This window comes from Phoenix dactylifera, chromosome 15 (genome assembly GCF_051530095.1).
Source record: "Phoenix dactylifera cultivar Ajwa chromosome 15, Ajwa_hap1_PhDact_Kaust_v1.1, whole genome shotgun sequence".
Taxonomy (NCBI): domain Eukaryota; kingdom Viridiplantae; phylum Streptophyta; class Magnoliopsida; order Arecales; family Arecaceae; genus Phoenix; species Phoenix dactylifera.
This window is the reverse complement of record NC_143204.1, coordinates 13,058,563-13,130,651: the sequence shown is the minus strand read 5'-3', so window position 1 is coordinate 13,130,651 and position 72,089 is coordinate 13,058,563. Positions and strand designations below refer to the sequence as shown.

The window sequence follows — 72,089 nt, the reverse complement described above, 5'->3', positions numbered from 1 at the left end:
CCTCTTCATTAAGCAAACTACTAGTCACTTGGCTCATAGTGACTTTGCCATTGGGCGTTGAGTTACTAATTGTCACAACCAAGGTCTTCCAACTTTCGGGCAACGAACTAAGGAGCAACAAAGCTTGAAGCTCATCATCAAATGAGATACTCATGGTGGCAAGTTGATTCACAATATCTTTCATCTGATTCAAGTACTCCGCAATAAATCCACTTTCCTTATACTTCAATTTCACCAATTTCCGAAACAAGAAAGCTTTGTTAGTTGCCGTTGTTCTTTCATACAAGCCTTGAAGCTTCGTCCAAAGACTATGAGCCGAAGTCTTGGTAGAGACATGGTGGAAGATACTATCATCAATCCATTGGCGAATGACACCAACAGCTTTGCGGTTAAGCTTGGCCCACTCCTCATCTTTCATCTCTTCAGGCTTCTTCTCATCACCTTCAACGGGTCTATACAAGTCTTTGCAAAAGAGAAGATCCTCCATCTTGATTTTCCAAGTTGACCAATTGCTTCCATTAAAGCTAACCATGCGGCCCACGTTGTTCTCCATGATTTACACGATCTCTACAAAGCTAGCTCTAATACCAGTTGTTGGGAAAAATGGCTCCTCACAAGTGTAGATCAATAAAGAGAACAAAAAACAAAACAAGAACACAAGAGATTTTTACGTGGTTCCCTCAATTGAGGTACGTCCACGGGACCGAGATCCAATTTCACTAACTTTGCAGGATTACAAAGTGTTTATAAGAGACACAAATATCTCACAAAATGACAAGGGATTTGTAGGCCAAAATGAAGCTTTTGACAAAGGAGGAAGTAGCTACACAAAAGCTCCAAAACAAAAGAGCGAAAGGTTGCTGGAAAACTGAAGAGAATAGGCACCAAGCTCTTCAAGTCATCGAAGAGACACAAAAATGCAGTCCAATTAACAGCTTTAAATTTCAGCACACTAATCTGAATTTTTCCACTCCTATTAGCCCTTTGGAATCCCCAAAACTAGCTTCCAAAGAAGCACCAATGTTCCCCAAGTTTGCCTTGAAACAAGTAGTCAAAGAAGCTTTAATTACTCAAGCAAACATTGAATAACCAAGCGTCTTCCCGACAAATTTGAAGACAACATATCTTACAACTTCCAAGCATTATTAAATGCATAAGGAATGAAACTTTTAAATTTTCTCCATTCACTTTGAGTTTGAGATTGGCATATGACATTACCATTTGCAAACGTGCAGACTGAAATAAGGGCCAGTATTGAGACTACAGAGTCTACTGGGTGTAAGTAGAGACATTTCCAAGATGCAAGAAGTGGTGCAATTTGGGCCATGAAAACCAAGTTCAGCTAGGAATTAGAGGAGATAGAATCATGTAATTTGATGTCTTTAGATAAGGTTTTCCCATTTGAGGGTTGGCGATGGGTGGGGAAGGTGTAACAATCCATGATCTCACCTAAAAAGGTTAGCCAGAAGATATTTTTTTGGGTTCCTTAGTCCAGTATAAGTACCCAAGATCTTCTCGGCGAATAAACAATATGGGACTAAATACATGTCCGCACGGGTCCTCACATACTCCTTCCGTTCAAGCCCTGACATCCTCATCAGGCTCAAAATTCAAATCCGTTCAAATCTAATCACAACCACCACGATCGGCTCGTTGTCAACCTCCATGAACCCATGATGTAGGGTCTCCTAATTCACATAGGTTATGAGCCGAGTTCGTTCTGTATCATTTGTAACAACCCAAGACCTTACTCAAAAAAGCTAGTCCGAAGGTAATTTTTTGAGGTTCTTTAGTTCTATATAAGTACACAAAATCTCATTGACGAATAACCGATGTGAGCCTAGACACACGTCTGCACGGGTTCTCACAAATGGCAAGAGTGGCCATTATTCCTCTGTGATAGTTGGAAAGCCTAGAGCCTGGAGATCAATTGAAGGAGTTTTCAGATGGCCATAGTTCATCATATAACCCAGAGGATTGTGAGCATCATAAGGAGGCTCGGCCTTTTGAGGAGAAGGATGCGAGGACTTGGGCAGGTTACAGGGGAAAAGGCACTACAAATAAGAGTGACGGAAAGTCTCTGAGGATGAACAACAAAACTTTACAGAAGCTATAGTGTCTTCAGATGAAGAGTTTGATGATGCATGCACGAGAAGGTCTATTCTCTGACAGAAAAGTTCCATGGGCAAGGATTCTCCATGGAATTTGTTACCAAGGAGTGAAGGTTGAGATGGGAGCTTGCCAATGATTTCAAGATATCTCTCTTTATTTATTCTATTTTCAAGAATTTAGAGGATGGGAATTGGGTTTTATCTCATGGGCCGTGGGTGATAGCTGCCCACGCTTTGGCTATTGAACCGGTGGAAACCAAATTTCAGAGCAAGGATTACTCCCATCAATAAGGTGCTGTCTGGTTTCGTTTTCCTAGATTGCCATTAGAACAATGAGAGGAGGAGTATGTTATGGAGAATTGCTGCTTCAGATGGGATGCCGCTTTTGATTAGAGGTGGTTTTGCTAAAGCTTGTATGCAACTTGATCTTTCTCAACCATTAAGGCCAGGTGTGGATATCGTTACCAAAGAAAAATGGAGGTAGCAACAATTCCAATATAAAAATCTGCTTGTTCTTTATTATTGTTGCCATTAAGGATCGGCCTGTCCCAAGTGCTGGATAGAAGAGATACTGAAGTGCTCAGCGGCCAGCTGCTCATGCAGGGCTGCAAATCATAGTGGAAGGTTGCAACCAAGGTCCTGATCTATGATCGAGTTTTGACCTAAAACACAACAAAGACGAAAAAGTTTTTTTGTTAGTATGTGTCTGGCATGGGATTCTCCGATGTCTAAGTCAGGACGATACTTAAGAAACAGAAAAAGTTCTTATTGGTTTGTCATGGCATGCGAGCACTTACCTAAAAGGTCTTCCGAAAAGTGGATTGCATAGGCAAAGGTGAGCGCCTATTGCCTAAAAATTCGAGCACGTAGGTCAACTGGGACTGGCAGGCCTCCACATGTTCAAAAATCAAGCACGGGTGTTTTGCACGCATATTGTGTTCTGCCCATTTAACTAATGTGATTTCAGAAGCTACTCGAAATTATGGCCGAGGTGTCGCTGACTATAAGGATTTTTTAAAATTCGAAGTCAACCACATGATTTAGATTTGTCACATCATGAACTTTGGTTGTCGATTTATGGCGGGCTATGGTTGGCCAGCCTTTCATGTGAGTTGTGGTCAGTCTTGAAACACATTGGTTATTTGTGGGGTAGCATTGGTCATTGAGTGCTCTTTTGTGCCAAGGAGGAAGCAAAAGTTGCTGTTCATGAGGGTAAGAAGTTATTAGGCCCTCGGATAGTTGCTTCTCGGGTTATTACGGAGGGTGGCTTGGTGAGGAAAATGACGGTTCAACCAACCACAAGTCCATTCGACCGGGGTCTCGGTGCCGGTTCATGTCTACATGCCGACTCTGGTTTGGAAACAAAGGAGCATGAATGACAGACTGAGAGTTCAGGTGGAATTTTGCAGGCCATGGGTTCTTGGTTTCGTGCGTTGATGGGAGACCAAGTTGAAATGGAAGCGGAATTTTTGCAACCGATAGACACCGCGGGTTGCCACACGTGGAGCCATCTGTAAATATTGGCAGAGTTAAAAAAAAGAGTTTTTTTTATAAAAATACTCTCATAAATATCGAATTTTGCATCAATATCCTCTCAAAATTGATATTTATATATATTCTCTCAAAATTAATATTTATATATATATCCTTGTTATACTAAGAGCATTTGTCCAAAAAAATATTTTATGAGGGTTTAGTAATAAATATAAATTTTAAGAGGGTTTTTATGCAAATTTAAATTTTTAGAAGTATATTCATGAAAAAAAATCTTAAAAAAAAAAAAGAAAAAAAAATAGAGAAAGCACTCCTCATATAGGTCATCGAGTGCGGGGTACGCCAGTTCCCCTCCCGTGCTCGAATCTAAGGTGCTCGACTTAGTCGAGCCCTCATTCCATGAGGCCTCAAAAATTGGACGTCTAAATTCGGCTTGTTAGGGAACATGGTCAAGCCCGATGAGTGGAGGTTGAGCCAGTTAATTCCTATTGATTCCGAGAATATGGAACAAGTTGAGGTCGGTTTCATTCGGCCGATTATTAGCCTTGTGATGGAAAAGGAGTGAGGGTTATTAGCCAATCTGGCTCGCTTGAAGCAGGCTAGAGCCAAAGAGTGGACCCGCGAGGAACTGATCTTGGATCAGAACCCAGTGGCTCTGGAGCATGCTATGGAGGCAAGTCTATGTGGGAAGCAGTGCTCTCATATAGTCCACTCGGTATTGGAAATGGCGGAGGTTCAGGTCCATTCTAACCCCCTTTCTTCCGAACCGGAGTCCATGTTAGTGCTCGTGGGAACTGCAGCAACAATGTTGTTACTGTTTCTCTAGCAATGTTAGTTCTGTTAATTGGGGATTTTAATGTGATTGCAGCGGCATAGAGGAGAAAGGGGCCAAAGCTTTCCATTTAACCACGGAGGTAAGAGAAATTCAAAACTTTATTATAGATGATGGTTTCATTGATCTCGAATTTATAGGGGACCCTCTTATATGGTGCAACAACCAGCAAGGATTGCAAGGGTGTGGGAATGCTTGGACAGAGCACTATATCTTGCAAGAATAGGTTCAGATCACTGCCTGAATCTTACTGTAGATTCAAGATGTTGTTCGACGTCGACCAGCCCCTTTACGTTACGAGAGGTTTTGGCTCACTTGAGATGGGATAGGTCAGGATAGTCTTAGAGCATGGAAGGATTTGCTAAGTTGTCGCCAGCAGCTTGAGTGCAGAAGCTTCTTGTTGCAGCGAGAAGATCATTGCGAAATTGGAATAGAAGGGAGGTTGGAAACTAGTTCAAAAAAAACTGGAACATTGGAGATGGAGATTGCGGCCAGCCTTGCAGGCAGAGGACATTTGGGGAGGTGGCTTCTGTTGTCGCCAAAACTGGGCTGAGTCAGAGCACAGCTTGGATGACCTTGGGGTCGGCTGGAGACGAGTTGAGCAAGCTGAACGAGGCACGGAGAATGGATCTCCTCCGTGTAAATCCACTTGCTAGAGAGTTTTCAGTGGAGAACTTTCGATGCCTAAGTTAGAATCGAGAGGCAATAGTATGGAAGAGAGAAAATTTCAGTAGAGTGAGGGCTCTGTAAGAAAGCTTGTGTGCATATTGCATGCCTCAGGTCTTCCGAGCTTTTTTTCTTTTATAGGGGAGCCAATTTTGTCGTTATCTAGGCCAACATAGCATGCAATGATGGCCAAGCAATGACCATTCAAACGACTGAGGCATGAGTGCCAGTCTGCATGGATGGTGCACGGTGCAGGCTTGGTGTTGCCATGACTGTAGGTTGCTAGGACTGTCGGTTGTTAGGATTGTCGGTCCTTCTTGACTTGTGCTGATTAGCTCCTTAGTCGGGGCTGAGATAACTCACTTTGGTTGGTCCGCTGCTCAACTGGGGCTAAGATTGTTCTCTTCGGCTTACACCCGAGATCAAAAAAAAAGATCTGGCTGAGGTCGAGGCATCCAATATTTTCTTCATCACTTACCTTCGACTTTTGAGACCAAACTGCATTCTAGTTCGGGTGATAAAAGTCGAGCAGTCACCTCAATTGAGCATGAGACCTTTGTCAAGGGCGTTAAATGCGTCAGATGCTCTTCCAGAAGCATCATCGGATCTGTGCTATCCAAGATGTCATTAGTGCAGGGCGATTCTAAGGCACTATCAATAGTGATCCATTAGATCGCCCATGTCGTACTCCCAGCTGATGCATGGCTCAATCTGCTCGGGTGATTGAGGCCGTTCATGCCCCTATATAAGGGTGTCCCGAACCATCAGCTTTATCTTTTGCTGCATGTGCCCCTCCGCCCGAGTGCCCAAGCGTCGATGACTCCGGGTGGTGTTCCAACGAAGTCTTTTGCTTCCGACATCGGCGTTCTCCATCTCTAGCTCCAGCGTCCTTTGTTTTCTCCATTTTCGGTAGGCTTTCGCTCCTTGGCTGCTCGTCTCTTTTCTCATCTTCTCCTTTGCTATCTTGTCTTTTTTTCCTTCATCTTCATCTTCTTCATTATGAGCGACCGTGAGGTTAGCACCCCAGAGGGGAGTCGATCATCGGACTATTCTTCCCAGGCTCGGCAGCAATCACCTTTGGCTGAGTCTGAAGCCCAACCGGGCCTAGACCACGAGGTGTCCATCCTCACATAGGAAGAGATGGACCTCGTTCGAGCCTAGCATTTTATCCCTCTCGAGTTCGTCTTCGAGCTCGCCGATCCTAGTAACCGGGTTACTTGACCCCATCCTTCTTTGCTCGGCTTGTATGAGGAAAAGCTAAGGATCAAGCTGAGGCTGCCTCTCCATCCTTTCTTCGTTCAGCTAATGAGGACCTATATCTTTGTCCTACCAAACTGGTGTTGAACTCTTGGCGAGTCCTTGTCGGTTTCCTGTCTCTGTCTTCTCTAGGGCATCCTGGCCTTGACTTCTCTTTTTCGGGGGTGCTTCTCTCTATAGAAGCATCCTCGGGACCATGGCTGGTGGTACTTTTCTCCTAAAAAAGGTCGCCAGCTGATTCAAGGTGTCCCCCTTTCTTTCATGAGTGAAAAGGTAGGATTTTCTTTGCCCGCTCCGAACAATCGTGGGAGCTCGAGATTACATGGAGGGCATCCCAAACCGACCTGAGTTGGCCCCCAAGGTTGTTTAGCGACTATCGAAGTGCCTTGGAAAAGCTTCTAGAATCTCGATCCAAGACTCCTGCCTTGCAGAAGCTACTATCCGAAGAGACTATTATTAACAGCGGTTTGAGTCTGGCCGACCCCTTGGGTAAGCTCCTCCTGAGCTTTTCCTCTGTCACCTTGTCGTATCCCATTTGACTTCATCCTCAATTTTATAGTTATCGTAGCTATGAAGTTCGATCCCTCACAGATTCGTGAGAGAAGGAAGGCAAAGAAGAGGTCGACCGTGGCCGAGGAGGACAAAGCTCCCCAGAGAGGAAGCCAAAGGGGGGAATCTTCTTCGGCTGTCGCCGCCAAAGTTGTCGCGGAGGTTGGGGCCCCTCAGAAGAAAAGACCAAGGGGCGAGTCCACTTCAGCTGTTGCCGCTAAAGTCATCGTCAAGGTTCCCCCCCCCCCCCAGCTCTAGCTCCCGTGGTCCACAGTCTGACTTGGTATGGTCTGAGCTCGTCCATTCGCCAGGAGCGCTCTCCTGCTTTGGGCTGCATTTTCAGATTTTACTCTCCACAGTGGTCTATCTGAGAGTCAAACTCGCTCTGGTGAGCCCTAAGGTAGCAATGGAGTTGGTCGAGGCTATGTATCTTCCGGCTGACATGAAGACCATACGCTTCACTGGCTTTGACAGGCTCATCAATGGCGCCCACACCTCGATCATTCGGGTAGGTCTCCAACCCACCAACTTTTGTGTGGTCCTTCACTTTGATTACTAATTCTCGTTCTCCTTTCCAGCATGCTCATATGATCAGCAAGATGCATCGGCTAGCCAAGAAGTTCTCAAAGCATATTTTGATGCTCGAGGGGCATTGGAAAGCAGTTGTAGAGCGGGCCGAGCTGCTTGAGGCAAAGACCATGGCGGCCAAGGCGAAGGCCAAGTCGGTCGAGGCAAAGGCCAAGTCGGTTGAGGACGAGTCCAGATCGGCGGAAGCCCCCACCTCGATTGTGCGGACCCAAACGAAGGTGAAGGAGACCCAATTGTCCGTAATCAGGAAGGCCCTCAAAGTCACCGATCAGAGAGCAGCGGATCTTTCTGCAAAGCTGGCCCAGCTTGTGTAGAGGGCCCCAGGGGCTGAACAACAGGTCAATGAGGTAAACCGACGAGTTGCCGAGGCCGGTGAGCGGACCCTTCACGTCGAGGTAAGGGGCACGAAAGCGATCAAAGAGTATCGCGCTTTGGAGGAGTTCCGAGAGGAGGCCTTGGAGACCACGACTAATGCCTTTGGGAAGGGCTTCAGGCATGCTGAGCTCAAGCCTAGCGGCTTTTTCAAGGATGGACTTCTCCATCCTTGATAGCGACGATGGCGGCATGGGTGAAGGTGGCAACCTTGTCGATGGTGAAGGCGCCGATGCCGGCCATGATAAAGGCGCCGATGGGGGGGCAAAGGATGAAGTCTTTTGTCCCCTTCCTTTTCTTCTCTCTCTTTTTCTTTTTGAGTAAGATGAGCTTGATGTACCTTCTTTTTGTTTGGCCTTTGTTGGGTTAGTGTAAAAGGTTACAACTTCAATAAAAGAGAAAGGGTTTTCCAAGTACTTGGCTTCGGTTTTTGTTCCCTTTTTATTTGAGTCCAGGTCATCATGCTAGGTTTCAACTTTTTATTGTAGTCTTTTTTGGCTTAGTTTCTACCGAGAATAATATATGTACTGAAAGACAATAGATTGTAAAAAAAAAAAAAATCAAAGTACCTGATTTCAGCCTTTGCTTGTCATCATTTATTTCTTTATTTGGGTTCAGGTTGCCTTACTGGACCCTTCTCTCTGTGGAGCTCTTCTTGGGCTCCTCGATCGATCTCTCCAGAGTTCAACTTCTGAAGGATTTTGAGTGAGCTTGGTGGAGGGAGATTGGCGCCTTTGGGGGTTGATCATCTCTGGAGTCTTGCTCCATAGGCATCCTCATACTCGGGTTCCAGAGGAAGTTTGAGTAGGCTTGGTCTCTCGCTCGTTGAGCCTTCAGCATAGTGGCCAATTTTCACATCTCTATAGTATTCTCCCAAAGAAATCTCTAAGGTTGTCTACGAGAGAAAATCCGAGTGGGCTCGGTCTTCAGAAGGTCAACGCCTTCGTTCATCTTCATACTAGAGTCTTGGAGGGATCCTGAATAAGCTCGGTTTAGGGAGGCCTCAGGCATCCTCGGGGTGTCTGCTGGGAAGCGCTTCTCTAGGGAGAAAAGGAGTGCGATGCTATCAGGCCATTCTTCATTGCCAACATCAAGACCGACTGGTTTAGGTCGCAGACTTCCATTGAAGTGGCTGATATAGTCCCTAAGGGACTCTTTCTCTTGCTGCTTGATGTCGAGCAGCGTGTCTCCGTCTCCAGCTGGAGATGAAGTGTGCCACAAAGAGACAGGCAAGCTGCTCGAAGGAATGGATGGATTCGGGCCGAAGCTTGGAGAATTAGAATCGAGCCACCTTATGAAGAGTCGTAGGAAATGCCTTGCACAGCAGGGCGTCGGTGGCTCTGTGCAGCATCATGAGAGCCTGGAAGCTCTCTAGGTGATCCAGGGGATCAGTGGTGCCGTCATATGACTCCACTTGGGGCATCTTGAACCGAGGTGGGATCGATTCCTTCATAATCTGTCGGAAGAAGTGGGCTCCAAGAAGAAGTTGAGGTCATTGTTCACCCTCGGAGCCTGTCCTTTGAGAGCCTAGATCTAGTGGCCTATTTTCTCAATTCTCCTATTGAGGTAGGCATTCTGCTAGGGTGAGGGCTCTACTAGGCAAACAAGCGAGAGGCTCTGGATGGAGCCCCTACTGGAATGGAAGCTTGGAGTACATCATTTTCCATCCCAGTCGAGACTACTCCGCTGAGTTCGTCGGCTCTGATGCGACCGCTCGAGGTCCCGATCATGAGAGCGATAGCTGATCAGGTGCATGCGGTGCGCCGGTGACTGAGAGTGGTGGCTGGGCTGGCTAGATTTCTGCTGGACCAGCTCTAGTCGTGTCATTGCCTGCTGCAAGACTTAGATCGCCGCGGTCATCGCCTGCACCTGTTGAACGAGCAGGTTGAACTACTCATTGCCCATAGGCACAGCGGGTTGTTCCGGCGGAGCATGTTCTAGGCTCTGTAACAACCCTCAGGAGGTTAGAGTGCAGCGTTGCAAAGCATACAATGCACCGCAAGCTCCTCAAGACCTCATGCTAGTTATCTCTTCCTTCGATTGATGTTGTTGTAGCTGGAGGCAGGCCCTCCTAGTGCCAATCTACTGCCGCTAGATCCAGACCAAGATCGGAGCGTAGCTTGGATGACTCTGAGGTCGGCTGGAGACGAGCTGAGCAGGCTGGCTGAGATGTGTTGGAGTAGCTTCCTCCGGAGGAGCCTGCAAGAAGTCTACCTGCATGAGAGTTTTCGGTGGAGGACCCTCTGATGCCTAAGTCAGAACAGAGTGGCAATAATATGGAAAAAAGAAAGCTTCAGCAAAGAGTGGTTTTTTTGAATAATATTGTATGGGTGTCCTTATGTTTTTGTTGCGTACTGAGATCCCTCGGGCTGCCCCTTTATATAGGGGAGCTGTTTTGTCATTATCTGGGCTAAAATAGCATGCACCAATATCCAAATAACAGCCAATAGTACGGCAATGATGCATGAGTCAGTCTGCGTGGGCGACGTGCAATGCTAGTCGGGCGCAGATTGCAGTGCTGCCACAACTGTAAGCTACCAGAGCCGTCGATTGTGCTTGGGTCTGGCGTTTTGGTCTACATCCAAGGGTAGCCTTGCTTCTCTGGAAGGTTGCTTGGGGCCAGATCCCGATGAGGCTCGTCCTGAGTGATAGGGGTTTAGATATCCATTCCCAGTACACTTTGTGCAAGATGGCTGAGTCTATGGACTGCCAGCGTGCGAAGAGGATTTGGGAGCTTGCCATAATCCCATCGGGGGTCTGGCGTGATTCGGCGTCATTTTTTGTGGGTGACCAAACAGTGGGCGATCACCCCTCGCTCCAGCTAGGTGGCTACTATGGTGACCTGTGTAGCAGATCAGATTTGGCTATCTAATAATGCTTGGACGTTGGGTGAGAGCTGGCCCCCCTCCCCCCTGAGGTTCGTTGCTGAAAGGGCCTGGTGCCAGGCAGCTGAGATCTTTTAATCACATCTAACGGATGGACCCTTAACAGCTCGGGACACCTGGGGCTCCTCTCTTGCTCGTGGAGCGTCTCGCACAGTGTTCTTTACCAAGGTGCCCCCACCTCCGAGTTTCCTCAAGACAAATTTTGACGGATGCGTACTGAATGGCGGGAGTACGGAAAGGGCTCGCTTCATCATTAGAGGTTTAGACTCCAAGATGATTGCAGCTGGTGGTTTCTAGATCTTTGACACCTCGGTATCGGAGGCGGAGTTGTGAGCAGCCTGGACTAGTGTGTGCTATGCTTGGCGCGAGCTGTGAGCTAGTGCTATCGTGCTTGAGGATGATTCGGCTACAGTTATTGGTTGGATTCAACAGGGAGTGGGAGGGGTGGGCGAGAACCACCCGCTGCTCAGGAATATCCAGGCTATGATCGGTGGTGGGATAGCCTTGCAGGTAAAGCATGTGTATCGAAAAGCCAACAGGGCAGCAAATTGGGTAGCCTCATATGTGGCTAACCATTTTGGGGAGACCTTTTGGCTAAAGGAGAGGGGATTACTCGGTGCACTTTGGACTTGTTATCCTTTGACTTTTTTGGGTGTATTCGTACTCGTTATGTATGATACATCCATTTCAGCCCAAAAAAAAAAGAGTCGTCGGTTGTTAGGACTTGTTGACATGTGCCGATTGTTCTCCTTGGCTGATTAGCTCGTCGACCAGAGCCGAAGTCGTTCGCCTCGGTTAGTCAGCTCCTCGGCTGGAGCCGAAGTTGTCCAAGATTGGCTTATGATGAGGCCATGGAGAGGTTGGTTTTGTTCGAGGTTGAGTGTCTAATATTTTCTCCATCAAGAGGTTTACTGGTCTCTCCACAGTTCCAGCAACTTTCTTCCATTGGAGAGAGAGAGAATTACTAGCAGAAGCATTTATTACCCATCAAGAAACCATTAGGAGTTAGAAAGCTTGATGCGGAGCTAAGGAACAAATGAACCGAGCAAAGTACCAGAGCTCCACATACATACAGTTTATATAATCAACAGAATCAACCTACAAGCATATTTTGACCAAGGAGGTTTACCGGCCCTCCATAGTTCCAGCAAGTAACTTTCGTTGGAGATTATGAGGAAGAGAACTACCAGACATACATGCAAATATACTTGTATAAGCTCTGAGACTATTTTTTATCAAACCGAGCCAAGCTCAAGACCTGCTTGAGCTCAACTCATTTTCTAACTGAGCAACCTTACTGCAAGCTGCTGATTCATAAATATAATGGACACTGATAATCCACTAATATCTTTTATCTGCGCACCTGCTCGCCATCTTCATGTAGGTATATTTAGGATAAGAATGATGATTAAGATGCCACTCACAAAAGTTCAGTTCAGGTACCTTTTCTTTGCTGTAGTAGAGGGAATTTTTGAATAGATAGCTCATTACCTAAACTCATTCGTCCTGGTGAAATGTTACCCGCATGAAAGATCATAAAATACACATTCACATTGAAGCTCCCCAACAATTATTCTAAAATCAGATATATGCACCATCAAAGTTCTGTAATCCAGAGCACACAAGCAGACTACATGTAAATAGAAACGTAGACAATTCCTGATATGCTACAAGGCATCGACCCAATCTTAATGTCTGAAGTATATATATTTATATATCATATCATGCTTCTCATCCCAAAGAAATCATGCTGGTACTTCACTGAATAACAACTGCGTAGAATGCCATCTTTTGAATGCGCTTGCCTTAAAAACATACAGTATTTCGGAAAATGAACAAATCTATGCCTCCTAATTACAAGGATCACTAGTGCATATGGCAATTGGTCCAAGTAGTGGTCTGTAAAATATGATCTGCAACATGTTTAGCCTGTCATAAGGCCAATTTGTTCTCATAAAAAATATACATCAAATATTTCTAAAATTCTTGATTTTCTTTTTTCCCCCTTTCTTTCTGTGTAACTGGCAAAGTCGCGAACTATTGATTACTTCAGGAACTATTGATTACTTCAGGTTAAAGCGAAGGGAAAAACTTGTTCAGATTGTAAGGGAGGGAATAAAATTCTTCGCTCCTTGGATCTGTTCTATAAGATCTGAACTTTTCCCACCAATGCCAACCTCTATCCCTTCTTGTGGATGCTTCCCCACGCAGGAGAGTGAAATCCAAGAAGTAAGCAATTATGGCTGCCACGGTTGCAGGTGATGAAAATATCACGTTGACAACGTCATTAAACTGCAACATACAAGGAGTTCTCAGTCCAGCTTCGATGTGAACAAAATCAAACAGGTCAGAGGAAATCAATAAATAAGAGGCAGCAGAGATGCCACAAAGTTGCATCAACATTTGGTGTAGAGCTGGAAATGGGCTTGAGCCGGCCCGAAGACCATCGAGCCAGGCCGACTTCGGGTCGGCCTATGGGCTAGGCCCAAAAAATTTCGAGCTAGGATTGTGTTTAATTACAGAGCCTATTTATTTTTTGGGCTGAGCTCAGAGAGATCATTGTCCCGGCCCAAGCTTGAATTCAGACCTAAACCTAGCCCGGTTCAAGCATTTAAGCTAATTCCAAAATGAGCCTATTCAATACTCCAAGTCTCCAATGGGTTCATTGGTCTAGTGGGCGTCAAAGTATGTTTAATTGGTTGGATGTTTAATTTATTTTTTATTAGCCTTAATTTGACAACTGGATATTGAATTATAACTAATTTATTTTGGGTGTCATTCAAAAGTTTTTTTTTGTGGTTCGGGCCAGTCCAGTTTTTGGCCCAAACAAGTAATTCGAGCTGGCACAATTGGATTCAGGCCGGCCTTAGGCCGGGGTTTTCCAAATATTTTCGGGCCAAAGCCCAAAAACAAATTTCGGGCTGGACTCAGGTAGAGGTGAGGCCCTGCCCAGCCCGGCTTGTTTCTGGTGATGCATTGCAACTATAGATGAATGAACAGGTAAAGATCATTAGGATGTCAGGTCCTTGAAGAATTTATCATTATTGATTCTTTTAAAAAAAAATTGAATTTGTCAAGGGCAGTTCCTGCACAAGAGAAGCATTTAACAGTCCTGCAATGCATCAAAAACCATCATATATTTTTAAAAAACTAAAAAAAAGAGAGAAATATAGGCAGAATCTAAACATTCACTTACTGCTCTTGAACGGGTGTGGACTGGGCCATAACCAGCCAGTATTTCATATTCCTTGAAGTATTCTGGCACTGACAAGCCCATAAACAAAGAAAACCCTAGTATAAATTTCGTCCGCAAGCTGTTAAGATTGCAGAACTGAAGAAAGCCAAGCCCAGCAGAAGCTGTTTGCAAAATAATAAACAATGGTCATAAGTTTTCAAAGGGAGAAAAGCATGGGGCAAACATTGACATTGAATTGAATTCCCACACCAACGAGAAATTTTTTTTACTACATTTCCTCTTTTTTACTACATTTCTTCTTTTTTACTTGAGTAGTTGATCATATTTTAAGGAACAATTAAATTAGTGCATAAGATGATGTATGGTGGACCTGTTACAAACGAAGTTCATATATTAATTTCTCAAACTGCATGCAACAGTAATGATTATAGATTTAATCAAATACAAATAGGGATGAAAACAGATTGGATTTTAGTATATCCATATCCACATCTATATTAATTGAGTGCAGACGAATATGGAAATGGATATTAAACATGCTAGAATTTATTTCCATATTTGTCCTAAATAGATACACATAGTAATTGAATATTAAATTTTTTTTCCTAAGCAGATACAAATATAAATTGGATTCCACTTTGGCTACAAAATAAGATTCTTGAGCATAGTTTGATAGGGACAAAATTAAATTAGAAAATTTAGATATATATATATTTTTAAAGTAGGAAAATGACAAGTACCTTGCATGCAGAATTTAGATAATTAACAGCCCTCTCCCTTGTCATCATGGATGCATGCACATCAATGTCAATGTTAGGGAAGCCCCCATACACATGTAAAAGTTTTTTTTTGTTTAACCAAGGTATCCAGATATCTGAATCTAAAAAAACCTTAGTATCTGGATATCCGAATTTGAATCCCAGAGAAAAAAATCTTAATATTTGGATATATCCAAATTCAAATCTGAATAAAAACTTGGAATGTGCATCAGTTCCAAAGATTAATCAGTTTCTGTCTCTAAATCCAATTGATCCAGATTTTTAGATGCAAACTCAATTCAATCATGATCCCAACTCATTGGGTTTTATCCGACCCATTTTCAGCTGAAGATTCAAATGAAACTAATAATAAACATTGGTGACATTTTGTAAATAATATTTTAGCAAAAATATATTTGGTGGCATGACAAGAGGATCATAATTAGAATCCACACACAGACCAAACATGCTGCCAGTGAACATAGCAGATACTAGATACTCAAAAACAAATTTTGTTATGCAGCAAAGTGCATAACTTCCTGCAGCCCGAAGTGGAAGTATTATTATTCGAAGATCATTCTAGATTACTACCACTAGTATTAGCACATGTAATGCACCTAAAAGAAACACTCATGGTTATATGATATGACACCATCCGAGCAGGGAATTTTTCCAACTACTTACGCATCTTTATAAATACAATCCACTTTTCACAGGAACGCTTCACCAGTTTATCTCCCATAAATAAATAGATATCTAGAACCGACCCAAAAGGACTGAAACTATAAAAGATTCAAGTATCTATTGAATGCCTGGGGTCAGTTATCCAGGACAAGCAGTATTTGCCATAATAGAAGAAAAATGTGTTATAATAGAAGACATGATTACTAGCATGATTCCATTGTCGTTTCCTAAATATGTGTTGTTACTGTTAATAATCACCTGTCAGTGCCATAGAGCTTCAGGTCATTAGTGACATTCTTATTATGTGTGCGTATTTATCTTTATAAGTATACAGACATAATGCATATACATACATATATACACATACATAGATACATACATAGGTAAGTAAAGGACAGGCCATGTGACCTGTTGCGACAAAATCTCCAAGAACCTTCAATCAAGATTGAAATATTTAAACTATAAAGGCACTCTTAAAATAAATGAAATTCCACTCCTTTATGGTAGTAGTGTTAAACAACCATAACCATAACCTTTTTCACTAACAACCATAACCATAATCAACAAGGTTAAATGAAACAATTTAAGTTCTGCTTTACATATATTTTCAAGTAAATAGTGCTAATAAAGCTATATATTATCAACATAAGCCTCTTAAATCCCCTTTTCACAACTCCCATCTGGATTGTATCAGGCCTTACTCTCCTTGTTCCTCACTAAAGTGCACAAATCAAGCCCCTCTTGTTACTGGGCTTCCTCACCTCCACTGCACATGCTCACACCATTTTAACCAGTCCATTTTAAAATAGGTTTGTTCAACTCCAATACCTTTTTCCTTGTCTCCCTCTCTATCCTTCCTGATCTAATAATGTATTCAACTTAGCATTCTTATCTCTATAGCACAGCTTACTTAAATTGTCCATGTTTATGATCCATTATTCCAATTTGCAGAGCATGACAAGCCTATTTATTGTCTCACATAATTTGATCCCTCATATTTTAAACAAATAAATATGAAAGAAATTATGCTTAAGTGACACATAATCTTGAATGCAACAATAATATCACCTGTACTAAATTAATTTTGTCTGCTTGAATGAGAAGGTTATGGATGCTTTACAGCCTCCTAAAAATGTGTAGTTGAATGAATAAAGATGAAGAAAGCAAAGTAACCAAACAAAATCTCAGTTGTAACCGGCATTGGAAATCTACACTACTAATGGCTTGCATGCTTGTCTGAACAAACAGACAGATGTGCCACTCAGCGACAACACTTTAAACTAAAAAAAATGACGCAGAAAAATGAATAACCACTGGAACATCCATCCAAAGAATCACATACCAGCATAGGCAAAGAGTACGCAGTACAAAGCAGCAACAATGGGTAACGGTATTGATGCAAGAATTGCTCCAAACTTTCCTGGTTTATTTTGGACAGTACACAAATATTGCATCAGAATAACATTACACAAATAATGGTTTCTACTTCCACTATGTATACTTAGAAAATCACCTAAAATGGAGAAGAAAAGCATAAAGCAAGCTGCAATTTGAATAACTCTCCGGCTTCCAACTCGTGTCAATCCCAAGAGACCTGCATTTTCACTGTTCAAGAAACCCGCTAGTAAGTCATTTCAAATTTAACCACTTGCAAGCTTGTTTTTCTTTATTCTTTATGAACCACCAGAGCTTTTTAGCTTATTACACTGATGCTGCTGAGCCATTTGCAGTACCAAACATTCCATCCAACAATATACCTATTCCCTGAAACTCCAAATGTGTGAGAAACAATACTAAAAACTGTGCTATAAGTAATGGCAATAAACAGAAGCAGAATATCTTGTCACCTGCCAGCCAATGCCCCGACTAAAAATGGCAGGTGGTATTGGTGTAGCACTTGCAAATCTTGACACTGCAATGAGAGTACCAGTTGACTGAAAATAAAGAAACTTTAATTAGAAAGTTAAAATGGTAATGGCCAAACCATGCTATGGTTCCCACTGGAACAAATTATAGTGCCTTCTAGCCAACACTCTATACATTTAACTAATCTTCAAGTGAAAGAGGTGCAAACCCTCCAGAGCTAACAAACCACCAATTATATTCAATCTTGGCATCTATCCATATAAAAATCCTGAAGTAAAAAGGATTGTCAACTTGTCATGCTTCCACAGAAACTACCCAGCTTGGACATCTGTTTTACATGCGCAACCCCTTTTAGACCAAATGCTACTTAGATATGTCTATATTTCCCAGAATCCTAGAAAGTTTTACTTATACATCCATGTCTAAGGGCATATTTCTACTTGCTAAGTTGCTTTCAATTCACAGCCAACCACAGGTCAAAAAAGAACATTCTCAACACACTCTATTAGTATAGACTCGAAATACAAATCTTAAACACTATGCATCATTGATATTATGTATAACTCATGATAAAGGTAAGAGAGATGCTGATTTTAATGCAACTCCAATCAAGATAATCAGCAAAAGCTACAGATAAGGGTGAAATGAGAAGATTAAGATATTAAGCGAAGATATGGTTCAGACAAGAAGGGCAAAGATCTCTAGACAATGCTTAACAATCTGTGATAACACAAGGAAAACTCAAAAAAGTTGGTCTAAAATATTTAATCAAGCTATTTGTGAATTTATATATCCAATTCAACCTTTAGATATTTGATCAAATTTTCTTCGGTGCCAACCCACAACTAGAAAACATGCATGATTATTTCTATCTGGACTGACTTTCTGCCATTTGTTCCGATAAAAAGCTTCATCCTCCATCAACATAAATACTTCCAAATAAAAGAACTAATGTCATATATTTGAGATATGCTTCACATTTTCTTTTAATACCAGGGGGAGTTGAACTATTGAACTACGGCCAAATAAGCTAGAACCCAACCTGCTGCAGCTTGCCAATAAGGCCAGCCAACTTGTGTGGGTGCAGCCTAGCAAACCAACTTCATAATCAAGCACAACTTAGCCCCAAGCAGATATTCTACCATCATCATTGTATCTGATTTCAACATCCCAAACATTTAGTCCCCACTGCCTCCTTAAATGATATCCCTTCTATGCCATCAACAGGTGTTCATCGCCTCTAAAATAACAGGGAGAGTTAGAGCTGAAGTGTCAATTGCAACATCATCATGAGCAACTTCAGTTCAGCTCGAGAAGGATTTGCTTAATTTGCAATACAAATAATCTTGGAACCAAGTTTAAGCAATCGCTGTCCAGCTCATGCACAGCTCAGCATGAGCCCAATATAATGAATATTTTAGATCTTATATCCAGCAATAAAGTTGCTGTCTCCAATAAGAAATGATGGGTGGGAAACTAAATTTTTTCTCCAAAGGGAGCTGTGTATAAGGACAAAATGCAACATGAGTGACCCTAGAAAGAGCCATGCATGAACAACCATGTTCTGTTCATGACAATTCTAGTTGTTCTGGAAGTTCTGATGTAGTAGATTTAATCAAGTTGACCTTGAGTTGAGCAAAGCTTAGCTAGTCGAGGCTCGCTTGACTAGATCCCCACAGAGCACAATCTCATGATTTCCCATGTAGAAAGGAAAGATGATTTCAGCTTTTGCCACTTTCATTACAGAAAACATGTAAAACCATAAAACATCTTGCAGCCATTATTACTACCAGTCAATACGTCAAGCTTAGAAAAAGGAATAAGAAGAAACAGGTGCAATCTACATGAGCCTTGCCCAACTGATAATTAGACTTCTTGATACAGCACAGCAGAAGATTAGGGCTGAAATCAGCATTATTTTCAGATGAAGTAGTTATTCAAGACAGAGAAAAGAAAGAAGAGAGTGGAGAAGGTGTACTTGAAGAATTTAAGGAAATTAAAGAAAGAAGAAAAGAAGCCAACAAGGTTCCAAGAAGAAAAAAGGCTTTGATTTAATACTAGAATGCAATTATCTCTATATAAAGCATGGAAACCTTTTAAGTTTTAACTGCTAGCCCAAAAAAAAAAAAGTTAAAATCAAGGTTCAATATCTTAGTACCGGACCTCGTACGAGTACCATCTTGGTACAGTGTTGGTATGCATGGTACAAAGTCAATTTGGTAATCCCCTATACTGCATATAGGTTTGGTATCGGTACCCCATCATATAGGTCATTGTTCCTCTCTTTCCCTCTAATTCCTACTAGCCAGCCCCAAAAAAAGAGCCTAACAATCTATTCTAGCTAATGTGGCAATAATAGTTTAATATACCACATCATATATTAATCTAAGCCCCTCAATTCAATAGATTAACTCATCTGATGTTCACCGTACAACAGAATTAAGCAAGCTAAATATAGAAGTCCAGCCAAGGTTAGATGAACCGACCGAACCGACATACCGATGAAGACCGGTACTGGTTCGGTACCAAACCGTACCGGTTCTGAAAAGAAAATGCGTGGACGCGCGCTGCAGAGGGGCAACGCGTGGGCTCGCTACACCGCACAGCGAGCCCGCGCGGGGAATCGCGCACGCATGGTTCCCCGCACGTCGACCATGATCCCACCGCGTGGAATGCGCGTGAGCACGAGTCGGGGACGTGTTTCTCCACTCGCGCCCGCGTCCCCGCACGTAGGCGCGCTCCCCGCGGCCTCTCTCTCTTTTTCTTTTCTTCTTCCCTCTCTCCTCCTCTTCTTCTTCCCTCTCTCCTCCTCTCTTCTCCTCTCTTTCCCCCTTCTCCTGTGAGCAAAGGAGCTCTTCTTCCCCGCGAGGTGTTCAGGAGGAAGAAAGAGGCCAGGTAGCATGATAGGTCTTCTTCCCCTCTCTCCTTGTCTCTTCTCCTCTCTTCCCCCCTTCTTCCCCACGAGTACCGGTACAAACCGGTGCGGTTCACACTGGTACAAGCCCGAACCGGTGCGGTTCGACCAGTACCGGGCTTGTACTGGTGCGAATACGGACAAAGAACCGTTTGGTTCCGACCTTTTACCGGTACGGTACAGGCTGAACCGGTCGGTTCCAACTGGTTCAGCAGACCTTGAGTCCAGCTAACTGAGATAAAAATTAAATTCTACAATCATCATCAAAAATCGACATATATCAGTTTTATTTGCCAAAGCATGGAATATCAAATCATTCTAACTCAAATGTAAATGGATAAATCACAGAGTCAAAGCACTAGAATGATCTACTGATGATTGCCAACCAGGTGAGCAACTAATAAACAAGAGGTTCAACTATCATTTCAACACCTCTACTTTCTTAGCACTACTCTTAATCTAAGTTCCCTCCAACCAACCGGGCAACTATATTATTGAAACTAGGGGATAACTACACAAAAACACCCCATATCTGCACTGGATCAGCCAACTCTAATTTTATGAGATGTCTTTGTATATATAGTAGTTCTAAATTAAATAAGAAAATAGAATAAGACATTTCAGGCGTTTCTCGCCTAATTTCACATGTAATTCTAAAAAAATTGCATTCTCTACTCTCTTTCAATTGATTAATTTACAGTCCCTTGTTCTTCAAGCATAGTTTTAAATAAAGCATTCATCTAATCAGATATCATCAAGAAGTCTATGAATCTTAATATGCCGCCTTGGTTTTATCCATATTTTTCTTTATTGGTTATGATACACATGTAAATGTATGTGGCTACTACTAAAGATTTTATATATGGACTAAATTCTAGAAAGATTTTAGTGCTAAGTACACACTAATATCACTACCTTATAAAATTATTTAAGATTTTTTTGACATATTATGTTCTTAACCTAGATAACCTTAAGTTTTGCTATGTTAGAAAACCACTATAAATTTGTATTTTGGAGAACATGAGTCATGAAAATCCCTACATAAGGAGAGTTTCTCCCTTGGGCTCCTTTAACAGCACCAGAATCCTATTTTATAGAAGTTAGAATAGTTTAAACATTTAAAGGAGATATCTAATTAGGGTTGCAAAGGAAATTGAAAAGTTCAAAAATATAGCTGCTTTAAATAGTGTTAGGATTTTTTAAAGTATATCCTGAACCTTATTAAGCCCCAGCATACAACTATCCATATTCATTTATTAAGACAAAAGCAAGAGAACAATATAATCAACTTTTTATGTACCATACAAACCAGGTGGTACGATGCATACTATACAGACCCAATAGGATAAAAATATCCAAGGCAGAGCTCGGTATGCCACCCGTCCAAAGTGTACTATACTTTTGTATCAGGGCTTTTCGGGTGTAACACAAGTTGCTACTAGAGCTTTTTGGGCATGCCACCATTATTTTTGGGGCATATAATAACGTAATAATAAAGCACCGATGCAGAGGATGGGATCGAGACCAAAACAATTGGATATAATTGAAAAAAAAAAAAAGAGACCACAAGTGCCCCAAACATACAATCACATGAAAAATCCACATGATTAGAACTAGTTTACCTTTTAGAATAGCCTAGAGTACATGTTATCATGTAAGCATGTATGGACTAGTAAAAGTCTAATATTTTACTTAACTATGCATATATTCCATCTTGCCAATGTTTTAAAAGTTTGCTAGAGTACCACTTAACCTTTAAATTTGCAAGCTAAGAGGAACGAGAATCAGATGTTGAAACATGACAAAATGTCATCCATTGGTCAAAAAAAAGGCTAAGAAACAGCATCTCTCAACAGACTTTGAATGGTAAAATTTGTGCAACATACATTTATGAGAGAACTCAAATGGGTTAACCTTCAAGACAAGTAATCTCTACTTCATGTCAACTTTTTCTGGACTTCCAGGGTTTTACCAAACCGAGTTTAAGCATGATATAAATTCAAAAACTGTAAAATAACGTTGATAGGGAGATATGTGGGAGGGCCACCACAATATTTGAAATAAAAAGCAGAATCTCACCAGTCTCCAACTTAGATAGAAAATGGCATTTCATTTGGCTAAAAGTAACTTCAACAACTCAAACTTTATTATCTATTTCATTGAACCTGAATATAAAACAAAATATTTTTATTATATTGCGAATGCCCATACTTAAATGGATCACCTGAAACAATCGGTCAGTTCTGCAGTATGCTGCTGAAGGCCAGGTGGGGAATATCCAAAGGACTAGATGTCTAAAGGGATATAATACTAAAATAAAGCATGATACTTCCTCATAAAGTGCAGCACAATCCCCTTCTGAAACATAAAGCATAAAAGCATGTAGGGCCCTCTTCAAAAGGTGTCTCACCATACTTTCTGGCTATTGTTAGCAAAACAAGCTAGTTGTGGGGGCGGGGAGACTCTTAGGGCCTAAGCTATGACCTAATCCCTACTTGATCCAACATGTCCACCAAAGGAACCTTCTTAAGCAACTTTCCATTGTTACCTTGACCCTTCACTGTTATCATCTACCTGCTGTCCTCTTTCACGATCAGCATTAGGGATTTTATTGTTTCATCTTCATCAGCACTGGTTCAACTTTTATATGCCTTACACATAATCCATTTATCAATTTGCACCTGTGATTGTTATTGTAAGAAATTCTTAACCACGGAAATCCAAGCAAAATTTCATGAAAGGTCACTATAAAAATATCACACCATGTATGGCAGTACTTTCTGACAGAAATGACGACCAAGCATCATAGATGTTGATCCACGCAACATGATATATGTTTTGATTCCTCTCAACCTTTAGGTGAAGCTGTTGTAAAGCTCAAGCATGATGACATTCATAAATGATGGTAATATTAAATATTCCACTTGGTTATTATTTTTTCCACCATAGTTTCCCACTTATACGTGCCATCTAGAATCCACCATCATGGAAGCCATCAATTCTGAAGATAAGCAAACTCGAATAATAATCTTTCTCATCTTAATCTTCATCCATCTCATAAGATTTTTTCTCCACATGTTCTATCAAGAACAAAAAATAGGGTACCCAAAAAAAGGTGTAATGTCACACAATTTACACATTTATGGCATGTATTAGCATTGCAGTCTGTCATTGAATATTAGACATAGTGACCTTTCTTTCATCAATTCTTCTAGGATCATTCGTAATGTTATCACTAGTGGCCATCGTATTCACTGCTTCACTACAGTCATCCCGCAATACAAAATGAAAGATGAGTTACAAAATACTCCTATCCCAGAACTCATGCATCTGGTACCTTTGACATTCAAATATCATTCTGTTTTTGGTTCTTAAGTACCATTTTCTTGGTCTCCAAAGGGGTAGTACCGTAATCACAAGCTAAATGAGGTGCCATGACACCAGAATCAAGTTACATAATAATAATCTATAAGTTCCATAGTGAGTTTGTATATAGACCAACTAGACAAGTCTTAGCTAAGCTTAAAATATAAGATACTTAAGTATTATGAGCATTTTTTCATGGTCTTAGGCCTCAATGTGAATGATTATGGATAACTCAACATGCAAATTATATTTTCTATTATGTATCTCCATGATTTTACCATAGTATCCATCAATAGGGATCTTTAAACTATTGAAACATTATTATCTACACTGTAAGAGATTTTTACAGAAAACCCTAACTTATAGTTGGTAACATCAAGTTCGAAAAAAATAGCTCAGCATTCAGGTAAAGCCATCACTTGTTCATCCCCCTCTCAATCCCCCCCTCCCCCTGGGATTATTATCGTTATAACTGGTTTACTAAAACAAAAATATCCATTTAACCAGCTCTGTAAAATCTTATGCTTAAGGTCCAAAACAGATTCTTGATACACCAGTTGGAAAAGGGTAGACAAGGGGAAAAGGGCAACTGCAACAGATATTGTTATTCTTGGAGGGTTACAAAATTCAAGATATCTAAGCTTCAACTGAATTTAACTGAAATATGGAAATAGTTCCAGTAGTATAATACTGGTTCTGTTTGAAATACACTTGTAGAAAAACAAACAATAAATACGTCTTGGTAAAAGCTTGAGAACATTTCATAATCCTTGTTTTGGCATCCACAAATTTACCAAGTTGATTCTTAGAAATCTATGCGATATCATTTGGGATAATTCCACCAACGAACATGCAACTTTTGCTGTCTTCAGCAAAAGACAGCAATTGTCAACATAATTTAAAACTGATTCAAAAGAAAATTTTCTTCTGAATGCACAAGAAGCAATAACTAAACAATCTTGTTTCAAGATGTAGTAGAAAAGGTTAAGAGACAATCAAATTGATGAAATGACAAGTGGATCTACGTAGCATCTACAATATACAAACCTCAATTAATGAAGCAAAGGAAGCAGCCATCATAGCAAAAACATCCCCTGCATCAAAAGTGGGACCTCCCCATTGAAATGGATAGGGAACTTTTATCCTGCATGTAATTGTAGAAAACAATATATTAACCCATTTTTTATTTGGAAGTAACAGTAGGAGTGCCACCTTCAAAATTCAAGCACAGAACCTCTCCCTAGCACATACCCTGAGAGACTGCCGACAAGCAGACCCATGTCCCATTGGTAGAAAAAATATAAGATCATCTTAAATATTTATAAAAAAAGAAACGAAAATAACTTTTTTTGTGCAGACAACATGTGTCTGCATTCTAACGGCAGCATTAAGCCATTCTTCATTGTTTTTTCTCTCATAAAAGTAAAATAACATAAATCACGATATTGATCAAATTTAAAGCGCTTCTTCTGATCTGCATTTGACACCACAATCAGTATGTCTCAATAAACAAAAAGCCAAGTCAAAGTGCACCAAATCAATAGCCATGATTTTTCAAACGAGCATTGTTTACGATTTGTTAGCTATTTAGTGGAAGAATTACTTTTGAGTCTCACGTCAACAATTCCAAATTACTAGCAAGACAGACGAGGTAGATACGTGCAAGACAAAAGAGAAAGTTGTAGTACCACTGCCTATGTTGATGAAAATTTTCAAGTAGATTTCAATAAAGCCCAATGCCCATATAAAGGTCTAAGGCCATATTCCCTACACAGATAAAATCTTGAAAAACTGTTAGGGAAAGTACAAATGAAAGAACCATGTGTTAACTATGTGTTAAGGCAAATCACATTGTAGAAAAGAAGATAATTCGAAAAGGCATCCCTACAGAAAGCTACTGGATCCAGCCAGTCTATAGTATGGTGGTTGCTATGAACAATATGGAAAACATGAGGGGAAAAAACACATATGACATCAATTTGAAGAAAAAGGAAAAAGTGAATGCAAACTAATAAATCCAACCAATTGGAGTTGCAATACCATTTGGAAGCACGTAATAGGCCAGAGCGATCCGCACGGCAACTAAACTGTGTCTGTGGAGGCCTATGTTTATAAGCACCAGCCACAGTCAAAATGTACGCATAAGCCCAGACAATTGCAACAGTAATTAGCACTGCAAATCGATCAAAGATTGCTCTCCTTCTGCCAATTGCATGGGGAACATACTGCAGATAATGAACACCCCAAGTAAACAAAGTCATATGGTAGAACCATTGATATCAGACAGCACGAAAGCACTCAAATAGTAATCCCGAACAACAATTCACTTAGGTCATGCAAACCCAATTACCTGCGAGAAGAATATTAACAGAACAAGTGCCGGAAGCCCAACTTCAACACATCTTGCCAACTAGAAGCATGAACCAGAAACAGAACACACCAACCCAAGAAATGAGACGATTATACTGATCATGAACTAATGAACAGGAGGACCCCTTAAAGAACATAGATTACTTACATTGGGAAAACCAATGTAGAAAAGCCCAAGCGCGGCAAGAGTCACAAAAGGAATTGCTGCAAGGGGGCTAAGAAACCTAAACCCATCGAAAAGAACATCAATATTTAATCTGGCAGAGAAAAAGAAGATAAAGAAAAACAGAGAAGCAGAATTTTAAAACCAAAAAAAAAAGAAAATTTGACAAAAGTTTTATTCCTCATATCCTGATATCCAGTAAACCCAATTACAAAGAAGGATAAGAAAGAAGAAAAAGAGAAGCAAAGAGACCTCATAACGATTCTCCAAATGCCCAAGAACCCAACAATTATCTGAAAACTGGAAGCAGCAATCAGAGCCCCCTGTATCGCCCTCATCGTTTGCACAAACCTCTGATAAAAAAGAACATAAATCACCCCCAATACATTTAAAAACAAAAAAAAAAAAGACTTTCATATAATCTACAAGAAACAGACCTCATATGGATCAATGATGTAAACGAAGCGCCTGCTGAGAATAATAGAGATGGTGGGGAGGAGATAAGTGAAGGAACCCCCGATCACAGCCGGAAGCCGGGTCCCAAAGTAGGCCTGCAGCAAAGTATTGATCCCGGCAACGAAAAGCAGCGTCTGAATCACCCTCGCCTTCTCCTCCTGCACCCGTTTCGTTTCAAAAAACAGTTCCAACGGATGAAACAGAGAAAAAGGTATCACCTTTGATTCAAAAAGGTCGAGAGAGAGAGAGAGGGAGCGAGAGAGACAGAATCAGAGAGAAACTCACTGCGCCGCCGCCCATTTGGGGGACGAGGATGGTGGGAATGAGGACGGTGGTGCCGAGCATCACCAGATAGTGCTGGAATCCCAGAACAATGGCTTCCGCTGGAGACCAAAAGAGAAGCAAATAAGAATTGGCGATGAGAAGGGAAGAAGCAATGATGAAGGAACGAGACTGACCCCATGGCGGAGGGCTAGCGAGGCAGAAGTCGATGCCGGGCAATTGCTCTTTAACAGGGTGTGGAACGAACTCGTCCAGCTTCGCCGGGGGACCAGGGGGCTTCGCCGGGGGGGCCATCGCCGCCGCCGCCGCAAGGTCTCTCTCGCTCGCTCTCTCGCTCCTCCGGGACTGCGCGCGAGTGCGGAGAAGTTAAACGCACGGAAGAGCGTTAGCATATAGCGCGGTCTCTCCGGCTTTCTCCCTCCTACTGGAATTACTTAATGGGATTAATTAGCCTCGCTGGGGATGTTTATTCTTGTCAATAAAGTTAATGCCATTTTGCTCTTCTTATTAAACGCGAACCATTCGAAATGGAGGAGGTAGGAGAAGCCAGAGAGCCTGGAAACCATGGGTAGGAAATTGGTTTCTATATGAAGTTCAGGAATCTAGTGGGAAGGAAATTGGTTTAACTACCATTTGGCTGACAGTCACACCCATCTTTGACCGATATTCCGATATTTTCACACTTGCTTTCTCTATGGAGTTCATCAATCTATTACGTTAGATGATTAATGCTCAAACCCATAGGGGTTGTTTGCATTTTTCCACGTACATGAGCATGTAGTTTGCTTGCCCTGAAAATGATCTTCATGTGACATAAAGTATTTCGCAAATATATCCAATCATGTTACGCATATTCTCGTCACTATAATTGATTAGAATTCATATTCAATATAGGAAGGCATAGTCTTTCTTTTTTTTCCAATAAAAAAACTTATTGGCGCCATAATAATCCATACAAATGATCAATTTATTTGGAGCAAATATTATTTATATATGCTAGATTTAATACAGTATACTTGTTTCTTTCTCTTGATCTTAGAGTATATTTATGAAGGGTTGTACTGTGAAAAGGGTATGAATTTCAGAGAGAAGAGAGGTGCCTATTCCATGGTTAGAGGTGGAGTTGAAAAAATAGGGATACATGGACCCCATCCTATAGACTTATATTATTTAAGTGGATATAGAAAGAAATATATGTCATTCTCCTCAACATTCTCTCTTTTTTTTATTGATAAATATGGCCAATAATGAACGTATATTAGATTCTGAATTTATGCCCCTAATACATCGAGCTAATAAACAACATAAGTCATGAGCAATCCCAACCTATAGATTATCTTGCTAAGAGATTCCCGCTAATTTGCTGCCATATGCACTACTTTATTAGCCACTCTATTACTATAAAAAGTTTATATTAAGATAAACTAGAATTGGCTCTATATGACACACATGAAATGGCTTTGGATAAGATCCATGCACATGAGATTCTACATGGTGTTATAATATCCAGGAGTTTGCATTATAAAAAATGTTGCCAATTATTTATTTCTGGCTATATTCTAGAGAGGGGCTTATAACTTTCACTAGTTTTTATTCAGGAAATTACTTCTTCAAGTATATGCCAAGTTTGAGATGCATGTATCTGGCTATCATCCATGCTATGCCAACGAAGGAAAGGAGCACAGGAGGTGAGTCTGACGTTAAATGGGAGTGATTTTATCACTTCCAAGTTAATTTGGAGTTTGGAGTGTCATTCTTCTAATTCTAAAACTGACATGCTGCTTGGAGGTTGGCCAAACCCCACCATCCTAAAACAAACTCAACGCCTATATAATATAACGTAAATTTATAATATCTTAATTGAAAGGGTTTTTCTAAGAGGCGTCTTTCCAGGTTCTCTACTTTATTTGGACTATAATACCCCTATGAGATAAAAAAATTACAAGCCGATAAGGCTTTTGATGATCAAATAAATTTGAAACCTAGAGTCTTCCCGAGTCATTTGATATTAAGAGAGGTCCGGGTGATATCAACGGCCACGATTACAGAAACAACCGTTTTAAGAAACCAGAGGCAGGGTTTCGCTTTGCCGTTTTAAGTAGGTGTCACGTGACAAGACAATCTGGACTATGGTATCTTGCGGTGAGAGTAAGAAACCATTCACAATGATATATTCATGCGGAGGCCGGGGAGTGAGAAAATTACAGAAACAGCCCAAACAGCCCCAGACGATTTTCACTTAAACCCCCTCTACCTTAAAAAATTTTAATTAGATCACCCAAGTTCATAGTGATATAATACGATCCAAGACACCTCCTGCCAATGGCGCTTAGATACTATCTAAAATGACAAAATTATTCTTATCATTATTTCAAATTTGCAACACTTTTATGAATATAATTAAATATCAGATCAACAATAGCTAAACCACTAAACTTGAGTTGATCGGCTTCGGTTCAATTTCCAATTTGCTCTCGAGCCATTCATTTATGGTAGAAGGAACACCCATCAGAAGCATGGAAGCACCACAAGTCCAACATGATTGCCTCCCTCTCTCTCCCTCTCTCTTACCCTTGCAGCCTCCTCGAGAGCTCTACTGCTCTGCCACTTCCTCCTCCTTCCCACCAACTCCAAACCCCCTTCTCTCCCCGTCATCTCCTCCATCTCTGCGAGACCCAAGAATCCTACCTCCTCTCCACTGCTTGTCACCCTTCCTCCTATCATCTGAATTTGATGGTGGTTGTTTCGTTAATGACTTTGTCTCCACCTAAAGTTCTGACCTTCACGAGTTTGCAGGCCTGGCTAACGTGCTAAGCCAAATCGAGCCGACACTGCCATCATCGAGAAGGGCATCTCCACCTCCATCGTGATTCGATGGAAGACAAAGAAGAATTTTTTCAACCAGCTCAACTCAAATCTCATAAAAGAAATTTTTTTAAAAATGTGAAACTTTTAAAAATAGGGTTTACGTCCCCTTTTATTTCATTCATGATGATAAAATCAATGTACATAGTTGCTATTTATAATGGTGATATCTGCTCCTATATAATTTAGATCGAATTTCTCTTCTAGTTCTACTAGAATTCATTTTTCCTAAATAGATATTGAAAGGGGGCAAAATGGATCGTCCTGTTCACAACATGGAACCACCCAATTTCAACCAAATACACATCAGCACCGAACAGGCTATACCTCAATCCTGTTGAACACCAGTCCGACCTCAGACCCTACAAAAGGTCGAGCAGACCTCGCCCGAACCTCTCCGCTTGCAGCGCCTTGCAGAATCGACCAAGAGCCGAAGAGGCCCCGTAGGCCATAGGTATCTACAATCATGCCTCTCGAGCCGGGCTCGGAGCACTCTGCCGGATCAACTGAGAGCTGAAGAGGCTCCGTCGACCGCAGGTATCCGCAACAACACCCCGGCCCGAGCTTGAGGCCCCCAACCGAGCTGACTTCAGAGCCGAGGAGGCCGAACCGACCTCAATGTCTGCCGAGCCGACCTCACCAAATATTTGTTGCAGCCCTCCAAGCGAGCCCGACCTTAGTACTCATCAAGTAAAGCCTGCGGCCTCCAAGCGAGCCCGACCTCGCCTGTGGCCACATCCACGTGCGCACCTACGCACACCCCTATGTGCACATACGTGGCCGTACATTACAACCTCACCGCATCATGCTTTGCTTGCTGGCCACTCCACGACATGTCAACTAGGGACCATACCCTACCACCTCTATCGACGCCATGCCGTTCACAAGGACGGCCTACGCCATATGCCTCAAGCAAGCTCCGGTTGCATGCCACATGGGCACCTCCGCGGGGACTATAAATAGCCCCATCAGGTAACGCCTAAGGACTTTTTTGCCTAGACTATTTAAAATCTACTCTAACTTCATCATCGGAAGGTCCTCATCGAAATCCCACCGGCAAGGCTTTGTGCAGGTCCGCCGGCGCACAGGAAGCGACTCCCTTCTCTATTCCGTCCGGCAACTCCCCCCGACTCCTCTGACGTGGTCACCCTCGGGCCGAATTTGAACCACAACAGACATGACTAGTAGAAATAAACTCAAAAAGCTAAAATTTTATAGAAGGTGGATTTCGACTTCTATATCAAACTTTATATTCTATCACTCCACCTGATTCTTCTTGAATTGAGAGATAAGCCCAATCAAAATCTTTTTCGAAAATAAAATTTTTGATTTGACCAGCTTATTTTAAGTTCCAAACGATGGAATTTGGGCTTGATCGCTAAAGACAAGATTCCTTTTTTAAAAAATAATTATTTCAATGGACATTATACAACTAATTTATAGCCTTCAAAAGTTTAGCTCACGGTTCAACTTTTCAATGTGGTGAATCTCGCTTCTAAACTCTATCTGGTTCACATTGAATCTGGTAATTCTTTTGGATCATGTTAAGGCCTCTATGAAGCAGACCATCTCCGCCATGCTTGGATTGCTCCCTTCTGACCAATTCGATATTTCGAATAGGATTTCCGAGCAACCCCTTTACCATCTTCCCCTCTCTTCCATCATCGTCGATTACTTGCATCTTTGTTTCTTAGGATGAATTTCAAGAAAAAATCAAAACAATTTGAATCTAATTTTTCACCTCTTTGATGTGTGAAGATATATGTTACGGAATGTGGTGTATCAGATATCGTTGATGAGGAATTTTGGGAGTTCCCTAGGGATTAGAGAGATGCTAGCGGCTTCCCATGGTGGTATGGAGGTGTTGGGGGAGGATGGCAAAGAGAGTGAAGGCATGGATGAGGATGAGGTGCAAGGAATTGGTGGTGGCAAAGAGATAATTGTTTCCAATAGTCTTAAGAATTTATCTATTGCTTCACCAATTTGAAACACCTATCTCTTGCAAACAATGGTTCCATAGGCGAAGTCCTACTAGAATAAAGCTTGACATGCACGACCATCCTGAGCTTAATCTGCTCGGAAATAAGCTTACCAATGGACCATCCTGACCATCCAATGGACATGCACGACCATCCTTTTGTAAACGTTATATAGGCATCCTTTTTAATTTTCCTTCTTTTTTTTTGGGGGGGGGGGGGGGGTTGGTGATTGAGAAGTAGGGGGTGCTGCAGTCATCAATCTTGCAAAAGGCGGCGAAGATAGCAGCAAACTAGGGAGAGAGATGTTTGAATGGCGTCAAGAAAAACTTAAAAAAGGGATATACCAGATGTTTGATAAATCGAGGACAGCAGGACTTTCTCTCTAATAATAAGCAATATAATCAAATCTAATCTACAATTCATATTGCCTGTCGATCAAATCATCACCTTGTTGTGAAATAGTCCTCCATTGGATAGGTTAAGGACCTTAGTGGTGCTCATATACTCATGGACCCATCCACTTAATAGTTTAAGTTTTTGGTTAAATCTTAACATTGTATCGGTGCTCATAATCCTTCTTGCCTACTAATATTTTCACGCTTCTACTTACTAATCCCTATGGCATCCCTCACTCTAAATTCCGTCCTTCGAGCTCTACACGTGAGAGGGGGTGTTGAGAAATAATCCCATATTGGATAGATTTTATATCTCTAGTGGTGCTTATATGCTCATAGGCCCATCCACCTGCTAGCTTGAGCTTTTGGGTTGGATCTCAACAGGCCATAAATTGCCTGTTTTTGTTGCATCACCCAAATGACCGGTTGGTGTTTGTTAATTCTACCGAGTGTTCTAATCCCAAATCATCAAATACCAAACACCTCATCCAGTCCCATGAAAATTCTCAAGTATATATAATGATCCACAGAAGCATATATTTGAAAATAATTTTGCATCTTTGTTGTGATCAGTCTATTTTTGGGGAAAGAAACAGATGCGTTCTATCACAGATGCAATCCCAGTTTATCACAGGGAAGAGTGAAAAAACAAAAGCTTCCTCTGGATAAGTTTAGTGGTCCAGTTTTTGATTTGTGGCTTGCCAAACAGGTAGTTGATGAAGTTGCAGCTACCGTGGCAACATGTAACGGAGCAAACAGGTACGAGCTGGTGAGGGGACAATAATTTGGAGTTGGACCAAACCTCCCAAAGTTAGCCACTTCTTTCCTTTTTCTTTTTTTAAGGAAAAAATCAGCTATTTTTTTAATTTGTTTAGGCTTTGGAAGATGGTTGAAGCAAGAATTAGATGATGCTGAGTTAGGACAAGTAGGCCAGATAGAACATCTGCTGTTGGTCATAGGCTTGCATTTATTGTGCTTTGATTTAATATTCTTGAGTAACATTTTATTTATTCATAAGAAAATATGTCAAAAGAAATGTCAAAAAAAAAGGGATATGAAAGAGAACATGGTTTACGAATTACGTAGTCAACATATTCCAAACCCTTCCAATGCAGCTTTTCTTTCCAAACATCTACTTTTTGGCTTTTAGCAGCAAAGGCAAGCGTATACGATTGGGTTGTTGACCGCCTAAGTTAATAGCTATTAGCCAAATTTGTCCCCTTATACTGAATCTCGATCCAACATAGTTTTACATCCTTGCATTAAGATTTATTGTCTCGCTATCGAATTCTATACTAATACCATTTTATTAAAATATCTCTATATAATACGGTACGAAATGACAAATATATCGAGTATCAGTATAATATAAAATTATATATCAATTTAATATTGATATGGTATGGTACATTTTGCCTCCATCTTACTCTTCCAAGAAAAATGCATTTCGTGTCGGTGTTAATTTGAACAAGGGCAATCAAATCTTATCAGACATCATTTGAAATAGCCCACTGTTCTTGTTGGCCAACCTTGTAAAGATTCCGACAGCATGGATCACTTTCATAAGTAATCCACCTCCCAACTTCGCTATGTACTTATTTCTATATTTTAAAATAAATGCTGGGTGGGTACCACCTCCCATTCATATATATAAAAAAAAAATTGTGCCTAAGACACAAGCTGGCTTCATTGGGCTTTTTTTTTCTTTTCTTTTTTCTTTTTTTGAGAAAGCTGCATTAGGCAATTAGAATATAAGTTTTTATTGATTTGGATGCTATCTACTATGTCCTGAGATTTGTACACCATATCTGTGATAACCGCCCCACTCCCAAGAGAAACGGAGAGGAGGCCATTACACCATCGTGCAGGCGTTCGTAACACCTGATGGTGGGCGGTTACAACCGTCCGCCTCCCCTAATGATCGAGGCTACAAGAAGCCCCGATCGGCTAGGCCATTTCACCACCCGTTCCTCCTCCTCCTCCACTGTTTGTCTCCCTCTCTCATAATCCTCTCGGATTGGCAGGACCCGGTGTTAGACCCACGCCGCCGGAGTAAAGGGCCGCGTTGCCGGAGTAGGAGGCGGACGTTCTTCTTCAAGCAGGTAATGCCCTTACTCATAGTTATTCTTTGTATATCTAGTTTAGAAATTAAATCAAATAAAAAAAAGGGGGAAGGAAGATGGCGGCGGGCGCCGGCTGCGATGGCCGCAAGCTGCGCCAGCCGCAAGCCGCGGCGGCAAGAGAGGCCGTAAGCCGCAGCGGCCGCAAGGGTGGCCGGTGCCGGGGAGCGCCGTCGGCTGTGGCTCGGGCCCTCCCCGAGCCAGATCTCCCGTCCGCGGGAGAAGAAAGAAGAAGAAAAAAAAAACTTACTGGTGGTTGATCCGCAGCCGTAACCGCGGCCGCCGGCCTCGGCCGCAGGTCGCAAGCCATGGGATGCCGGCCGCGGGACGCCGACGCGACCGCAGGCCGCCGATGCGCCCTCGAGCACGACCACGGGCACGACTGCGGGTATGGCCGTGGGCGTCGCAGGCCGGCCGCCGAGCGCCATCGGCCGCTGCCCGTTCCTCCCAAGCCTCTCGAGCTCGCCCTCCTCCCTCCACGGGAGAAGAAATGAGAAGAAAGGGGGAAGGAGAAATCGGGAGAAGAGAAGAGGAGGAGAAGAAAAAGAAAGAAGAAAGAATGGGAGAAGAAGGTTCGGGAAGGAAGAGGGAAGAAAAGAAAAAGAAGAAAAGAAGAAAAAGAAAAAGAAAAGAAAAGAAAAGAAAAAAAAAAGGAGAGACCCTTAACGGGTCCGACCTAACGGGTCGGATCCGAGTTTGGGTCCGAACCTGTTATGCCCAAATAAAAAAAAAGAAAAATGAGTTTAGCCAAATTTGACTAAAACCGAGCCCAATCAGGTTGGACGAAGTCCGGACGAACCAAAACTATAAATTGGGTTAAATTCGAACCGAATTAAGCCCAATTGAGTTGGGTCCGAACCCAATTAAGCTGAGTTAGTCGCAGCAGACCCAAATTGAATATGAATCAAGCCCAATTCAAAACCAGTTTAACTAAATTAAAGACCCAATTGACCTACGTGAACCCAATCTGGTTCTAAATCGAGGCCAAGGGCTCTAAATTAAGTAAATTGGACTTGAGATCCAAGCAAGTAAATTCATGTTATGATAAATTAGAAAATTATGAATAAATAGAGAATAATGTGACCCCTATATGATTTATTTAGGTAATCAAGGATTTGTCACCCAGACGTAAGAAATTGGAAAGCAAATTGCTGTAAGTAATCTTGGCACTGATCTTAAAGTTTTTAAATTACTGTTTATTTACAATTATGAAAATGTATTGGTTATGATATATTTTTCTCAAAATTAGGATCAAGTATATGATTGCATGTGATTCATGAATTTGATTAAAGAGCATTCTTCATGAATATTTGTTGATGTATGAGTTATGAAATTATGATTATGTTAGACTGCATGAAAAATGATATTTGAGACATGTTTATGCATTTTAAATTATATGATGTCATTTATCATTTTTCAACCTATTTATGATGATTATGATTCATAAAAGAAAAAGAATATGATTTATGAACTCTCAGATAGCTATGACCACCTCTAGAAATAGAGGCCAGTCGACACCATGGAGCTAGCATCCAAAGAATAACAGGCCCTTTGCCAACGGATTAAAGTTGGTAACGAATAACAGAATTAGTTGACTAAGATTAGCAGGCCCTGTCACGGGATTATAGTGACCATAGCAGCACATTCGTCTGAGAGTATGTTTTATAAAGTATGGATAAATGGCAATATTTCAATATGACTTGCATTATCATGATTATGAACTTTCATGGATGGAACATGCATTGCTTTATGATCTGATTTGCGTATATCATCTATAAAATGTTTTATTTTGCTACAACTGATGGCTTTTTAATCACTGCATTGGCATAATTGTACTTGATCCAATAAGATAGTACTTGGTTACTTACTGAGCTGTGTAGCTCATATCTTTTCATCTTTTTTTCTACAGATGAATAAAACTACTAAGAGCAGGAAGCTTGGTGTTATTCAGGATTGGGGTAACTAAAAATATTATATAATAATTAAATTTTAGAAGCTCTGTACTGTTCCAACTTCATGAACAATGTTATGACATTAGTAAATGAAACTATTTATTTTCATTATAAAATTTTAAGTGGCTTCGTGTTATTGCGTGCATAAGATTGCAATAGCACGGCCGTGTCATGATCTGGATTTGGGGCGTGACACTTAGTGGGATCAGAGCAATAGGTTTAATCAAGAGTAAAAAAAAATGGTAAGAAAAATGGGTAGTTAATCCTCGTTCAATTAAACTCGGCATATTCAAAAGAAAGAAAATTAATTAATTGAATTATGCTAATATTTTTGATAGGTGAAAATGAGGAACAGAGAGGAGGAAGTCTTGGCAAATATTGCAGCTCGGAGGAGAGGAGCAAGAGGGAGAGGACTTGCCTGGCAGCTAGCTGAGCAAACTCCGAACCCAGCTGCCACCCAGGCCGATTTTGCCGGAGCAAGTCAGATGATGACTCAGCTCCTTCAGATGCAGCAGGAGATGTAACAACAGATGCAGCAGCAGATGCAGGTGCAGCAGCAGATGCAGATGCAGCAGCAGGTGCAGACCACTGCCCGACCTACACAGTCCATTGAGTCCTACTATGAGCGATTCCGTAGGCTCAACCCACCTATGTTTGATGGTGGAGCTGACCCTCTGGTTGTTGAGACATGGATTCGGGAGGTAGAGAAGATGTTCAAAGCCTTGCAATATCCCGAAGAAGTGAAGGTCAGATTGGCTATCCCTATGCTAAAAGGAAATGCAGAGTTCTGGTGGATGGCCATTGAAGCTGCACTCGAGGGTGAGGACAAGCTACCGACATGGGAGGAATTCAAGAAAATGTTTTATGACCAGTATTTTTCTGAGTCAGTCAGAATATCTAAATAAAATGAATTTTTATCTCTAAGGCAGACAGATGATATGACTGTGCTAGAATATGCCAACAAATTTACTAAGCTGGGTCGGTTCTGCCCTCAGATGATAGAGATTGAGAGAAGCAAGGCTAATAGATTTGAGCAAGGCTTGAGGGACGAAATTCGATCCCGATTGTCAGTTCTGATTTTTACTAGCTACGGAGAGGCCCTGGAGAGAGCACTGAAGGTAGAAGCAGATCTGAAGAAATCAGGGAAGGAAAGAGGTGAGTAGAAAAGGGCCGAGATGTCAAGGAATCTGATGAACCGACCAAGAAACTTTGAAGGCCCTCCTAACAAGAAGAAGAAATTTAAGGCTTGTTATTACTGTGACAAAATGCATTCTGGTCCTTGCTTGAAGAGGATGGGAACCTGTTTTATATGTGGGCAGCCAGGACACATAGCCAGAGATTGCCCGAACAAAAAGAAGGTTGAATCTGGACCTTCTAGACCAACTTATCAGATGCAGAGAGGAGCTGCACGGGTGTGCGCACTGACACGACAGGATGCTAGTGCCAGTGACAGAGTTGTGGCAGGTATGATTCCCATCAACTCTGTTGATGCTTCAGTACTATTTGATTCTGGCGCTACACATTCCTTTATATCCTTCAAGTTCTCTGCATCCTTGCATCTTATGCCTGATAAGTTAGATGAGCCTTTACTTGTTGCTACCCCTCTCAAGAAGACAGTAGTGGTGGATTCTGTTCATAAAAACTGCATAATTCAGATAAAGGACAGAAAATTATTGGTTGACTTAGTACTGTTAGACATGTATGATTTTGATGTCATCCTTGGTATGAATTGGCTGTCTAAATATCATGCTCACATTGATTGCTTTGGCAAGAGGGTAGTGTTTCAGATATCTGGTGAACAGGAAATCTTCTATCAGGGTGATGCACCCACTATGAATCCCTCTTTGCACATTATCTCTGCAGTGAGTGCAAGGAAGTCCCTCAGAAAGGGGTGTCAAGCCTACCTAGCTTGTGTGGTAGACACTACAAAAGAAACAAGGCTAGAGGATATCGCTGTTGTGAGAGAGTATCCAGAAGTATTCCCTGATGATCTACCTGGATTACCTCCTGATCGGGAGATTAATTTTCGAATCGATCTCTTACCGGGTGTTGGGCCTATCTCGAAGGCTCCTTATCGGATGGCCCCGGCAGAGCTGAGAGAGTTGAAGGTTCAGCTACAGGAACTTCTAGAGAAGAAATTCATCTGCCCGAGTGTTTCACCATGGGGAGCTCCTGTACTATTTGTCAAGAAGAAGGATGGAAGTATGCGGCTGTGTATTGATTACCGGGAGTTGAACAAGGTGACAGTGAAGAACAAATACCCTCTGCCCCGGATTGATGATTTATTTGATCAGCTACAAGGTGTCCAAGTCTTCTCCAAGATAGATCTGCGATCCGGGTATCATCAATTGAAAATTCTAGCAGATGATGTGCCGAAGACTGCATTTCGAACCATGTATGGGCACTATGAATTTTTAGTTATGCCATTTGGACTAACCAATGCGCCAGCTGCTTTTATGGATCTGATGAACGGGGTCTTTAAGCTGCATTTGGATCAGTTTGTTATTGTTTTCATTGATGATATACTGATCTATTCTAAGAGCAAAGAAAAACATGAAGATCACTTGAGAGTGGTATTATAGATTCTTCAGGAGAATAGATTATATGTCAAACTGAGCAAATGTGTTTTCTGGCTGGATAGTATTGCACTTGGTCATGTAATCTCTAAAGAAGGGATATCAGTGGACTCAAAGAAAATAGAAGCAGTGGTGGATTGGCCTCGTCCTACTAATGTCACTGAAATCAGAAGCTTCTTGGGTTTGGCTGGTTATTATAGAAGATTTGTGGAAGGATTCTCTCGGATCGCTACTCCTTTGACTCGTTTGACCTAGAAACGAGCAAAGTTTGTATGGAGTGAAGATTGTGAGCAAAGTTTTCAAGAGCTAAAGCAAAGGCTGGTAGTTGCTCCTATTCTTACTTTGCCAATCAGTACTGGGGGTTTCATCATCTATAGTGATGCCTCCAAGAAAGGATTGGGTTGTGTACTAATGCAGAATGATAAAGTAGTAGCCTATGCCTCTAGACAGCTGAAGCCATATGAGCAGAACTATCCGACACATGATTTAGAGTTGGCAGCAGTGGTTTTTGCTCTGAAGATTTGGCGACATTATCTATATAGTGAGCCTTGTGAGATTTTTACTGATCACAAAAGCCTAAAGTATATATTTACTCAGAAGAAATTAAACATGAGGCAAAGAAGATGGCTTGAGCTACTAAAAGATTATGATCAAAGCATCAAATATCATCCGGGAAAGGCTAATGTTGTGGCAGATGCTCTCAGTAGGAAGTCAGCAGTGGGCTCCATATCTTTGCTTACCACTCAGAAGCAAATTTTGAAAGATTTGATATGATGCAGATCGAGGTGATTACCAAGAGTGCCGGAAGTATGTTGGCTAGTTTGTTGGTGCAACCTACCTTGATAGAAAGAATAAAAGCTGCTCAATAGACAGATGCACATTATGTCAGCTTAGAAATGATGTGGAGAGAGGGTTACGACCAGAACTCCGAATCCACCCGAATGGTACTTTGTGTTTTGGCAGTAGATTATGTGTGCCCAGGGATGCTGATCTAAAAAGAGAGATTCTGGAGGAAGCTCATCAGTCTCGTTTCTCTATTCATCCCGGCAGCACTAAAATGTATAGAGATTTACGGAAACATTTCTGGTGGAACGACATGAAGAGAGAGATAGCAGGATTTGTAGCTCGGTGCTTGATATGCCAGCAAGTAAAAGCTGAGCATTAGAGGCCGGCTGGTTTGCTAGAACCACTAGAGATTCCAGAGTGAAAATGGGAGCACATTACTATGGATTTTGTTACTAGGCTTCCAAGGACAGTAAGGAGGAATGATGCAGTGTGGGTGATTGTTGATCGCCTCACGAAGTCAGCTCACTTTTTACCCTTTAGGGTTGGCACTTCACTTGACAGGCTAGCTCAGAGGTATATTGATGATATTGTGCGCTTACATGGGGTACCAGTAAGCATTATATCTGATCGGGACCCCCGCTTTGTATCTGAATTTTGGAGAAGCTTCCAGACTGCTATGGGCACTGATCTGAGGCTCAGCACTGCTTATCATCCTCAGACTGATGGTCAGTCAGAGAGGATGATCCAGACCCTGGAGGATATGCTACGGACTAGTACTGTTGATCTGGGAGGTTGCTGGGATGATCATATATCACTAGTGGAGTTTGCTTACAATAATAGTTATCATTCTAGCATCCAGATGGCACTTTATGAAGCCTTGTATGGAAGAAAATGTCGGTCTCCTTTTTATTGGGATGATGTTGGAGAGAAGAAGTTGTTGGGCCCTGAATTAGTTCAGAGTGATAGGGAGAAGATTCTACTGATCAGGAAAAGGCTCAAGGCAGCACAAGATAGACAGAAAAGCTGGGCAGATAAGAAAAGAAGAGAAGTGAAATTTCAGGAGGGGAAATTTGTATTCTTAAAAGTTTCACATTCGAAGGGTGTTACAAGATTCGGAAGACATAGTAAATTGAGTCCTCGCTACATTGAACCCTTTGAGATTCTTGCCAGAGTAGGGGAGGTTGCTTATAGACTGGATTTGCCACCAGAGTTATCCAGTGTGCATGATGTCTTTCACATTTTTCTTCTACGGAGATACATTCCTGATCCCATCCATATAGTACAGCACGAGCCCCTGCAGATTGATAGAGACCTGACTTATGAAGAGTATCCTTTACGCATCATTGATCATAAGGAGCAGGTCCTGAGGCGACGTATCATCCACTATGTGAAAGTTCAGTGGAGCAACCATTCGGAGAGAGAGGCCACATGGAAACATGAGGATATGCGAGCGAGACATCTGCAACTCTTTGACAATGCAGGTATGTAAATTTCGAGGATGAAATTTTAATAAGGAGGAGAGAATGTGATAACCGTCCCACTCCCAAGAGAAACGGACGAGGGGCCATTACACCATCATGCAGGCGTTCGTAACGCCTGATGGTGGGCGGTTACAACCGTCCGCCTCCCCCAATGATCGAGGCTACAAGAATCCCCGATCGGCTAGGCGATTTCACCACCCGTTCCTCCTCCTCCTCCACTGTTTGTCTTCCTCTCTCCCAATCCTCTCCGATTGGCGGGACCCGGTGTTAGACCCACGCCGCCGGAGTAAAGGGCCGCGTTGCTGGAGTAGGAGGCGGACGTTCTTCTTCAAGCAGGTAACGCCCTTACTCATAGTTATTCTTTGTATATCTAGTTTAGAAATTAAATCAAATAAAAGAAAAAGGGGGAAGGAAGATGGCGGCGGGCGCCGGCTGCGATGGCCGCAAGCTGCATCTGCTGCAAGCCGCGGCGACAAGAGAGGCCGTAAGCCACGGCGGCCGCAAGGGCGGCCGGTGCCGGGGAGTGCCGCCGGCTGCGGCTCGGGCCCTCCCCGAGCCAGATCTCCCGTCCGCGGGAGAAGAAAGAAGAAGAAAAAAAACTTACTGGTGGTTGATCCGAAGCCGCAACCGCGGCCGTAGGTTGCAGGCCGTGGGTTGCCGGCCGCGGGACGCCGACGCTACCGCAGGCCGCCGATGCGCCCCCGAGCACGACCGCGGGTGTGGCCGTGGGCGCCGCAGGCCGGCCGCCGGGCGCCATCGGCCGCTGCCCGTTTTTCCCAAGCCTCCCGAGCTCGCCCTCCTCCCTCCACGGGAGAAGAAATGAGAAGAAAGGGGGAAGGAGAAATCGGGAGAAGAGAAGAGGAGGAGAAGAAAAAGAAAGAAGAAAGAATGGGAGAAGAAGGTTCGGGAAGGAAGAGGGAAGAAAAGAAAAAGAAGAAAAGAAGAAAAAGAAAAAGAAAAGAAAAGAAAAGAAAAAAAAAGGAGAGACCCTTAACGGGTCCGACCTAACGGGTCGGATCCGAGTTTGGGTCCGAACCTGTTAGGCCCAAATAAAAAAAAAGAAAAATGAGTTTAGCCAAATTTGACTAAAATCGAGCCCAATCAGGTTGGACTAAGTCCGGACGAACCAAAACTATAAATTGGGTTAAATCCGAACCGAATTAAGCCCAATTGAGTTAGGTCCGAACCCAATTAAGCTGAGTTAGTCGCAGCAGACCCAAATTGAATATGAATCTGTGGAGTGATTGATTAAAACCCTATTTGATTTTGATGAGCTCAAAGCATTTGAGTATATTTCTTGTTTACTAATGAATTCAATTAAGTGTTTCAGTGAAAATCTTGTCTAAGTGTCTCAAGACTTGGTTCATAATTTTTGGATAAATTAAGAAGTCAGCTTGAACCAAAGTCTGAGACTCGAGTCGACTCCAGAGTATCACGAGTAGACTCCAAGCGTATCAAGTTCACTGGCACGAGCTCAAGTCGACTCCGGATCAGTACGAGTCGACTCCGACTGGGAACAGACAGACGAACAGAAAGCTTCAACTCAGAACCTGTCAACGAGTCGACTCCCGAAGTGTGCGAGTCGACTCCGATGTTCACCGAGTCGACTCCAGGGTAGTAAGAGTCGACTCCAAGAGGAATACAAAGAAAAAGTCAGAGAGCAGTTTTCGGGTCTGAGATTCGAGTCGACTCCAGTGGAACGCGAGTCAACTCCGATGGTTGGCAGGTCGACTCCAAAGACAGCAAGAGTCGACTCTCAGCAGTACACAAAGAAAAAGTCAGAGGGCAGATTCTGGACTCTGAGATTCGAGTCGACTCCCGCATTACGCGAGTCGACTCCGAGACTCCGCGACCACAAAGAAGACAGAAGACCAAGTTACTGCCTCTGAGATTCGAGTCGACTCCCAGACAGCTAGAGTCGACTCCAAGGCAGCTTCACATCAAAAGGGCAGAAGACCAAGTTTCGGAAACTGAGAGCCGAGTCGACTCCGAGGAAGCTCGAGTCGACTCCAAGACTGGACGAGCCAAAAGACAGAAGATAGGGAGTTCGGGCTCTGAGCGCCGAGTCGACTCCCAGGACAGTCGAGTCGACTCGAGTGGACCAAATTCAAAAATACGTCCACGGACTTCATGGGATGAGCCGACTCCGAGAAAGCCAAGTCAGCTCCAGAAGTTGGCGAGTCGACTCTGGGTCAAGACGAGTCGACTCCCAGTCGAGAAGACCACTTCAATTCAAATCTGGAACAGTTGCCGAGCCGACTCCAGAAAAGCATGAGTCGACTCCTGCGACAGCCAAGTCGACTCCAGATCGCGCGAGTCGACTCCGAGCCCAACGGATACATTGTCAGAATGTGCAGACGGGTCATAACGGCTCTATTTTTGTCTCTAACGGCTAGTTTTTATTTCCACGCCACCAAAAGCTATAAAATCAAGAGGAGAGCTAGGGGAGAAGGTATGGAAGTGGGAGAGAACATTTAGAGAAGAGATCTCAAAGAGATTACAAGAAAAATCCTCCATAAGCACAAAAGGGCCATCCAAAGCGAAATAGAGAGAAGAAGAGCATCCAAGTGAATCCCAAAGCTTCCTCTTCATCCGTGTGCTGCCTCGGAAATCCTCTACTTCGTGCCAAATCAGAAGAGGGTCAAGTAAAGAAGAAGCCGAGCTCCTTCATCTTCAAAACTCGTTTGAGGGCTTCTCTTTACTCTCTTTGTTTATATTGTTATATTTGCTTATTTAAGAAGCTTTGATTTGTTTTACACTTTGTTTTAATATCCTGTAACTTGATTCAATCAAGGGATTGAATCAAGGGGTTAAGGTTTGTTGGTAAACCAAAGGGAAAACCAACGGTGTGAGGTTGGTTGGTGAGCCGAGTGTAAAACCAACGTGTGTAAGGGTTCGATTGTGATCCCGGGAAAACAATCGGGGTGGTTCTAGTCGGTGAGCCTGGAAAAACCGACCGAGTTCGTTGTGAGCTCGTAAAACAACAAGTTGGGTTGTGAGCTTGTAAAACAACCGGCTGTAATCTGTAGGATTATAGTGAAATTTCCAAGAGGTCTTAGGGAGTGGATGTAGGTGCTGGGGTGCACCGAACCACTATATGTTTGTTGTGTTTGTAATGCTTCTTGTTATTGTCTAACGTACACACTTACTCACTTAGATAAATTGCATGCTTAACTATTATCAGCGAATTCTTTAGTAGCAAGCATATTCAATCAAGTCACATTCTATACATCAAACTGTTGCTAAGTTTAACTTTTACTGTGCATCTATACAACTTAGCATAATTAATCAAAAACTTTTAGAAGTAGGTTAAAAGTTTTAAAAGACCCAATTCACCCCTCCTCTTGGGTTGTATCTACTGGGCAACAAGTGGTATCAGAGCAGGTGCTCAAATATTATTTGTAGTCTTAACCGACTAGAGCCAAAGATCATGACAACCCCAGATAACGTATTACTTGCTGAGGGACTTTCCACAAACAGACCTCCACTGTTTGATGGATCTAACTATATTCAATGAAAAGCCAGAATGAAAATCTTTACTCAATCACAAAACTATGAGTTATGGAATGTCATAACAAATGGCCTACACACACCCACGAAATTAATTGAAAGTATGTTCGATAAAAATTTGGCTGAACTAAATGCTAAGGCTATGAACCTTCTCTACTGTGCATTTAATAAAAATATTTTCAACCAAATTTGTATATGTTCATCTGCCAAACAAATATGGGATACTCTTGAAGCAACTTATGATATTTCCGAAGAACCCCATGTTAGTTTACTTGAGGATAATTGCAAGACTAATATTGAGCATGCAGGAAACACTCTAAATCAGGAAGAAAGATTCAAAAGCTTCTTAAAGACAAAGAAGAAGAGGAAGCTAGAAGAAAGGAAGAAAGAGATAAAAAGGAAGAAAGCCTTGACCAAGAAAGAGTCAAGCAAGAAATTAAAAGTTAGGAGCAACAATGATGATATTCGCTCCAAGGAACTACAAGAGGTAACTAACTCGTGCTTTATGGCATAAGAAGACAAGGTAAAATCTAAATCTACTCTTACCTCAAATGATTTTCAAGAAGAATTCTCTTATGATGAATTATTAAATGCTTTTCATGATTTGTATGGTGAATGTAGAAAATTAGCTGTGAAGAATAAAAATCTTAAGAAACTGAATCTGAAAATTTCAAAAGAAAGAAATTCTAATGATGAAATACAAGATAAACTAAATTCTGAAAATAAAATTTTAAGGTTAAATTCAGAACAATTAATTCAGAAAAATCAGAATTTAATTAAAGAAAATCAAAACTTAAGTAAAGAAATTAACCAATTGAAGTCTTTTATTAACAAATTTACTGTAAGTTCAGAAAGATTAAAAATGATGTTTGAAAGCCAACATGCTGATTTTGATAAATCAAAATTTGGCTTAACTCCTTCACTTAGCAATGAATCCCTAAAGAAAAAGGTTATCAATTCACCAAGCAAACCATTAAATAAGATAACTTATTTCAAACATGAAAAGAATGGGCATAACAACTTTTTCCATCGTTCTAACACAATTAAATCAAATGGTAAAGTTATTACTATTAAACAGATTTGGGTTCCAAAAGGAACCATATGTCCTAACTCTCAAGGACCCAAGCAAGCTTGGGTACCCAAAATGAAAATATGAGGATGTAGACATAGGTGTGCCAAGATACCCATGGAACAAAAGAAACTTATAATATACTTATAAAAAGTTATTAACAAAAATAATAATAATGAAATCAGTAATCCTTGCATCTCATCATTATTTTTGCTTTAGTATTTGATATGAATTGCTAGTATTGATCAATTTTGTGATATAGAAAATACTTTTGGAAATATAATCAAATCATTTCATTTTATAGTATACTTTACTCACTATTGGATAAGTTGCTAAATGATTAATCAATTTATTAAGATTAACTCTATGAATTCTCTATATGCTTGATTGAGAGTTTTGATCCATGGTATTATTGTTTATTGATCATAGATATGATAATGTATACTTGGTGTGCTTTTGAATATATGCACTATGAATACCAAGATTAAAGAAACCATCCTTGGCATATAAAATCAACTCATGCTAGTATGTACTTAATCTCAAAAGACCTTGTCATTGACTTACTTAGATTATCTTCTGAAAGGTCAAAATTTGCTATGCATGCTAACCAAGGAAACAAACAAGAATCAATTTCTAAATCTAAAGATGTTATTTCCATCACTAAGTTTTCAAAAGCTTATATTGGATTTGTTCTTGGCAAATAAAATTAAAGTATTTTCTGTATTTGCTAAATCTTGTAAAAGTATTTCAAATGAAAAAGGTTTCCAAACTGTGAAGATAAAGAGTTCAAGGCACAGTGTTAAAAACCAAAATCCTGATAAAGTTTATACAGAAAATAATATTAAATCCAATTATTTCAGCACTAAGGACACCATAAGTAAAATAGTGTTAATGGAACTCTTGAAGAAATGAAAAAGACAATGGTGTATGATAGTCTACTTAAATGATTTCTGTTAAAAGCTATCATCACTGCTTGTCATACATATGATTTCTATTATATCTATTTTTGATGAAAACTCCTTTTGATCTTCTGAAAAATAGAAAATAAACTATTGCATATCTTTCATATTTTTCAGTCGTACATGTTATGCTTGATATGTTCTTATGAAAATAATGCCAAATCTGATAGAGATATGTCTATCCTTGGATATCATTCATCAAGCAATGCATATAGAATATTCATTGAAAAGATTTTAGTTGCAGAAATATCAAGTCATTTTATTCTTTATGAGACTAATGATTTATTATCAAGATACTAAAATCAAATTATATATGTATATGGTTAATCTTTTACATATAACAATCTGAAAACATGTTAATAATTAGAACCAAATTGAGTTTTTCAGAAATGCACTTAATGAAGAAAAATTGATGACTACTAAAAGACTAAATCAAAAAAAGATGAAATAGATCTTGATGAAATTCTTGCATGATTAGAAGTAAAGATCACCATTATCATCTGCTTGCCTTATGAGCTTTATATTCTGTCAAATGAATGTGTAGAATACACTCCTATATGGTTATTTCATTAAAAAGGGATCTATGTAAAATAACCACCTTATTTGAAAACATTCATTACAAATATGATAAAGCAATTTGTGATTTGGAACAAGCATCAAAAGCATGATAGAATAATTATTTTATCATATACCTAATAGACCAGATTGTGTGATCATTATGTGCCCCTGTGCAAGACTTCAATCTAACTCTAATGAATCATAATTTATTGATAACAAATGAATCATAATCTGAATTTTGATAGAAACAATTGTTTAAGGCAATTTGATCAAAACTTAGCTAGCATGCCTTATTGATAATTATCTTAAGCAAATAGAATCTAAGCTAAATTGATGTTGAAAATAAGAAATTAATTTGACCTTGATGAATCTTCCTATTGCTTCACATGCTTGTCCTTGAACAGTCTTGGTTAATGAAACTATCTCTTTAGTTCAAGTGACATATGTTTGCTTATATTTAGGCAATCTCTTGAGTAAAGTGACTCAACATTCAATTATCATCATATCTTAGGTTGAGTTACCTAGTTAAGAAATATGCTATATGAATATTTTGTATCTTGAAGAAACTAATAACTTCTTTCAAGAAAGAAAAGAATTTTGTTAATAATGCAGGATCCTTGAGCAAGAAAATGAGAGATTTCAACTTGAAGGATATCTCCACGTAAGATACAATAAACATTCTCATGCAAACAAGAGAGAGGACCTTCTTCAGCCAAAAGTTCATACATAAGAAATCTAGTAGGTATTTGACTGAAGAATGCAGAATGGATTGGTAATTCTAGATACCTCTCTCATAAATTAATTGAGCAAAGTCAATAACTTAAATCTTAGTGTAGCATGGTTAAAATCTTTAATTATTAATTCCTTGATATCATGTCTATATATGTATTCATTGACTTATGCTTTCAGAAATTGATTCATGGTTTGCTTAAATTAAAATGCTCCTTTGCCTATATCATAACCATGAAATACACAAGTATATGCTTAAAATGCTGATTTAAATTAACTTGTGAGAAGCTATGAATCCTTGAGTAAAATGAAAATGTTATTTGCATGATATACCTCTATATAATACATGAGATTATTTCTTTATTCTGATCCTTCATCTTAAGAAAAAGCAAAACAAGCATAATATATTTGGCACATTTATGAGACTTGTGAAAGGGATAAAATCCGTAATTAATTACACCTAAACAGGGAGAGTTTGAAGTGAACATTTTAACCTTTCTATATTGCTCATCATAGGGATGGTGCCAATGGGGAGGCTAGTGGTAGTACCCGGCACTATTTGACCCAACTATTCGGTGTAGGGTATATTAGGGACGGCACAAGAGGGAGGCTAGTGGTAGTACCTCGTGCCCCTTCCAACTCCACCGGATAGGGAGCAAATAGAGTATGGAGCATAAGAAAGTAAAAATGAAAGACAAAGTAAATGAAAGTATATAAGAAGAATCAAGTCAAATTTTTAATCACTTGAAAACACATTTTAAGGATGAAATCAGTGCAAAATTATATTTAAATAGGGGGAGTTTATTTGAAAAGAATTGATTTTGATCCTTGACATGCTTTTTCTTAATATTTTAATGCATGACTTAACACATGATACATTTTGCATATGGCATGATGTTCTGAATTATGGATTCTCAATATTTTGTAATGTTCCATGCTTGGATAATTTGATTGAATGTTTGAAATACTGTATGAAGTTATTTTATGGTATTATTGAAAAGAAATTTTAGATTTGTCGTTCACAATCATTTTTGAAATCTGAAAGTTGAATAAATTTGTAAAAAGGAGAAGAGAAGTATATCTCTATTTAAGCAAAATGAATTGATTTTGTTTTATCTTTCAACTTGCCTAATTTTGGTATATGATGTTCTAATTCATACCAAAACTCAACATAAATACAAATATTCTGAATATGCGCTTATATGCTTGAAATATGTGTTTTCAATCGTAATGATTTAAGATGAGCTACAATGTGGAAGATACATATCTCAAATTATGATTTTGAAAGCCTCTATTGAAAATCCTTATGTAATTCAGAATCTGATTTTGTATAAAAGCTTAAACTCAATATGATTTCTAAATAAATTCTTAATGTAAGAAAAACAGAATTAATTTTGATGCCTTGGTTGATTGCTCCGATACGCATCCGAAACATATCATCTCTTATCTTTAAAGTGTACTAATATTGGTCCAAATGATGTGTCTTTCAATGATCTTAATTGCAAACAAATATTTTTAAATATATGATTTTATTTTGATATTAAAAAGATTTATTGTGCTTCATGTATACATTGCTGAAAAACTATGATTAAGAAATTGAGTTCTATAACTATATATACTTCAATGATCATCTATATGTTTTTCTCTCTCCTACATTATTAAAGACTTCCATCAAAATATATATATATATATATTATTAAAAGAGTGAATGATCTTAAGTCTAGGAACATTTCAGCTCACTCAAATGATTCTTAAAAAAATGTGTAAATGCTTTTGAAAGAATTTGAGCTTCAAATGAATCATTTTCTAATTAATATTTCAGTACATTTTCTCAAAAATTAAGAGGAAGCATAACTTGTTCTTGAAAGATTAAAAAGAGTGATTGCTATAAATCTTGAATAATTCTAGATCACTCTACATTCTCGATATCATAGAATTTCAGTTTTATTCACACTTGTCATTACAATCTGAAATTCAACAAAAGAAAAGAATGATTAAAGAGGAATGCATCTTTTGAGGGGGAGCTTTAGATATTCAGTATCTTATCCTAAAAATTACTTTAATTTGATGCATACCTTGATTTTTATGGATTGATTTTGATGAACCTCCTTATATGGCAAGACTTGCTTTAATTATAAGTTTATACCTTGAGATGAGTTCTATAAAGGTTGTCTTATCTCAAACCTTGAGTCTTATGAAAATACGCTGAAACTTATAGAAAATATATTTTTTTTGAGATTGACAATTTTATTGAACATTATCTTCAAATTCTAAACTCTTAAATGGAATGATCAATTGAGGGGGAGAAAGAAAATTTCAGAAGGAGAGGTCTTATGGAACTTAATCACATAAATCTATAACTAAAGGAGAGAGAAAGAATACTAAATGAAAAGTGATCCTAATACTCTCCAATATGTATCATCTGAAATTTAAATCTGAAAATCTTTATGATACACCTTGAGGCTTGTTATTTGGTTAATATATCTTATGCATAAATCATGAACCAAATTGCAATTCAAACAGTTGATCTTAAGAGCTTCTAACTTAATGACAAAAGGAGAGAATAATGTGTTGAATGTTCTTGAGTATCTCTTAGAAAACCTATTTTTGGAATTTACTAATGAGTTCTTATTGGCTTGTTCTTTAGAACTTCAATTTTTATGCCAATTCATTATTATATGTACCAAATTGTGCTTATTTTCTAAAGGAATAAAAGAAAGTCTTTAAAAGAGCTCTAAGATGTATCAAAAATTGCATGAATCCATATTTTGGTATTTGTGCCCCAATGCTCTTATTATCATAAAAGAACTTTGAAGTCATTAAGAATTAATGATCCAACATGATGATATGTTTTTCAAGTATATAAGTTTTGATCTTATACTCTGAAAATTAATTAAATTGCTCTCATGTTGATAAAATACTTAATATTTTGGGCAAAAGTTCTTAAATGAACAAGCTTTCATACTTATTATTGAAGAGAGGTTAGATTTCCATTCGTGCTTTCTTTGAATATCATTCGTGGTACTTCTTGAATTAACTTAAGAAAGATTCCACCTACACTTGATTTGAAAACTATCTTTGGAATCACATTCGATGTGTTCTGCTCTGAAATTATCTTAATTGGCTCTGATCTATGCTCATTAATCTTATTCTAACGTTATTGCCTTGAGTTATATGATTCATATCCTTGCAATAATTTGACATGCAAATCAGAGTACAATATTTGAGTATTCTTATCTTTGTGCTTAATGTTTCACAATCTTTTTGATGATGACAAAAAGGGGGAGAAATATGTATAAAATATGTAAAAGGGGGAGAAATATGTATAAAATATGTAAAAGGAAAAATATGTATAAAATATGTAAAAGGAATCAATGGAAATCAATAAAAAGATAAACTCTTAAAACACACAAATTTGTTCTAAGTGGATTCGGTACCTCGAGGCTCATTATCTCTCTTTTGGAGCTCCTAATGGAGTAATCTCCAGAATCTATTCAAGGGATATTCGGAGATTAGCTGAATCCTACTCAAGAACAAATTGACAGATTTTTCCTCTAAAAACCAAAATTTCAGTTCAAAAACTTCAAAGCATTAAAAGAAAATTCAAAGAATCAAAACAAAGTAGAATGCATATGTTGAGGGGGAGAATCTGAAATTTTAAGAAAGCTAAATCATTAATTATATATAAGCCAAATAATTGAATGCATGATATGAAGGCTTATATAATTCCAAATGAAAGGGGGAGCTTTAACTCCGAAATTTATTGTTTCACTCCTTTCAAGCTTGGATAAATTGAATTACCAGACATTTGAATTCATTTATGGATTTTATTTGATTGTTTATTGTGCAATTTACTTTACATATACTCAATGTTTTGTCATCATCAAAAAGGGGGAGATTGTGGAGTGATTGATTAAAACCCTATTTGATTTTGATGAGCTCAAAGCATTTGAGTATATTTTTTGTTTACTAATGAATTCAATTAAGTGTTTCAGTGAAAATCTTGTCTAAGTGTCTCAAGACTTGGTTCATAATTTTTGGATAAGTTAAGAAGTCAGCTTGAACCAAAGTCTGAGACTCGAGTCGACTCCAGAGTATCACGAGTAGACTCCAAGCGTATCAAGTTCACTGGCACGAGCTCGAGTCGACTCCGGATCAGTACGAGTCGACTCCGACTGGGAACAGACAGACGAACAGAAAGCTTCAACTCAGAACCTGTCAACGAGTCGACTCCCGAAGTGTGCGAGTCGACTCCGATGTTCACCGAGTCGACTCCAGGGTAGTAAGAGTCGATTCCAAGAGGAATACAAAGAAAAAGTCAGAGAGCAGTTTTCGGGTCTGAGATTCGAGTCGACTCCAGTGGAACGCGAGTCGACTCCGATGGTTGGCAGGTCGACTCCAAAGACAGCAAGAGTCGACTCTCAGCAATACACAAAGAAAAAGTCAGAGGGCAGATTCTGGACTCTGAGATTCGAGTCGACTCCCGCATTACGCGAGTCGACTCCGAGACTCCGCGACCACAAAGAAGACAGAAGACCAAGTTACTGCCTCTGAGATTCGAGTCGACTCCCAGACAACTAGAGTCGACTCCAAGGCAGCTTCACATCAAAAGGGCAGAAGACCAAGTTTCGGAAACTGAGAGCCGAGTCGACTCCGAGGAAGCTCGAGTCGACTCCAAGACTGGACGAGCCAAAAGACAGAAGATAGGGAGTTCGGGCTCTGAGCGCCGAGTCGACTCCCAGGACAGTCGAGTCGACTCGAGTGGACCAAATTCAAAAATACGTCCACGGACTTCATGGGATGAGCCGACTCCGAGAAAGCCAAGTCAGCTCCAGAAGTTGGCGAGTCGACTCTGGGTCAAGACGAGTCGACTCCCAGTCGAGAAGACCACTTCAATTCAAATCTGGAACAGTTGCCGAGCCGACTCCAGAAAAACATGAGTCGACTCCTGCTACAGCCGAGTTGACTCCAGATCGCGCGAGTCGACTCCGAGCCCAACGGATACATTGTCAGAATGTGCAGACGGGTCATAACGGCTCTATTTTTGTCTCTAACGGCTAGTTTTTGTTTCCACGCCACCAAAAGCTATAAAATCAAGAGGAGAGCTAGGAGAGAAGGTATGGAAGTGGGAGAGAACATTTAGAGAAGAGATCTCAAAGAGATTACAAGGAAAATCCTCCATAAGCACAAAAGGGCCATCCAAAGCGAAATAGAGAGAAGAAGAGCATCCAAGTGAATCCCAAAGCTTCCTCTTCATCCGTGTGCTGCCTCGGAAATCCTCTACTTCGTGCCAAATCAGAAGAGGGTCAAGTAAAGAAGAAGCCGAGCTCCTTCATCTTCAAAACTCGTTTGAGGGCTTCTCTTTACTCTCTTTGTTTATATTGTTATATTTGCTTATTTAAGAAGCTTTGATTTGTTTTACACTTTGTTTTAATATCCTGTAACTTGATTCAATCAAGGGATTGAATCAAGGGATTAAGGTTTGTTGGTAAGCCAAAGGAAAAACCAACGGTGTGAGGTTGGTTGGTGAGCCGAGTGTAAAACCAACGTGTGTAAGGGTTCGATTGTGATCCCGGAAAAACAATCGGGGTGGTTCTAGTCGGTGAGCCTGGGAAAACCGACCGAGTTCGTTGTGAGCTCGTAAAACAACAAGTTGGGTTGTGAGCTTGTAAAACAACCGGCTGTAATCTGTAGGATTATAGTGAAATTTCCAAGAGGTCTTGGGGAGTGGATGTAGGTGCTGGGGTGCACCGAACCACTATATGTTTGTTGTGTTTGTAATGCTTCTTGTTATTGTCTAACGTACACACTTACTCACTTAGATAAATTGCATGCTTAACTATTATCAGCGAATTCTTTAGTAGCAAGCATATTCAATCAAGTCACATTCTATACATCAAACTGTTGCTAAGTTTAACTTTCACTGTGCATCTATACAACTTAGCATAATTAATCAAAAACTTTTAGAAGTAGGTTAAAAGTTTTAAAAGACCCAATTCACCCCCCCCCCCTCTTGGGTTGTATCTACTGGGCAACAGAATCAAGCCCAATTCAAAACCAGTTTAACTAAATTAAAGACCCAATTGACCTACGTGAACCCAATCTGGTTCTAAATCGAGGCCAAGGGCTCAAAATTAAGTAAATTGGACTTGAGATCCAAGCAAGTAAATTCATGTTATGATAAATTTAAAAATTATGAAATAAATAGAGAATAATGTGACCCCTATGTGATTTATTTAGGTGATCAAGAATTTGTCACCCGGACGTAAGAAATTGGAAAGCAAATTGCTGTAAGTAACCTTGGCACTGATCTTAAAGTTTTTAAATTACTGTTTATTTACAATTATGAAAATGTATTGGTTATGATATATTTTTTTCAAAATTAGGATCAAGTATATGATTGCATGTGATTCATGAATTTGATTAAAGAGCATTCTTCATGAATATTTGATGGTGTATGAGTTATGAAATTATGATTATGTTAGACTGCATGAAAAATGATATTTGAGATATGTTTATGCATTTTAAATTATATGATGCCATTTATCATTTTCCAACCTATTTATGATGATTATGATTTATAAAAAAAAAAGAATATGATTTATGAACTCTCAGATAGCTATGACCACCTTTAGAAATAGAGGCCAGTCGACACCATGGAGCTAGCATCCAAAGAATAACAGGCCCTTTGCCAACAGGTTAAAGTTGGTAACGAATAACAGAATTAGTCGACTAAGATTAACAGGCCCTGTTACGGAATTATAGTGACCATAGCAGCACATTCGTCTAGGAGTATATTTTATAAAGTATGGATAAATGGCAATATTTCAATATGACTTGCATTATCATGATTATGAACTTTCATGGATGGAACATGCATTGCTTTATTATCTGATTTGCGTATATCATCTATAAAATGTTTTATTTTGCTACAACTGATGGCTTTTTAATCACTGCATTGGCATAATTGTACTTGATCCAATAAGATAGTACTTGGTTACTTACTGAGCTGTGTAGCTCATATCTTTTCATCTATTTTTTTCTACAGATGAATAAAACTACTAGGAGCAGGGAGCTTGGTGTTATTCAGGGTTGGGGTAACTGAAAATATTATGTAATAATTAAATTTTAGAAGCTCTGTACTGTTCCAACTTCACGAACAATGTTATGACATTAGTAAATGAAACTATTTATTTTCATTATGAAATTTTAAGTGGCTTCATGTTATTGTGTGCATAAGATTGAAATAGCACGGCCGTGTCATGATTCGAATTTGGGGCGTAACAATATCGATTTGCATTGGTTGAATAAACAAGACCAATGAGCATCTCACCATGTTTTTGAAGGTATCTATAAAGGTAGCAGTTGGGTCGTGTTCAAAATTCATTAACTCAAACCCAATCTATTTATTGAATGGTATAAATTTTTATATCTAAATCCAACCTATTTATTAAATAAGTAATCCAACTCTACCCATATAATTCATTTATTAGAGAGGTCAATCAGGTTACATGGGTTAAATAGGTTTAAACATGTTTTCAATAGATTAAATGAATTTGAACAGATTAAATAGATTATGCGGGACGAGTTAAGCAACTTAAAAATAGGTTAAGTAAATTTTAAATAGATTAAACAGATTTTAAACAGATTAAATATGGCAAGTCATAAACCGATTCTTATTAAACGGGTTAAAATAGATTCAATGAGTCAAAAGTTTAAATTTGAATCTAATTTATTTAATAAATAAGTTTAGACAAGTTAACATGTTTATGATCTAAATTCGTTTATGTCAAATCCAAATTTTCTTAAAGTACATTCGTTCGTGGGTTGGATCGACAAAACCGATTATAAATTGCTACCTTTAAACATCTACGTACAAAGTCCCATGTGTAATGAAAACTCCTATAGCAACACAACCTATTTACCTACAGCTAAGTAGGCGGGGAAATATATGTATTTTTTTACCAAAAACTGATTTTGCATTTTCTACCCTTTCTTTTTGTTTTTACAAATTTGATCCAATTTTATTTACTTGGTCATTTTTGCAAAAGTTGTATTAATTTAAGAAATTTAAGAAGTGCTGAACTATAAAAACAAAAATAGAATAGATTTAAAATGCAACTTTTTCATTAAAAAAAGCTATGTCCAGGGCCCCAGGCTCTTCAATTTCAGACCCTAACAAATACCTGGTCTAAAATTGGAACCAACCCAACCAGCTAATCCATTGAGTCTCGCAAATATTTGCATGTCTAACACGCTGAAAGTAGGAATTTCTTAAACAACTGCTTCCTTTCACTAAGGTGAAAGAGGGGTTCTCAAACGGCGAGACCTTATCTCTTATCCGGTATTGAATACCCTTCCTTAGAGATGGCATTCAATACCTGAACTCCTCTTCCATTTATGGAACGTTTCTCCCCCAACCCCCTCGGTTCGACGACGGAGAAAGAGCATTAGTTGTAGTTTTCACCCCATCTTAACTACCAAGGGATGAAATCTTTCTCTGAGCAGGGAGGCGTCGCCCGAGAAACTAGCACCCTGCTTGACTGCTAAGGAGGAGAGCTTGGTATTTCACTCTTTTTCGAAGAGGAGTCAGAATGAATCATATTTGGTTCTATAAGTTGGACCAAACTCCATTGGGGTGACGCAACCTACACTTGCACCTAGTTGGCACGCCCCCTCCCCACCCGGCCTCCTCTCCTTTTTCACTCCGGGGAGCAGTTCGATTCGAGAGCTCCTCACCACAGCGAAGGTACGCCTATCCCTCGTCGCCAAACATTCACTAAGTTGGTCTATGGGTTCTTCGTACTTAGCATTTGGTTTGGGTTTCTATTTATTACAGGATTCATGTTGGTTTAAATCATGAAAATCTATTATAAAGTTCCGGTTGTAGCTGGATTCACCCATAGGCCAATGCTTACGAGAATTATAGTTTCTCTTCTATGATTTCAAGCATTTATGGAATTCTCTCCTAGATGAATCAAGTGTGTTCATGTGCGATTCATTTCGCTCCGTAATTTGACGAAGAAGGTGACGAACTTTTGTCGTGAAAGAACCTAGCAGCATTTATTAGTCTCTTAAATTAGACAGTATTTATTAGTTAACTGCAAATCTTTCTCAATCAAAGTATGTAATCAAGATCTCATCCTTGATTTACACAAAGCACTTGAGTTTTCTGATGATTTCTATGCCCAAAGCAGAGGATGCTTCTCTCATGTCTCTTATCTCATATCGAGAGCTTAGCCATATTTAATATTTTGTTGTCATCTCTAAATTATTTCCTACTAGAAGAAAAGAATGTTGTAAGATGATTTCCATTGTTTGTAATATACATGATGATTTAACCTATTTACCATAAATCCTAACTTTACAATGTTAAATAACATTGATGTTTTAAACCGCATAAGGAATTCTTAAATCTATATAGTATGGTTTATTGAATTGTGTCAAACCAGCCAGTTCGGGATATACTAAACTCGATCTATCGGATACCGGCATGATTCATTCGTTCTATTCAGAACATAAGCTTTATCGCACCTATGGAGGGAGAGGGAGAAGGAGAGAGAGGAAGAGATAGAGAGAGGGGAAGTTTAGAATAGGGGATTCTTTGTTTCGTTTCTAAACAAGGGACCCTTATATATTTTTTCCGATTCCAAATTGGAATAGGCAAAAATAAATAGGCCCAAGTTTTTTGCTGATTAAGTCAAATTGAAGTTGGCAAATCATTTGCTAACTTCAATTTGAAATTGGCAAAAAAAAAAATAGCTCTGTTGGTACATCTCAGAATGGCATGGTATGGACTTATACAATACTGTGCCGGATGCCAACCAGGATGGACCCCGGTACCTATTTGGTGAACCTTGCTATATATTTCATATTTTTTTGTACTTTCATAAAACCCTTGACTTGTCCCATATAGATTGGTTCATTTCATTTAACCTTAAGAAGAGCAGTTTTTACTTCATTTCTTTAAAATATAAAATATGAAAAGCCAAAATTAGTTAATAGATGCCTTTATGTATTTTGCTGTTGGAGAGTAAGTGCTTGCAACTCTATACCCTGTTGTTGAGTGAAACCATTAGTGAATCACCAGATCAAATTCCACCCTTAATACCCATTTGCAGCCTATGGTTCTTCTACTTTTTGGCAAATCACTCAATTCCCCATACTTGGTTTTCCTTAGAGGGTTCAATTTCTTCATTCATCAAAATCATCTAAATTGGTTGAATCTTCTAATTCTTTCTGCAGATGAACATAATAATGATACATATGGTGGAGATTCTCCTGGTCTTTTTTTTTATATGAAATAATTGATTTAGATTGTTAATTTTTATCTTTCAATTCAGATGAATTTATTTCCGCTATTACTTCTAGAGGGTCTTTCATGACTAGCTGATCATTCTAATGAGGATCTTCCGGGAATATTGAATCTCTGCTTTCTGTCTAGCCCTCTTGCTCATCATAAAAGCCCATACTGTTTTGAACCTTACTACATATTCTAGGGAGATGTTTTTTACACTTAGGCCTAGCTAATTTCTAAGTGGTTTGATAAAACATATAGGCAAATGTCCTCATTTTCTCAAGTTACTTAAGTCGGCCTTCTTTCTTGTCTATAATTTATAAGGAGCTAAATAATAGATTTGGTAGGGATCCTATTTAAGGTGTAAGTTGCTGGATGTAATGCTGCAACCTAGAAAATTTAAAGGAAGCTAGCATTGCTAAAGTTCATCCAGTCATGCCTAAAAGAGTCCTCTTGCACCTCTAGATGTTGTGTTGTATAATCAAAATTGTTTTGTGTACCTTTTCTTTTATCTTGCAAATTTGTTCAAATTTTATAAAATCAAATTCACCGCCTATAGTAGTTTTAAGAACTTCATTGCTTTCCTGGTCAGTCTTTTACTGTTTCATATTCCTTAAATAATAATAAATATTTCGATTCTTTACTAATTCAGTCCATATAATCAGAAGTGGAAGATCATCAATAAATGTAAGAAATATTACATATTTCTCTGTTTTCACATGAAGAGGTTCACAAATATCGGATTGAACAAGATCTAGCTAATCATTTACTCTAAGCCCTTAAGGAAAAGGAGGTCTGATCATTTTTCTCAATAACAATGTTCATGTGTTTTAAAATTCAGCTTTCTATATAATCTATATGATATTGAACCTTTACAAGGCAACATTTTTTATTTATCCTACCAGTTTTCCAAGCCTAATACCCCACTCTAAGAACCAAAAATCCTAGCAGAATCAGTGTAAGCATAAAAGACACATAGCTATAATGATTAACCAAAACAAGCAGGAAAAAAAATCGCAACCACTGTCAAGTTGACCCCAAGCATAATGACAACCATCTTTTCATTGGATTCTTTTCCTGATCGAAAAATATACATCAAAACCCTTTCAAAAAAGGCAAGTATGGAAGTAATAGTTTTCTTCATGTTAGGCATAGAATATAATTAGTTAAAACAATTTTTTATGTCCTCAAAAAAAAAAAAAGACAATTTGCATAGCATGTTTTTGCACCCAATTCATTTAAATGGGTGCCTTTTCCTAGATAAATCTTTTCACCAGTTCTGAACTTCTTTTAGTTTTTGAAGAGATCTTTGGAACAAGAGATATGGTGATTTGACCCTGAATCAATCCACCATCTTCTAATTTCCTTGTCTAAAGAAAGGCACTAAGGTATGACATAAACAAGTTCCTGTATAAATTATGATTTATTCTTTTCTCGCTCATTGCTTCATCTTCATTTTGATTATTGATCAAATTGCTTTCAAAATGTTTGGATTGTGATAAATAAAATAATATACCTTTAGTTGATCTGGTTTACTTTTCTGAAAGTGCTGCCTTTTATCCTAATCTAAATTGCCCCTGATTTTTTTTCATTGTCCTGTTGCTTTGGGTTTCTTGAACAACAAAGGAGCCCCAAAGATTCTGCAATCCCTATTACCAAGTTTTGAAAAATTTACTGTGTTTGCTCCCTTATCTGCCCCACTTTCTGAGCTTTGGGTGCATGCTCAAGTGATGTTTTTTACAATTTATTAACTAAACTTATCTGCTGGTACCTGATTCATGACCAAATATTCATGTTTGCCTAACTCAAATATTTTTCCATAATTTATAGCCATATTTTATGGTAACTAATGAATTCAACCACCTCATTTTGGTTCAAAATTGTGTCATTAAATAGGCATTCTAGCTGTAGAAGAGTGAATGGGCTCTTATGCAGGATGCTTCATAAAAGTCAAGAAGATATTCCTTGCCAACTGTTTATAAGAGCCAAAAGAATCTTTCATGCGAATCTACATTAGTTGAAATGTCACTTCATGGGATATAAAAGGTATTTGAATAATAAATCAAAAAAGACCAGTAACTTTGTGCATAAATTGTAAGAGAAAAATCTGAGACTTTGAATGTTATATATAATTAATCTGAGTTATTTCTGGAATTAACATGCTGTTGAAATATGGTGGCCTGGAGATTGATGAAGTAGCTGAGTATTTTTCCATGTATTTGTATTTTGATGACCTTTTTTATAGAATTGTTTATTAAAAATACTAGCTAACTATATTAGGAGGACTATGCAGTGAACTGGAAAATGATGATTGAGACAAGGAACATACTTCAAGAATAGGATACTCCCAAGAATTCTGATCTAGATCTCACTCATGGAGCAGTTGGAAAATTTGGTGGTTCATTATTGTGCTTAGGTTTAGTGTTTACGCACATCAAGAAAGAAGTTTGAAAATAAAAGCATTGAGTGCATATACATTGGCCATTATTGCTATGTCAAAGTGTAAATGCTCTATTATTTCACTCCCAAGGAAGTAGTTCTTGGTAGGCTCATGAATTATGATGCAAAAATGCGGGATTGGAGAAACAAGAAAGTCAAAGGCATGGCATGAGCCGCTATTTTCAGGAGAACATGTTTTAATCCTCCATTAGTCCCACTCTAGTTACCTTCCTTGCTGAGTCACCCTCTACCTTTTTTCACACATAAATTTGAAGAGATTACCTACTTCTATCTCAATTGCCTAAATAGTTAATGAATTTGTGATTCAGAGTGATCTAATTATATATATATGTATATATATGATTCATATATGTCCTCTGATTATTGTGTTTCAGTCAGGTTTAATCAAGCCACCTAAGATGCAAACTGCATGATGGCTATAAATGTAATCATGTAAAGATCAAATGGTTGAGAACAATAAGAGGAGTGACACAAAGGGTAGGCTAAACTGTCTAAGGAACAAAAAGCTTCTGGTGTAAAGTGGGCATGATACATGAAATGAAAGAAGAACCAAGCTACTCATTGGGATAATTACTGGAAATTAACTAAAACTCTCTCTACCAAAAGGTTTTGGAAAGCTATGCATAAGAGGATCATTATAGATGGTTGAGGAAATCAATTAAATGTGCAATAACAACTACAACAGATACATGGTTGCTAATAATGATGCAAGTCATGCACTTTTTGATTGTGCATGTGCCAAGCAGTCTGGAACTTTACAATCTGAGGATTGATTCTGCCAAAAGATCCTTTTGAGGATTACTATTCTTCATATTCATGTTACAATATCAGCAATATCAAGCTTTGATGTGCTCTAATTGATGCCAGTTTATAGAGGACTGGGAAGGGTAGGAACAAAAGGAAAGTTGAGTGACTTTGGGAAGGTCTGGCAATGTTGCTTTATGGTATATTGCCAATATCATTGATATCTCAGTCATAATTACAAGTGAGATGTCATAGTTGTCAGGTATGATGGTCAGAGCATGAATCTAAATAATTGGAATGTCCTCAATATTGATGTAGCCTTCAATATTAAAAATAAACACTGAAAGATATTCTGCTTCAGAAAACCTTTCCCCTGAGGAAGCTGAGGAAAACACACTATGTGTGCTTAGAGTTCCTGAATCAACATGATTATTCTTGTTGTCTGGCTAAGCCTGCTAACAACCATTTAGAGGGATGTCCAAAGCCTGACTCTAGGTTGTTTCATGGATATCAACCATGCAGAATAGAGTGTAATGTGGCTGGGTACTTTTGCATGTATTGGCTGCATCTGTTGACATCAATGATAACGAGATTATGAGTTGCCTTGGCTTATTGTAGATAAAAAGAGACAGATGTTAAATTTTAAGGAAGATAATTTTGTTTGCTTGATTTATATGTCCACTTTTAGCTGACCCCCCTCCTCCCTCCTTAAAAAAAAAAAAGAGGATCCATTCATGAGCTAGCGATCAAGGATTGTACTTTTCATCTTCTTCCGTTATAAGATTTTCATTTATGAGATTGTTGCTTGCATTGGTGGATTGGAATTGATAAATCCTAAATTAGATACAAATAAATATTTGCTTTTCTCAAGGACTTTCTTACGAAGTCTTTGTGGAATAATCTTCAAATTGTGCATAGTAATCTTATGAACTCAAGGATTAAGGTGTCACATATCATGCCAGATAGGGGCCATAATGATATATGTATCTGTACTTGTTGATCCTTGTGATGCACCACAGCACAACATTTCTAAAATATGCACTAAGATATTTGTTTTGCCTTTTCCCCTAATATAGACTTGTTTTCTAGTGTGAAGTTGATGTGTGGCACTCAAAACATTATATCTAACTCACCTTAAATAAATTTTGTATACCATACCATACTACAAACTTATGTTTGTTGCAATAAGCATATGTTGAATATTTTACTATTTTGCCAAATAAAACTTCAACATATCAACTAACATCAACATCCATGTTTATCAAATTAAAAAAAATGATATTATTTTATAATATCATGTTTGTGGTATTGTATTGTAAGTAAGGATGGCAATAGGTGGGTTAGGTTGGGTTCAAGTAGGGTTCAGCTCATTTATCAAGGTTTTGTAGGCATGTTCCAAACCCAACCCGCCATGCTAGCGGGACTCAGGGATGCTTGACCCAACTTCAACCCACAGGCAACCTTGCTAACCCACATTCGACTTGTTGACCTTTTAATTGGCCTAGGTCCATGAATATCCCTTCTACTTCTTCATTCTTAGCTTCGTCATTCTTCTTGCACATGCCACACATTGATACTTGCTTCCTCCCTCTTTGCTGCTAGCTGTGACCAGCTGCTGATGTGCCCTTCTCCTCCTCATTCTCATCCCAGTCATCTGATCATCGATCACCTTCTTCTCTTCTATGGACTTGGGCTCATCCAAAGGTCACAAGATAGCATGGTGAGGCAGAGGGTGTGATGCAGACTAAATTTACAACATGTTCAACAACATGAAATTTTCTAATTCGAAGTTCCTAATTGCAAGTTTTTTAAATTGGAATTTTTAGATTTTCTAATTTGTTTGGAGTAAGGTATGTTGTCTCGGTACTAGGCTCCGTACCGGTGCCACCCTGTTATTGCATCGGTACATTTGGTATGGAGGCTAGTTCGGCATATTGAGTGTCCATACGTTTTTATACTGCGTACCGGTACTGAACTGGTACGATATAGTGCACTCCATACCATCCAATTCAGTACGATATGACATATCTTGGTTTGGAGTTCAATAATGGCCCATCAAGATTGTGTTATAAGATCTTTAAGTCCCTAATTTCAGGAGGTCTACAAGGAGACAGATTAGGTAAATGAAGGGGTTGGATATCGTTCATATTATTATAGTATGAGTAATGATGCTTCAGTACTTGTGTGTGTTAGGAGTCAATAATTGGCTTGTTTGTTTCTATCTTTGTAGAGAGTTCAAAAGGAGTCAAATTCAGTAACTTGTGGGTCAAGATTGTGTGAATCTTCATTGGCCAATAGGATATATATGGTGGAGGGGAAGCATTGACTGGAGCGGAGGAACAGAGTTCGGCTAGAGGTGATATTCAGAAAGAGGAGCATCCATTGGATGGGAGGGACTGGTCTTCAGTGGCAAATGCTTCTGAAACAAGATAGCCTTTGGCCTCCTCTAGCTGGCTGATTCTTGGTAGCCAATATCTAACCCAATGCCCAACCTTGCTCAATGTCCGGAGCTGGTTCTATCCCCTAGGGAAGCAAGGAAATTAAAGAGGGTTAAGCAAAAGGCAGTGTATGCTGATTTTTCTTGTGAAAGGAATTGAAGGTTTTGGGACTTGGGCTACATCAAAATTTGGTACCAAACTAAAGAATCCTATTATGTTTTTCCTTTATTTTGTTGGATCTTCTTTCTACTCCCTCCATTGTTACTTCTTTTGTTATCATGTTATTAAACAACTCTTTCGACATCGATATTCTTCATCAACATGTCAAATATAAGAAGGAAATCTTTGGACATCTAGACACTAAATTGACATCTATCGATAATGATGCGACATCAATACGTGCTCCATTGCAAGCAATTGCAGCAGCTTAGGCATTTGAAAAGCTCTCTAAAGCTAAACTACAGATTGAGAGTCATAAGATGAAGAAGCTAAAGAATCATTGTATGAAGAGCCGAGAATCGAAGCTTTTCCATATGAAGGGCATATGATAAAAATCCATCATGCAAGGATTCTGAAATTGCAGATTATCAATCAGGAACCCAGCAGTTGAGGATCCATATAATATCTTGATTAAAGAAGATAAAAATTATGAAGATTCACATGAGGAAAGCACATCCTCAAATCATGTCATTGCCATGAAGTCAGTTATTGCTGCCAATCATTATCCCGAGAATTCACTCAAGCTGGATTTGAATAATCTTGTTGTTTGCTTCATTGTGATCAATCAAATGGTGCATGACTATAGAAGGAGAGGTAATGCATCAGCTATCAAATTTTTTAATCATGAGGGAGTCTGGCGTTGGTCTTAAACAATAAATATTGAATATCCAATGGTAGAGTATTAGGATAGAAGTCGTCAAGAAGACCTCAGGGACCAAATCCACCTAGTGGAAGGGAATGATGGGGAGTATATTGCAACACATTCAATAACCTGAAATAATGCTGATTTAAAGTCCCTTAATTGCAGGCCTTGGATTGGAATCATTAGGGTTTTTGAAAAAATTGTTCAGAGGCCAATGACAGCCAATCAAGGTTGTAGTATATGATCTTTAAATCCCTAATTTTAGGTCTAAAAGGAGTCAAGTTAAGTAAGTGAAGGGATCATTTACAGTTCACATCACTGTAGATGAATAGTAATGCTACAACGCTCATGGTTTGTTTGGACTCAATAAATGGCTTGTTTGGAAATTTTACAAGGGATTTGTTTCTGTCTTCGTTGAGAGTCCCATGAGGACTCAAATTCAGTAACTTGTGGGTCAAATTTGTGAATCTGTATAAAAAATGGTCAAGCAAAAGGCAATGTATGTTGCGTTTTTTTTTTGTGTGTGTGTGTGTGGAAGGAATTGAAGGTTTGAGGCTGCCCTTCAAGACAATCTGAATATCATATTGTACCATTTTGGAACATAACACACACCAATAAAGAAATATATGTAACATCAAGACAAAATGACCGCTATAGAACACACAATGAGAACATTTTTCTTTTTCGTTATCGGATTTCTGCAATTTTAATTGCTTCAGAATGGAAACTAGATTTGTTTTGAGACTCAATTTGATGTAAGATCATTCTATACAAAAGACATGTCTTGATAGTAAGCATTTTGCTAGACTATAAAAACAATTAAAACTAGCGTTATTAGATGAAACAAAAAATAGCGCAGAAAAGAATCTAATTAAAGGTCGAAAATATAAAAATTTAATTTTATTAAACAATTAATACAGAACAGATTGAGACCCACAGCACATGAAGATACTTCTGCTCATCTTTTTATTGAATGTCCAAGAGGGGAGATAGAGACTATTTCCTTGTAGCAGATGGTTAATAACAAGAGGAGGTGTGGGCATACCATGCAGTGTTAATTAACAAAAGAAGCTTATGCATCATAGTTTACTTATTTATGTATCACCATAATTGCGACACCTAGCAAGGATAGAGATAAAAGTTGGTTGGGGGGGGGGGGGGTGTTGCATTATAATTGTGGGCACATGATTGACATATGTTGGCAATAGAGGGTTTGACGTTGCTTGCGTTGGTAGCTTATAAGTGTAGGTACTATGGTGGTGTTGATTATTTGCTACTTGGAATTAGAAACCACATTTATAGCATTGAAGGTCCCTAAAATATTGACAGATGTCCATCACCATGCGGACAAACCTGAAATCCTATTCTACGCTCTGTAATTTTATATTCGTCATTTCAAAATCCATCCTTAAGGTAGATCAAAGCTCAGTACTTCGGGATGGTTCAGCTTGGCTTTTTACCTTCTTTTATGTATCTGCTTGTGTTGCCACACTGATATGCAACAAAACAAGATAATGCTCTAGAGTACATTATGCATCCTTCTATCGTGTTGCTGATTTTTCATCCATACTACGTGAGTGCGATTTTCTTCTGTCTTTTCTTTCTTTTTTTGCTTCACGAATTGACAGAGTACTAACATTTTTTGCATTGTTAAATGGACATTATGTAAATGAGTTCCATTGGTACCAATGCCTAAGAACCATTTCGGTTTTATCCTAAGAGTGGTTCAAACTTCATCCCTGTTCAGAAACTAATTAAATAACTTGTTTGCCTCAGGGACCAGATTGGTTTTTGACAAACCAATGTTGATCAAAGAAGGTTTATTACTCTTATAGCTTGGCAATAGCTATTGCAAATTTTCAAGGGATTGTATTCATGATGATGCAAGCAGATTGGTGCCTATTCACTTGATTTAGATAAACATGGCAAGAAAGAATAACAGTTCTAAAGTAATTTGCAAAACCAAAGTTTAGTGTAAGTGTGTCATGAAACTGTAAACTTGCATGGCATTTTTTGTAAGCACAGTTAAATCTAAGGATGATAGAAGTGACTATTTAGTTATTTCAGAATTTAAAACTAGTCAAACTTTTTTAGTCCATGCCTAGGGGCATACAAAGGTCAAGTTCATGCTAGATCCAAGCAAAATCCACATCCAAATCTGATAAGATAATCAAGTCAGATTCAGTTTTTGTTTCTCCTCATGTCTTCGATTTTAGTTCTGATATATAATTGCAGATTTAATAATTTTATAATAACTTTAGAATATATGGTTTTTCCAACAATTTTTTATCCTAACCTTGTATAGATGAAATATCAATAAGTGCAACATCATTTCTTTTATTGTGATTTTTAATAGGTTAATCAAATTAATGATAAGCCTTTTATACAAATTATCAATTATAATTAACTGTAAATTAATAATATATATCTAAAGCCAAAATATGATGCATATATATATATATATATATATATATATATATGTATGTATGTATAGATTGACATGCAGAATCTGAGTATCATGTGTATATTTTGATGTGTGAAATTTCTATGAATAGATAATAGATATCTACATATTTGTGCGTGTAATTATTATCAGATAATTTATTGGTTTATTGGTTCAGATGTTCATTGCATCCCACTTCTATTGGATTGTTGGAATGTTTAGACAGTGCAGCTTATCAAATATTGAGCATCATTTATTAGCTCCATCCATGTCTAAATATGAGCTTCTTTTTATTATGTAATTTCTTGTTGCATGATAGTTGGCTAAGAGTCATGGTATGGCGAGAGTTTATTTTATATTTATGTTTGTTATGTTTTGCAGGTAGGGTTGCAGGAGTGTTTCTCTGATTTCTCTATCTTGTTCCACCACAATCATCTCAACAAAAAATCCCAATATATTTGCAGATAAATCAATTTAAATTTTAGACTTTATTAACATCTCCTCAAGTACTATGGATGATTAATGGCTTCAAGGCATCTAATACGTTAACTTCTGCATCTAGTTCAGTATCCATTCTTTGCATAATCGAAAGGTTTGAATCTCTTTCCATTTCAGCTGGGCTAAATAAGTTTGGGTGTCAGCAATTAAGCTAGTTTTAGTTTGAATATTGGTCCTAAAAAATTAGTAAAAGGTAAAAATTAAAATCATATAAATAAAAGGGAGACAAGCATATCAGTATCATTTTTACATTGTATAGTATGAAACCATTGGGTACATCATATAGAGTTTCAATGTTTGACAACTGTTAGAATCTACTAAAAGAACTGTTAAAGAATAACTCAGAATTTAAAGAAAAATAATGAGGGCAAAAGGAACAGTTAGAAAAATAGATTAGGTACCTGGTGACCCAATGCATATCTGCTTTCAAATCAAGTCAAAAGACACATATTAAAAGTTTAATCTTGTCATAATGCTTTCTGGAGTCTCAATATATCACCCAGGACTAAGTTTAGCTCAAAATTAAGTCCTGTTAACTTTGTTAATTACGGTCTGAACTGACTGAAGGACAGAAATTGATTAGTCCCAGCCAGTATTGGTGGTAGTTGCCAAAACTGCCTAAATTCAAGCGGTATGTGTCAGTTTCTTACAAAATGTTTTAAAAGATAAATAACTCAAAACTTCAGAGGTACAAGAGTAAAGCATGACACTATATGGCCTTTTCTCTGGTGGTCTCTATGATTATATTTGTTTTTAATATAAATAAATAACAAGGTCATTAAGGAAATGAGTTCAATTCTATTCCTAGTGTATTTTATGAGATATATTTTGTGAACAAGGTGATTGCTAATTGGATACATATGATATTTTTTACAGCCCATGCTAAATTTATTGCAGACAAACCCCTTATGGTATGCAGTAGTTGGAATGTTCTTTTGTGCTATTTGAAGATTCATCGGCAACTACAAGTTTGAGAGAAATGCACAATCTGTATTTAAAACTCTTAATTCTAGCACCAAAAGATTATCGAGTATTTCTTTTGAAGTCCATTTACTTCTATTTTTCTATCTGAACATGATTTTATTTCTTATGTTAGATTGCTTGTTAACCCAATCACTAATTTAACGTGTTATCTAATGAATAGCCAATAAATTTAAAACTACAGTGGCTAGTAATTAGGAACGTTTAACTACTGAGATCCTTTCAAACTTGTGCAGTCTTCTCGATAGTGAAGTTAGACATTTGTGGGTTTTCACAACTGGTTTTGGTGTCATATAATTTTTCGTTTGTCTTTTCATGCTAATAAATTTATTTGTTTTCAAGGAAAAAAGAATGTTATGATTTTTGTTTTATACTACAAAAGAATATTAGTTTCTTGTTCAATACATTACAGAAATAAATATTAACTTTATAAAACATGAAAGGAAGGTTGATAAATTTACATCTCATCTGCTTTGGACAGCTTGAGCTATAACATGTAATATATGTTCCGTCAGTTTACTAAGCATATTGTTCTGTTCCCTTTTTTTTATTCTTTTCTAAGTATTTATTATAGTTTCGTTATTGGCAATTTAGAAGTACTTAATTTGATGCCAAACAAAGTGATATGCAAATGCATCATCACTTTTGTAACATCAAATATTTTGCCAGTAAGTGGCAGCTTATTTGCTGAAGAAAGACAAAAAAGATCTTGTCTTTTCTGAAGCATTCATTTTGCACAAAAATAAAATTAAAAAAAAACAAAGAAAACAGGGTGCCTCTTCCAATCTTACTGTGTGTATCATAGTTCACTTTTATTAGCTTGAGGACTTCCGATATTTCTTGCACCAAATAATGTTCAGTTTGTACATGCAAAAACATTGTTTTACTACATTCAGTGGTGCACATGATATCAGGTTGATCGGACACTTATCATCCACATCCAATTCATTAAACTGGTATTGGAACATTCAAGCTTACAATTAACTCATAATAGGAGAAATTGTAGGGATCAAGGTTCTCAATCTCAATATCGGACCACGTATGGGCACCATCTTGATACAGTATTGATACACCCAATATGGGGGGTCAGTTCAACGTACTGATACTTAGTATGCCTCTCATACCATGTACTGGTTTGGTGCTACTATGGTACGGTACGTCCAGTATGGATCAATATAGTCCACTGTATTTCATTTTTTTTTTTTGTTTTTCTGCTTGAAGAAACAGTGCCTTTGGCTTTGGTACAGTAGGAGGTATGGAATCTCAAGAAACTAGCAATGATATACAATAAAGGCCGAGCATCACCATTAAGGAGCAAGGGTAGCTGCACAGGAATATCATCACCAGCCCAGAGAATCAGAGGATCGTCACTTACAGCAACTAGTCTGCAGCTGATTGGCTTCACCATAAATGTGGGAGTCTCGAAAGCAATTAAAGGTTGAAGCCAAGTGCAGCAGATCATGAAGGAGAGGATGGATCTATCTGGAGTCTTTTGTACACTAGTGGAATCACCCTCAATCCATATATCACGCCCTATATGAGAACCTACTCTTCAATTGTAAGAAATCCAAAATAAAATACAGGTGGTTGGGGATCAGGTCTTATGTTTGAATCGAGATTGGACAAAATATGTTTGACAAAGTCCAGACCTACTCTGCTTAGTCTGGAGGTCATCAGATGAACTTTCACTTTCATTTAATTTATTATGATTGGTGACTTTATCATCTATTGTCTTTTTGTGGACTAATTCTGTCGGAGCACTATGAACACCAGGTGCAACATGAATTAGCAAAAAAATGTCAGTTAATACACATGCATTTGTAGATTCCAGCTCCAGCTCTTCTTTTTTTATCGTTTACCATGATGATCACTGAGTCCTTGCTGACACTGATATTTATGTGTTGAAATATTTTGTATTGAATGTTCTGAAACTAACATCTTTAATTCCAAGAGCCACATCTAGGAGGAAGTCTCACCACTGTTCCACTTTCTATGGCAGGTGATATGCTGCAAGTGTAAAGAAAGAGCATCTGCCATCCAGATCAACATTGAATAGAAAATCTTGACTGAATCGTAGACAACCCATCTCTGATTAGGCACTACGCAGATGAAGTGATCTCCAGAATAGCTAGAAGGCCTTTTTGTTGGCATACTATTTTTTTAATTATTATGGTTTGTAAAACTGCAGATAGCAGCAGTGACAAGAAGATCTGGTCATGCATAAACCTTGATCAGCAATTGCAGATAAATTGGTGGAGTTAATGGATACTTATTGTATTGTCAATTTGCAATGAGTTGCTACCAAGAATCCTATCGATGCATTATTCTTTCTATATGAATCAAAAATGTAATACATATGCTGCCTGCAGATATTTATGGTTATTGATTTCAGTATCTGTAATTAAGGATGTTTCGTGAAGCAGAAGTTGGAGTTGTTGGTGAAGGTTCTCTATATTCATGTATCATTGCTTGTTCAGTCTTGGAATTCAAGATAGATGAATGCAAGCGAAAGATAACAGAATGGTTGGTATATAGCAATATTGGCATTAGGGCTGTCAACGGGCCGAGCTGCTTGGGCTCGGCTCGGGCCCGGCTCGGTAAAAGCCCGGCTCGAGCTCGGCTCGTTAGTCAAACGAGCCCGAGCCCAAAATAAGGCCCGTTTAAATTCGAGCCCGAGCTCGAGCCCAAGCAGCTCGCGAGCCCAAACGAGCCCATTTGGATTTAAATCAGACCCAGTCACCCAATCCGAGCTAATCCAAATTCATTTAATTTCTTTAAATCGAATTGGATTGGTTGGGGTTCGGACTCAGCCCATTAACCCAAACCCAATCCGTTAACCACTTAACCCTTCCCTCCACCGTTCTACCTCCTCTTTCTTTTTTTTTTTCTTCCCCTTTCTTCTCGTTTTCTCCAGAAGTTTCCCACACCGGCGCTGGGTGTCCCTCCCCTCCCCCTCTCGCCTTCCTCCTTTGCCGCCGATGCATCGCCGCCTCCTTCCGCTGCTGGGAGAGAAATCACACCCGAGGCCCCTCCTGGCTCCCCCTCTTTCTTCTCCGTTTCTCCTCCTTCCTTTTCCTCTCTTTGCCGACTCCTCCACGGCTCCACCGGCGAGACTGCGACAGAAGAGGAGAGTCCCTTGCACAGAAGGGTCGGGCCACGACCGGCGGCGCCTGCAGCCGAGCCTGTGGCGTCCTCGACAGTGCCTGCGACCGACGCCCGTGCCGGCGGTGCTCGCGGCCGGTGCCGGCGGTGCTCGCGGCCGAAGCCGGCGGCCGCCGCACGCAACGAGGTGAGTCCATTCTTCTCTCTTTTTTCTTCTTTCATTCTTTCTTCTATTCTTCTTCTTTTCTTTCTTTCTTTCCTTCATTTTTCTCTCTGACGATGAACAGTCGGAACCGAGATCTCTCCGACGGAGACGGGGACGGAGATGGGGATGGGGATGGGGCAGGTTCGGGCTCGGGCTCGCCGCTCGGGCTCAGGCTCGGGCAAACGAGCTTTACGAGCCCGAGCCCGAGCCGGGCTGTGCCGCCCGAGCCCGAGCCCAAGCCCGAGCTGACAAATTTGGGAAACGAGCCGAG

The 72,089-nt window shown here is 39.3% G+C and overlaps 1 protein-coding gene and 1 long non-coding RNA gene across 9 annotated transcripts; one reads left to right on the top strand and one right to left on the bottom strand.

Moving 5' to 3' along the window:
* Positions 1-12,446: 12,446 nt before the first annotated feature.
* LOC103721615 (nucleobase-ascorbate transporter LPE1-like) lies at positions 12,447-27,405 on the bottom strand. Its single transcript, XM_008811885.5, has 14 exons — positions 26,986-27,405; positions 26,813-26,910; positions 26,509-26,685; positions 26,324-26,424; positions 26,057-26,132; positions 25,889-25,948; positions 25,579-25,763; positions 24,586-24,682; positions 17,240-17,326; positions 17,098-17,156; positions 16,906-16,997; positions 16,735-16,812; positions 13,951-14,111; positions 12,447-13,046 (listed from the first exon to the last, which is right to left on the bottom strand). Exons 1-14 carry the CDS (start codon positions 27,101-27,103, stop codon positions 12,828-12,830), a joined length of 1,608 nt encoding a protein of 535 aa, XP_008810107.3. The 5' UTR covers positions 27,104-27,405; the 3' UTR covers positions 12,447-12,827.
* Positions 27,406-56,069: 28,664 nt separating this feature from the next.
* On the top strand, positions 56,070-70,844 carry LOC120106047 (uncharacterized). 8 transcript variants are annotated; one of them, XR_016398485.1, is made up of 6 exons: positions 56,070-56,537; positions 59,389-59,473; positions 63,520-63,918; positions 67,414-69,665; positions 69,759-70,180; positions 70,511-70,844. It is a non-coding gene; the product is annotated as an uncharacterized LOC120106047 (long non-coding RNA). The 8 variants fall into 8 exon arrangements; XR_015973531.2 differs by having other exon boundaries at positions 59,380-59,473; XR_015973533.2 differs by lacking the exon at positions 59,389-59,473.
* The last annotated feature ends 1,245 nt before the right edge of the window (positions 70,845-72,089 follow it).

What these genes read in the sequence shown, in the direction of transcription:
- LOC103721615 (XM_008811885.5), bottom strand. Translation starts at nt 27,103, where the DNA reads ATGGCCCCCCCGGCGAAGCCCCCTGGTCCCCCGGCGAAGCTGGACGAG. An exon ending in GTCGGGGCATTGGCTGGCAG is followed by an intron (nt 17,157 to 17,239) that starts GTGACAAGATAT and finishes TTGGAGTTTCAG; the next exon opens with GGAATAGGTATATTGTTGGA. An exon ending in AATGGCTCAGCAGCATCAGT is followed by an intron (nt 16,998 to 17,097) that starts GTAATAAGCTAA and finishes TTTCTTGAACAG; the next exon opens with TGAAAATGCAGGTCTCTTGG.